Source organism: Lepidochelys kempii, chromosome 19, assembly GCF_965140285.1.
Source record: "Lepidochelys kempii isolate rLepKem1 chromosome 19, rLepKem1.hap1, whole genome shotgun sequence".
Lineage (NCBI taxonomy): Eukaryota > Metazoa > Chordata > Testudines > Cheloniidae > Lepidochelys > Lepidochelys kempii.
The window spans coordinates 11,476,906-11,547,808 of NC_136398.1; the positions used below are offsets into that span (position 1 = coordinate 11,476,906).

Below are 70,903 nucleotides of genomic sequence, written 5' to 3' on the forward strand. Positions count from 1 at the left end.
CCAGCGGCCAGTCTTCTTCTTGTCTCCAGGGCTTGTGGCAGTGCTAATCCATACCAACTGGTTTAACTCTAACAGGGAAACATGAAGGCCCCATTAATTGTTTCTGCAATGAGATCGTGCTGCAGTTAACGGCCACTAGAGGACTGATTCTCCATTGACCTGCACCTGGCCACATGGGTGTAAGAGGCTGCTGGTAGCATTTTACTCTCCATTTGCCGGAGCATAAATACTGGCCTGGGATGCATGGCAGTGGAGACTCAGGCCTCAGGAGGATACTTCCACTGCTGCATCTCTTCTGTCTTGGCTCCATCTGCTCTTGGCTGAGCTGGTACTTTTCACTCTTGGCATCCCGTGTCTGATCTTTAACCAATTGAGTTTCAAGGCTCCAGCCGGGTGGCTGGATCGGACTGGATTGTGGAAGGAGATGGATCACGTTACTCAGTCAGGGCTTGCGGCTTGTCATCTGGTCATTACACATAATAATAGGGCGCTCAGGTGGGATCCCGAGTGCTTGTCTAGTTATTGGGTCTGAGCCCGTGCATGGGGTCGATCTGTGCAAAGATAAAGAGCAAAGATGGAAGGATTTAATCTTTGCATAGTTGCCTTGGTCTGTAAGCTAAATGTTTCCTAGTGGTAGGGAATCTGAGTTGTTCATATACATGTATACTTGTGTGTGTGCAGGAATACATTTCATTTCTATTTTATAAGTCTGGGAAGAGAGATAGGAGGGTTCGGTGGTTAAAGCACATGCCAAGGCATCATGAGGCCTGGGTTGGCCTCCCAGTTGTGTCACAGACTTCCTGCGTGACCATAAGCAAATCATTCTGCCTCTTTGTGCCTCAGTTTCCCCAAACAGTTGAAAAGGGATCATGTGCCTCTCTCCCAGCAGGGGTAATTCATTCCTGTTTGCAAATACTGCCAAGGTTCTTATCTAGAAGCACAGAGTATTATTACTGTCAAGTCTCTCTTATTATGAAACTAAATTAAGAATTATGCAGCTTAGGAAAGTTGTCTTGGGCTGCTTCATTAACCTTTACATGCTGATCTATAGAAAGAATGTGTAGCTCTTGTCCCTTGGGGGAGAATAAGCCTATGGTGCGTAATGTATTGGACATGCCACTCAGATTTTACAGCCATAGTGGAGACGGGCCTGAACCGCAAAGCTCAGCTCCAGATGCACTGCTGAACTGGCATCTTCCCACTGGACGGAATGGTTCATTGCAGGCGTCGTGCAGCCTTCTCGAATGGACAGTGAGAGAGAAAGTGGGACCAGCGCTACGGAGGATGGACAGTAAGGCTCAGCTGATCGGGGCTCATTTCTTACTGCCGACTCCCTGCATGTCGTTAGTGAAACCGGGAAAATAGCGCCTTGTTCGTCAGTCTTGTTTGTTTAGACTGTGAGGTCTTTGGAGTTGGCCGATCTCTTCCTGGGGGTGCGTGCAGCACCTCGCACAATGGAGCCCTGAGCTCAGCCGGGGCAGGTAGGTGCTGTGGTCATAACAGTAATAGGACCAGCTGCCGTGGACAGCCCTCCGTGTTGTGCGTCAGCCCTAGGTTGCTAGAACTATTCTTGATTTGTAGTAAAAGGCCAACGTCTACTAAGCAACACACATGTATACGTAAGTCTCTCTCTCTCACACACACACACAGACACACGCACACGTATGTGTGTCTGTTTTTATGATGAAGAGCCTTTCACCTGTAGGTTGCAATCCAGCCCAAACAGCTAATGACCACAAGTAGCTTCTCTCTAATAAGTGTCCCCAGGCTGGTGTGAAATGCGTGGGATCAGGTCCGCCCAGCTCCCAGCAGGCAGGTGGACACATCACAAAACCCACCGCTTCTACTGGCACTGACGGGTCTCCTTGGGAGCCCTCCCAGCAGCAATGCCTTGGCATTGAATGGGCTAAGGAGGCAGAGCTCCTTTCACCCCTGAAAGGAGAGTGCCCCCCCGATGAGAGTCAAGGCACATTGGCAGGCAGGGAGCTTGCAGTGTGACCTGTTTTGTGGACAGAGGATACAGATCCCCAAGACTGTCTCACTCCAGTCTGAGTCTGGTACAACTCTGTTGACTTTGTTGGATTTATACCAGTGTAGCCGCAAGCCGAATCCAGCCCGCGGTGTTGGTGCAGCCCGTGGCCTGCCTCTGGCCTGGATCAGCTCTGCTCATTGCTACGTGCCTGCACTTTTCCTCCCCATCAAATCATCACAGCCCATTCCCCACCAGGCTGACCAGTTCTGCAGGTTTATGTGTTAACCAGACCTGAGCCTGGCCCAGAAGTTCACATCCCAACACGCTGTCCAGCTGTATGAACTCCAAACACGGCTCCCACCTGGAATCATGCAGATAATCTTAGAACAGGGAGAACGAAAATCCCGTGTCCGATTGCTAGCATGTTTGAGATTTGGTCCTGGGTTCTAATTCCGTGGCTTGAGCACAATGTACAGCACCAAACACATGGGGGCCATGACCTAGATAAGGCATTTAGATGTCACTGAAATAAAAAAAATAACAACAGAGCCCGTGTCTGGTATTCCAACGTGCATATGCACACAGAGAGCATAGAAAGGAGCTGGGTTTAAGCTGGTGCCTGTCATGCTCAGAGTATCTCAATGTGCTTTGCAAAGATATCAGAAACCCGATTTGCAAACTACTATGAGACCCCTAGTTCTGCATGTGGATGCGCCGATCAGCATGTCGTCGCCTGGGATGGTACCAGGGCCCGTGAATGCCCACTTGAGCACTGTGCAAGTGGGAGCCCTAGCTTCCGGGCCCGGGTTGGAGAGTTGGGCCCTGAGACTGGCTGCGGCGGGCAAATGCGAGAGCCACTGTGTGCCTAGCAATGACTCTCCCACAGTGTGGGCCCCTCCAGCCCACTTTAAGGGCTGATCCAAACCCCACTGAAGTCCTGGGAAAGACTCGCATTGACCTGACTGGGGTTTGGCAGAGGCCCTAAGTGAGAGAGAGGGAGGTATGGCAGGGATCCCAGATCTCTTTTTAGAAACGCCTTGAAAGGATCTTTAACCTCAGTGTTTAGCCTCCCCCAGAGACAGGCAGAGGGAGTCCCCTCTCCCAGCGCAGTCACCCTCCTGCTGCTGGTGTACAGCAACAATCCCAGTTCCTACTGTGACACTGAACACATGACGCGGTGCCTCTCTGCGGGGGGCGGCGGGAGTGCATTCTCGCCGGGCAGATCCTGGCACTCCTGCCACGAGTGTCCGTGACGCTCCGAGCTCCGTGGCCCGGGGTAAGCAGGGGAGTTGGCTGACTCCTACAGATCCCGCTTTGCACCGCATAAGGCTGTACAGAGCAATAACGATGCGTCGAAAGGAAGGAAGCGGGCACACGAGACAAGTAGCCACACGCCTCCGTCAGGAACGTCCCAGGCCGCCCTGGACAGGTGGGCTGTTGGAATGTACATATGTACAAGACATGGCAGTCAGTGAGTGCTCTGCTCTCCTACCGGGGGTGGGGGGGGGTCCTGAGCAGCCGTCCCAGAGTGCAGCAGCAAAGGGTCAACGGGATGCGCCGGGGCCTGCCATGTGCAAGGTCAGAATGGGCACAACGAAAGCGCAGGGCTCCTCCCCAGAGTCCGTGGGCTGTTGGCGAACCCCAGTTCTACCTTGCGCGGGTCCCAGAGCACGGTGTGCTTTGGCACAGCAGCTTGCCCACCACGAGCTGCGGTTTCTCGCTACCGGCGCCACCTGCTGGCATCGGGGGAACAAAACCCGACGTTTGAATGGCACACGACTTCACAGGGTTGCATCTTTGCAATTTGCATCGCGCCAACCGGCGTTTGAAGGGCGCCTGGGCTTTTACATCCGCTGAGAGTTAAAGAAGCGGCCCCACCCCCATGAAAGCAGCGGCAGGTTCCCCCATCCTGATGGCGGGGCCTGTCCATCTCCAGGCTGCCTTGTGGTGCAGGTTTGGTGCTCGTCTGACGACGTGTTTGCAGCCTGTGGATCCTCCTCATTGCCCATCCGATGCCACGGTCTGTTTTTCTACAGTTCTTAGAAATGTTCAGCCAGGAATCTGTTGCTTTGTGATCCTCCCGCTCCCTGCCCAATTCCCCATCACCCTGGTGTCTTCATGGAAAATCAAGCATTTGCACATTTTTTTTTTTAAAGAGTCCTTGATGAGCCAATCCACTCCCGCCCACTCGCCTCCAGCCACCTCCACTAGAATTCTGTGGTGGTGACCTGAGTCACCTCCGAGAACAGTTCCTCCCTTCTGCGGCCACGGGAGCCCCGCTGGTGGCTGTCCATGTCTAGTCATGCTGGCTTATTGAGGGCTTCGGAAGGGGTGCAGGTGGAGACGCGCTCCCGGGTGGTGTTTCTCGCTCGGGAGAAGCTGTTTTGCTCGATCCGGGACCGGAAGGGCAGGCAGAACTCCCGGAAGCACCTCTTGAAGTTCTCGTCCAGGAAGGCATAGAGGACAGGGTTGAGGCTGCTGTTGGTGTAACCCAGGGCAATGCAGAAGTGCAAGCTGGCCACCACGTAGGGGTTCTTCTTATCTATGTCCACCAGCGTCCAGACGATGACGAAGATGTGGATGGGCGTCCAGCAGATGATGAAGGCCGCTACCACGACCAGCACCATGCGGGTGATGCGACGCAGATTGCGGTCCTTCTCCTTGGAGCCCGAGAGAAGGCGGACGCTCTTGAGGCGTAGGATCATGAGCCCATAGCAGATGGTGATGACCAGGATGGGCACCATGAAGGCGAAGATGAACACGCAGATCTTGGTCACCGTGTCCCAGTACATGGCGGGATCAGGGAATTGGAGCATGCAGAGCACGATCCCATCTGCAGGGGAGAGAGGGTAAGGGAGAGTGGTGGATAGGTGGGAGAGAGAGCCAGAGCCAGAGGAATACCCCCGTAATCAGCTGCCCCAGGTGTGCATTTACAGCCCCCTCTGCTTATTAAAACGGCATAGGCAAGGAACTCCTAATGTATTCCCGTATTTCTACATCAACATAATTAAATACTCCTAACAGTTTAGCACCAAGGGGGATCACATCTGCAGGATAATTGGAACTGCAGTTGAATTCAACAGGCCTAATTTGCACCAGAGTAGGAGCCTACTTTTGCATACAATAGGCCTTATTTGCATGCTGTCTCCCATTGTATTCAAATGATTAGACTGTCTCAGAGTTGCCACCCCCACAATCCTCCATGCAGCCCACCGGGCACCCTTTTTCAGCAGACAGCTCTGTCTGTGTGCGTGCAGCTTCCAACCTTGGCATCTGTCAGTTTCCAAACAGATCCAGCTAAATTCCTAACATTTGCTCTTGGTTTGATTTAATGCTGGCTAAACAGAGTGCTTCAGAGATGGAGAAAAGGAGGACTTGTGGCACCTTAGAGACTAACAAATTTATTTGAGCATAAGCTTTCGTGAGCTACAGCTCACTTCATCGGATGCATGCAGTGGAAAATACAGTGGGGAGATTTATATATGCAGAGAACATGAAACAATGGGTGTTATCATATACACTGTAATGAGAGTGATCAGGTAAGGTGAGCTATTATCAGCAGGAGAACGGGGGGTCGGGGGGGGAATAACCTTTTGTAGTGATAATCAAGGTGGGCCATTTCCAGCAGTTGACAAGAACGTGTGAGGAACAGTGTGTGTGTGTGGGGGGGGGGGGGGGGGAAGAAATAAACATGGGGAAATAGTTTTACTTTGTGTAATGACACATCCACTCCCAGTCTTTATTCAAGCCTAAGTTAATTGTATCCAGTTTGCAAATTAATTCCAGTTCAGCAGGTTTCAGAGTAGCAGCCATGTTAGTCTGTATTTGCAAAAAGAAAAGGAGGACTTGTGGCACCTTAGAGACTAACAAATTTATTTGAGCATAAGCTTTTGTGAGCTACAGCTCACTTCATCAGATGCATTCAGCAGTCTCTTGTTGGAGTCTGTTTTTGAAGTTTTTTTGTTGAAGAATTGCCACTTTTAGGTCTGTGATCAAGTGATCAAAGAGAGTGAAGTGTTCTCCGACTGGATGAGATGGAGAGTTGCCTAGTGGTTAGTGCTGGTGACTTGGTGTGATGCTGTCTACCCAGGTGTCAGCTCAGGACAGGGCTGCAGGCTAATTCACTCATATGCTAATAGAAATCCAAGGAGCGTCAAAAGGTATTGTAATGTAATCAGGCCAGTTCACTTGTGTGTTAGTTTAGTTCAAAGGAACTGTTAATAGTATTGTCTTCACTTATCTATAACCTGTGGATTACTTCATGTATATCCCTGAAATTACCTAGCTCAAAAGTGTGTTAGTGTTAAGATGAGAAAGTACTTGATCTGTACTAAATTTGTTAGTCTCTAAGGTGCCACAAGTACTCCTTTTCTTTTACTTGATCTGTAACCTTCCTGAAAACTAACAAAGGATCGTTGTTTGCAATTACAACTGGGGCTTTCCAAAACTCTTGCCACTGACACATTTAATGGCCGGGAAAAAGTTTTTTAATGAGATCTGGGTACAGAACCAAAGACCCAGATCCAAACCCCTGCTCCAAACTTCAGGGTGGGTCTGGTCTGAGTTTTGGAGTGCTACATTTCACCTATCGGTGCCTCAGTTTCCTCATCCGTAAAATCAGTCTAACACTATTTACCTGTCTCATGCTACACTGTAAGGGATAATTAATGTTTGTAAAGCATACATAGATTGCGGGCTCTTGGGGGCAGGGGTCACCTTTTCGTTTGATGTATGTACAGCACCTTGCACAGTGGGACCTTTATACTGAGTTAGGGCTTCTGGGCCTTGCTGCTGTTCAAATTATAAATGGCTTGAGATTCTTAAACAGAAGCCTCTATGGATGTGTAATGATAAAGCCCTTCCTCTGATCACAAATCCGTTCTTAGAGTCAGCTACTCTGAAAGGCCTCCAGGCCCCATTCAGTTGCGGAGGTTACTGAGACTGCCAGTTGTAACACCGATCCCTGTGATGCAGATGCCTGTGTTCTGAAAATGGGGCCAAGGACTCATTGCAGGGAAGCTGCCAAATGGACACTGATGGCGACATCCCACTACCAACCAGCCTGCTCTAGATCAGAACTAATCACCTTCGCTAAGAGACAGGGCAGGAGAGGAACCACTGGGAGATCGAGGGCATTAAAACAGCCATGTAAGGGAGGTGGGATGGTTTTGGGGGGAACTGAGGCATTCAGTGATCTGCATGGGGGGGGAGTCTGGGGCAAAGCCAAGAATGGAAGCCAGCACTTTTTTGTCCTAGCCCAAAGCCTTAACTGCACCATCCCTCCCCTCTAGCCTGCAGCTCTCTGAAGCTGCATCTACCTGCATGTCTTACACGTATCCCCAGCTAACACGGTATAGACAGCAGCGTGAACAGGGAGACCCTGGTTAGGTGAGTAGAGTACAGACATGCCAGAGCCCTAGGGTGCGTACCCCGAATGGCTTGCTACACGCCCACGCAGCACCTCCTCCAGCTACACTGCTCTTTTCAGCACTAAAAAGGACGGGAGGACTTGTGGCACCTTGGAGACTAACCAATTTATTAGAGCATGAGCTTTCGTGAGCTACAGCTCACTTCATCGGATGCTTTCAGTGGAAAATGCATTCAGTGGGGAGATTTTATATACGCAGAGAACATGAAACAATGGGTGTTACCATACACACTGTAACCAGAGTGATCAGGAAAGGTGAGCTATTACCAGGAGAAGAGCGGGGCGGGGGGGGGAGGCAGAGGGGGAGGGGATGGGGGGGTCCTTTTGTAGTGATAATCAAGGTGGGCCATTTCCAGCAGTTGACAAGAACAGTAGGAGGGGAAATAAACAAGGGGAAACAGTTTTACTTATGGAGTATAGTATCCGATTGCCTCCCTGCAGCCGGCGTCTTTCCCTACCACAGGGAAAAGGCTCTGGGAGCTCCGGGTTGCTGGATTCTTTCGCCACTGCCTCTCCCCGGCCAGAGCCTTCTACTGCTGCGTTATAGCTACACCCCGCAGCCTCTTTCTCACTGTGGTGCAGAGCCGCCACAAGTGTAGATGAGGCCTGAGACTCAGTCAGGGGTGAAAGTAACTTAAAGGGCTTACTGGTACTCAGGAGTCCTGAGCAGCGGAGCATGGCCTCAACCAGAAGAGGTGTGGCCAGGCCCTTTAAATCAAAATTTAAAGGTCCCAGGGCTCTGGCTGCGGCTGGGAGCCCCGGGGCCTTTAAATCACCCCCAGAGCTACCAGCTGCAGAGGCGGCTGGGAGCCCCGGGCCCTTTAAAGCGCCCTCCAAGCCCCGCTGCCGGAGCCCCTGGGGTAGCAGTGGCAGGGCTCCAGCGGCGTTTTAAAGAGCCTGGGGCTCCGGCCACTGCGGGGAGCCCTGGGGCCCTTTAAAGCGCCAGCCTGGGGAACCCGGTCCGGTCCAGCAAGGCATACTGGCTCTTGCCGGTATGCCGTACTGGCTTACTTTGACCTCGGTGTCAGTCCTCCTGTTACAGGAGGGTTGATTGGCGCTGGCATACGCTCCAGTCAATGGATCGCAGGGCCAGAAAGGGCCATGTTCACTTGCCTTTTGACTTGGTCACAGCCAAGATCATGATGGGCACGCCAATCACAGAGGAGAGGACCCAGATGCAGACGTTGATGATCTTGGCTTTGGCTGGGGTGCGGAAGTCCAGAGCCTTGACTGGGTGGCACACGGCAATGTAGCGATCCACGCTCATCATGGTCAGCGTGAAGATGCTGGTGAACATGTTGTAGTAGTCGATGGAGAGGACCACCTTGCAGAGCAGCTCCCCGAAGGGCCAGGTCTCCATCAGGTATTTGGCACTCTGGAAGGGCAGCGTGCTCGTCGCCAGGGCGTCTGCAAGGGCCAGGTTGAAGATGTAAATGTTGGTGGCCGTTTTCATCTTGGTGTATCTGAGGGCACAAAGTGAAGGACAGATGTTAAAGTGCATCAGAGTTTTATTCAGTGTCAAGGGGAGATGGGTGCTGGGTGGAGACTAACTAAGGCCCAGACCCTCAAAGGTATTTAGGTATTGAAACCAATGGGATTAAGACCCCTAAATACTGTTGAGCGCAGGTACCAACTTTCTTCTTTCCAGACGGCTGCTCCACCCCCAACTCTGCCCCAAGGTCCTGCCTCCACTCCGCCCCTTGCCTCAAGGCCCCACCCTTGCTCCGCCTCTTCCTGCCCCCACTCCGCCCCCTCCCCTGAGCATGCCCCACCCTCGCTCCGCCTCTTACCGCTCCTGCTCCCCTTTCTCCCCCACCATGCCTCCCACCCACCAGGGCTGGAGCTGTGAAATTGACAAGAAAGCTGGCTCACAAGCCAGGCTGCTGCCCGGCCTCCACTCCAAGCCAGGCTGCCACCCAGGCTGCTGCAAACCCTACTGCCCCCTGCCAGGAGCAGGGCAGCCGACTGAACTCCGGGTGTGGCTCTCCCAGCCGGAGGCAAGAAACCCCAGCAGGCCTGGGGATCTGCGTGGAGCTGAGATCCCTGGCTCTCAGTCCTCCACACTTCAGGCGGTGGAACCACTCCTGGTGAGGATGCGTACCACTGACAGACGGACGGTAGCGTGGACATGAGCCACCTCAGTAATTAATGCGAGAAAGTCGCAGCGCTGTGAATGGCCAGTGTAGACAAGAGGTAACATAGGTCGATTTGTCTTTGGAATGTAGACTGTGAAAAAACACCCCCCTGGGTGCAGCAGGTTTCAGCGCTGTAAAGCGCCCGTTTAGACAGTGCACCAGCGCTGGGAGCTGCTCCTGGAGGTGGTGTTTTTAGAGCGCTGGACGAGCTGTCTCCCAGCGCTGCACCGCGACTACACAAGCCACATTAAAGCACTGCTACGGCAGCCAGCGTAGACTAGCCCATAGCCTTAAACACGTGCTTAAGTGGTTTCCTTAAAATTACACCCATGCTTAGGTACTTGGCTGAATTGGGGCTCTAATTAGGAAAAGAGTAGAATAAAGTTCAGACCCTGCCGAGGTTCTAATCCCATTAGCTGAACAAGGAGGTAGTAATCATTTCTGTAGCTAGATTGGAGAGAAAACCTATTGCTTTGAGAATTCAAAGGAAGATGAGGTAATAAGACATGAAAAGTCTTTCAGACAAGGCCTCGTTTCAAATTAAACCAATTTAATCTATCTCTGCAGCTAGAGAAGCAGTTAGGCAACCTTCTTCATATGGCTGGCTGCTTTTCTTTCTTTCTTTCTTTCTTTCTTTCTTTCTTTCTTTCTTTCTTTCTTTCTTTCTTTCTTTCTTTCTTTCTTTCTTTCTTTCTACTCAGTTTTGTTTTCTATCAGGTTGCTTGCAGAAATCCATTCAGCTACCTAAGGGAACTAGCGTGCTGAAATATCATGATTAATAATATTTCTTTGAATTGTAGCTTTTTTCCCCTCAGCTTCCCCAAAGACTTTACAAACTTTATATAATGGAGCCCAGAACAACATGATTATTAGAACCATTTTAGAGCAGGTAAATGGAGGCATTCAGGGACACATTTCCAGAAGAGCTCTGGGCCAGGTTTTCCCTGTGTATAGCAGCTCCTACTGTGACACTTACAGCTAGCTTTTCAGAAGTGCTCAGCACTCAATGTGCACCTGACATGCTGATGTCTTTTGACTGTCTGCTTATTGAGATGCCAGAATAATTTAGCTGCTTATTTCAAACCACTGTTCAGGATGTCTAAAATCTGGGTATTTATTTAGATGCCTAAATGGGAGCTGAGCTCTTCTGAAAATCTGGCCCAAGAGATTAAGCAGTTTATACAAAATCAATACAGCCAATGGCTAGCAGGTCCTGGAAAAGAGCTCAAGAGTTTTGCCTTCTCACTGTATTCTGCACTAACCATTAAGACGCTCCTTCCTGTTTGCAGAATGTTTCAATGCATATTAAACATGTAGAAACAAATGCAATTAGCTATTTTCATAAAGGCACTAGGAATGAGGTCCTGGGTCCCTCATGAAACATTGAGAATGTTCAGAACATGAATTAAATTAATTTTTTTCCTTTTGCCCTTTAAATGATGGGATCCCACCCTCAGAAGGTCTAAAAGGCCGCATTCCTGCATGAGTCAAAATCTAGAACCCTGAATATTCTAAAGGGTTCCAAGGTCTTCAGGGTTCTGAACTGTGGAATCTATGAAGCTCCCAGCATTCATAAAGATCTACGGGCATAGCCCCAGTCTGGTCTTGGCCAAGTGTTCTTGACTTTGGAATTCGCTTCCCCAGTTGGTTGGAGTGCTGCGGAGTCTGTCCACCACAGGGGCATGCTGCAAACCAGACCTGCTTGAAGTGGAGAAGAGGTGTGATCGGTGTTCGGTTCTGATGACTGCCCAGGAAGGGGGTCATCACAGCCTTGGGAGGTGTTGTGGTCAGTCATGAGCCGGACCATGAAAATTGAGTTTTATGGACAGGTAGGCACCAGAGGCTTAGGCAGGGTCTGCTGTGTATGTTATGCTGCATGATTTGTCCTGGCACCTGAGAACCAGGTGGTCCAGGGTAGTAGGAGTGGAATGAAAGGCACAGTACGTGGTAGCATCTTGCCCTTCCTGCTTCAAAGTAACAATGGGTCTCCTGCCTTTTCTGATTAGTGATGTGCACCACAGCCTAGGGACTGACTGGCGGCCAGGCCCCGTCATGTGGTGCAGGTCTGGTATCTGGGTACCCTCCTGCTGCAAAGACACACCAGAAGGAAGTAACTCCCTACACACTCTTCCCTAGTGAACTTGACCTTGTGGCTGGCCCAAGCCTGGAGTGCAAGAGTTGGCCCGTGATCCTGACCCCTTTTCAATGGAGTCAGCCACAATCTTAGCCCTTACTCTCCCTGAATGCAAGTGTGATCACCCTCTGGGTGGGAGCAGGATTTGAACCCAGTACCATTCACAATAAAAGCATGGCCCCTCTGCTTTGTGAGCTACAGAAGTAACTCAGTAAGCTGGTTGCAGTAGTAGGTTGTTATATGGACCAACCCTAGAGATGGACATGGCACCCACTGTGCCAGTGTGTTACACATGGAGGGCATCAGCAACCCCTTAAATGAGTGGCAGAGCTCATGCTCTAGCCTTTGCTCCCCTACAGCCTCCAGGGGAATTCTGGGTGAGTCAGCTGGGAGTGCCCACCACACTGTGCCAGCCCCGTCCCACCAACACGCAGCCCAACCCTCATCTGCAGAACCCCTGGAGCTCCCCCGCTCCCCATGCAATTCCAACCATGCCCTCCAGTCTTGACCTACAACCCCCACCCAGCTATCCCAGATCTGGGCTTCCTGCACATAGAGCTCAGCCCTGCCCTGCAGCACCCTCTGCTTTTCCAGTCTGACGTGGCCAGTTGCTGGCAGCCACGATCTGTCCCTAACTGGGCACTTTATCGGGAGCTCTGTGGATTTAGTTAGTGTAAAATCTATTGCTCAGCGAGCACGTTGCTGACTGCAGCATTGCGTTAGCCGCATGCTGAAAGAGAAGAGGCTGTGTTCCCTCCAATATTCATGGCTTGGAAATCCTCTCACAGTCCCCGGGCGCAGCTTCGGCGCTTAGCAGGAGTTTATGGCGCTGCCTGCGACTGCTAAACACCAGAGATCCCTGCAGACGCTCTTCCTGAGGAGATTAAGTGTCATTTAGGTTTTGATCTATGGTTGGCTGAGCATGCGGGCAGAGCAAAAGAAACCTTTCCTTGGCTAAATGCCAGCCACGGGCCTCTGGTCATGGAGAAATTATTATTCCAAGATGATGGTTCCTTTGTAATGGAAACACACTGTTCTCACACTAAATTGTAACGGGGGGGTGGGGGTGGGGAAATGGGCTGTGTAGTCTCTCACCTCGCTCCCCTTTCGTCAGACTCTTTCTGCGGAGGGCTGTAGGTACATTATTGAGCCTCCTTTCTCCAAACAGAAAAAGATCCGCTTGCGTGCTGTGGTGGAGGGGGAGCCCCTACTGTGTTCTCCCCTCGGAAAGTCGTTCCTTAATTCTGAGCGCTCCTCACCCACGTTCAAAGCGCAGAACCCATGTTAACTGGTTAATCTCCACAACGCCCCTGCTGGGCAGGGATGATGATGGTGATTAATAACTAATATTACCAGGGCTGTCCCTACCAATTATGGTGCGCTACACAGCCCGAGCACCATCTGCACCCCCCACGGAGGGTCTGGGCTGCACTCAAGGCCTTTAGGGCCAGGGAGGCAGGATCTGTGGGGGGGCCGCTTTGGGGGGCACCACAGGCCCAGAGCAGCTCAGGGGATTAGTGGGGGCCCGGCGCCGGCAGCAGAACGACCCAACCCCAGCCTGCTCCGCTTCCCCCCATCCCAGCCGTGTTGCTCGGGTTGGGGGTGTTGGGGAAAAGACTGCCCCTCCGCACTCATTTGCAGTGGGAAGCGGAGGGACACGGTTGGGAGCTGGCAGAGTGGAGCGGATTGGGGCCGGGTTGCTTCGCTTCCCACTGCTGCCTGTGAGTGTGGGGTCGGGCCCGACCCCTGCTGCTGGCGCAGGCCCCCTGGTAATCCTCCGGGCTGCATCCATCACTGGGGGAGAGGCTTGGGGGAAAGAGGTGGAATGGGGGCGGGCCAGGGGCGAAGACTAAGAGGTGGGGCAGAGGGAGTTGTCCCTAGGAATGGCCCAGCCCCTTGCAGTGCGTGCAGCCCGTGGGGGGTAGCCGGGGGATAGGGCTGGCCACCGGAGCTCGTGCTGCCATGTATGCAGCATGCAGCTGCCTAGGGCACCATGAAATTTGGGGCAATTTGGGCCACAGGTGCGTATTCTGCATATGCCTAGGGACGGCCCTGAATATTACTGTCGTGCCTAGAAGCCATAGCCAAGATGAGGGCCCTATTGTGCTCGCCCTTGTGTGTACACTTAATGAGAGAGTCCAAAGGGCTTCTGATCTAAAGAGGCACATCCCAGAGGAAGTGTCATTGGTGTTCGCATCACCTCTGCTTCCCAGCTGGAGAACTCAGGCCTGGGAAGATTAGGCAACTTGCCCAAGGTCACATGGGAAGTCTGGCAGAGCCAGGAGCAGATCCCATGACACAACCTGGAGGTGCTCTTTCCTCTTCTCGAGCAGCCAGTGCTCCCCCTTGCAGGTGGGCCGAACTGCTGAAGTTACACATAGGAGCCATATGACTTGCTCACCGTCCACAGAGGCAGGGCAGCAGAAGAGCCAGGATCAGATCTCAGGCAGACCAAGAGCACAGCCTGCTAATTGGACAACTAGACCACACTGCCACGCTAGCCAACCCTTGAAACAGAGTGGGGGTGGAGGGTGCAAGAACACAAAACACCCTGGTCACCTTACCACCAGGCCCACCACTCCCTTAGTATGGATGGCGAAGTACCTGTGCATAGGGAAAGGAGATTAGATTCCCCAGTGGAGTGGCAGGTAGATTATTCCATTCACTTCACCTTTAACCCTCTCTGTGTCCGGTATATGCCCTGAGCTACCATGTGTCCCACCTCCTCTTGATCTGTGCATGACCCCAGGCCATGCAAGTCATTTCATATCTTTAAAAGATAATGGCCTGGCGGGGTACCTGGAAGCAGCAGACTCCCTCTGACAAAATTTGTTAGTCTCTAAGGTGCCACAAGTACTCCTTTCCTCTGACATTGGTAAAGTACAAGGACTAAAGGTTGGGTGCCCCATTGTTTTCAAGAGGGGGAAAATGAATGTGACTTTGTTAGGTGGGATAGAAGAAACATGGCTCTTCCTAAGCCTACCGTGGAGTTGCTGTATAGGGAAGAATCACAAAGTAGCCTTCATGTCTATTCAAACCCAAGATGACAAACAGTTAAGGGAGAGATAAAACAGGAGCCTAAACCATCTTCCAGCCAGGAGTCGCTTTCAAGCCAGTGCAAAGCACAACTCTTCAGCAGGCTTCCTCGTTGTGCTGGGCTGACATAAAGCTGGCCTCGCTAATTAAACACAAGTGCAAGCTACAAAGCTAGAACATTAATATCGCTTCTGTCGTCTCATGTACAAACCCATCCTTGCCCCCAGACTGAGAGATGCCTGGTTCTGTGACATTCAATCCCACATGTACCTTCCCCAATTTCACCCAGAGTTACCCCAGCAATGAATTTGGTCCCAAGTGTTCTCATTAACCCTCATGTACTAGGTGTGGAGACAACTAACCCTTTGGTTAAAAAAATATGCAAAGCACTTAAAACAAGGACACGGCCGCACATCCACCCAATTAAAGTGTAGGGGTGAGCCGCAAATCAGACCAAAAGGAGAAACCGCCATGATCAATAGGATAGTCAAAGCACAGAAAAGACTCAAAGCAGGGGCATGGGCCATATTCCTACCCCAGAGGGCTGGATAATCCAGTCAGGGGTTCTCCTCTGATCCCCCAGATGGAAAGCACAACCAGTCTGCATTTATGAGAGGGGCACACATACACTGCTCCAGCTGCTAAACCAGCCGGGCTAACGAGGCAGTGAATCGGCAGTGGATTGAAGTGTGAGAATGAAACAGACTTTAGGCCTGGGAAAAAGGGAACAGAAAGGCTGCAGAATCCCACAGGAAGGAGGAAAGCAAACCAGTGGATGTTTTGTCACCATTAAAGCCTCAGGCTTGCCCAGAGACAGGGAAAAAGCTAAGCGTCCCCCCCAGAAGTGGTCCCTCCTGGTTAGAGTGAAAGGTTAGCGGCAAAGTGGGAGGAAGGATTCTTGCATGGCTTGTGCCTGTTCTTACAGGTAAATAACGAAAGGGCTTCAGGTGAGCCCACCCCGGAATGGCAGTTCTAAAAGTTACCTTTGGTCTAAAATGCAGTGACTTAAAAACTAGCAGGGCCTGGTTCTGGCCACCTCTGCCCTGAGTGGCCGTTTACCCCTGTGCAACGTTGGGGTAAAATGCTAGCACCCTGAGTGCGAAAGAAAGAGATCCAGCTGAGGATCTGTCCCACTTCGCTCAGCTCTGCTCTCTCGCACGCCAATGTCAATCAGGGGTAAGTCCAAGGAAGCCACTGGCTCTGCACTGGTCAGGCTAGGGTTACCAAGAGCATTATGGGATGGCACCATGGTCCACCCTTCCCTTGCTTGCTGGTGTGTGAGTGGGAGTACTCCCTTTTCCCGCAGGATATGCTGTGCTGCAGTGGACTAAAGCAGCAAGTTCCCACCTTGTTGTCTGGCGAGTAAAGTATTTGTCTTTGTTGATCTAAGCAAGCTCTTTACAAAGCTAGTGCACATGAGGGCAGAGGTTTGGCTTTGCTTTGTTTCCTCTCTTTGCACCGTGTGGAGGGTACAGCGCTTCTTTCCCAGTAGCTGATGCGGGTCAACTCCTAGGCAACACCGTTGGGGCGCTGTTTATTCTGGAGGCAGGGAGGGCTGGTGGATAGAGCGCTGGGGTGGGACTCAGGAGGCGTGGCTGTGTTAGTGGGAAAAGCGCTAGATAAGAGCCAGGTAGGCTGGTTATTTTGAAAATCGGGCTCCAGCTGTGAGTGCCCAGCCCTTGAGAATCTGGCCCCATGTGACCTCCCCCAGGGTCACACAGACAATCTGAGGGAGAGATGGAAACTGAAGCTAGAATCAACAAAGACTATCCTGTCTCTCTAGCCATGCCAACAGTGGGCGGTCAGGAACATTTTTGATCTAGGACACCAGGGCAAACTTCTATCTGTATCTAGGTACCACATGAATCCAGACAAGTTGAAAGCTGCTGTTTACACATTCCCAAGGTGTTTGGAGATGCCTATAAACACCTGTCTTAGTTTCCTCTATCTATGTGTTAATTATTGTTTCTTGTTCAGCGTTATTTAGCTCATTACCTGGCGATCAATGTAACTCTGCAAATTGCAAGCACCTTCATAGAATCATAGAATCATAGAATATCAGGGTTGGAAGGGACCCCTGAAGGTCATCTAGTCCAACCCCCTGCTCAAAGCAGGACCAATTCCCAATTAAATCATCCCAGCCAGGGCTTTGTCAAGCCTGACCTTAAAAACCTCTAAGGAAGGAGATTCTACCACCTCCCTAGGTAACGCATTCCAGTGTTTCACCACCCTCTTAGTGAAAAAGTTTTTCCTAATATCCAATCTAAACCTCCCCCACTGCAACTTGAGACCATTACTCCTCGTTCTGTCATCTGCTACCATTGAGAACAGTCTAGAGCCATCCTCTTTGGAACCCCCTTTCAGGTAGTTGAAAGCAGCTATCAAATCCCCCCTCATTCTTCTCTTCTGCAGGCTAAACAATCCCAGCTCCCTCAGCCTCTCCTCATAACTCATGTGTTCCAGTCCCCTAATCATTTTTGTTGCCCTTCGCTGGACTCTCTCCAATTTATCCACATCCTTCTTGAAGTGTGGGGCCCAAAACTGGACACAGTACTCTAGATGAGGCCTCACCAATGTCGAATAGAGGGGAACGATCACGTCCCTCGATCTGCTCGCTATGCCCCTACTTATACATCCCAAAATGCCACTGGCCTTCTTGGCAACAAGGGCACACTGCTGACTCATATCCAGCTTCTCGTCCACTGTCACCCCTAGGTCCTTTTCCGCAGAACTGCTGCCTAGCCATTCGGTCCCTAGTCTGTAGCTGTGCATTGGGTTCTTCCGTCCTAAGTGCAGGACCCTGCACTTATCCTTATTGAACCTCATCAGATTTCTTTTGGCCCAATCCTCCAATTTGTCTAGGTCCTTCTGTATCCTATCCCTCCCCTCCAGCGTATCTACCACTCCTCCCAGTTTAGTATCATCCGCAAATTTGCTGAGAGTGCAATCCACACCATCCTCCAGATCATTTATGAAGATATTGAACAAAACCGGCCCCAGGACCGACCCTTGGGGTACTCCACTTGATACCGGCTGCCAACTAGACATGGAGCCATTGATCACTACCCGTTGAGCCCGACAATCTAGCCAGCTTTCTACCCACCTTGTAGTGCATCCATCCAGCCCATATTTCCTTAACTTGCTGACAAGAATACTGTGGGAGACCGTGTCAAAAGCTTTGCTAAAGTCAAGAAACAATACATCCACTGCTTTCCCTTCATCCACAGAACCAGTAATCTCATCATAGAAGGCGATTAGATTAGTCAGGCATGGCCTTCCCTTGTGTTCCATGCTGGCTGTTCCTGATCACTTTCCTCTCATGCAAGTGCTTCAAGATTGATTCTTTGAGAATCAACCTTGCGAAACACTCTAGGCCAAACTCAGCTCTGGTGTAAGCAGGTCCAACAGAGCCCCGCCCAATTATACCAGCAGCAAAACTGTCCCCGCGGGAAGGGAGCATAGATAGGCACTTATGCCTTCTGCATGTGCAGGTGGGAGCTGTGGGCATGTTTGACTGCAGCACCCCGCTCCAAAACTTTCATGGGTTGTTGAACTTAAATGCCAGGACGGTGGCAAAACTGGTCTTATGAATATGCACAGCTAGGTACATGGATTTTCATACATTATCTGGGAGCAAATCCTGCCATGGCCTGCCCGGCTCTATCCAGACAGCCACACAGTAGTTCCATTCAAGTCAGGGGGAGCCAAGATTTTGGGGGGTTCACACCCCCTGTGTGGTGCCGAGTTTCACACCATCACATGGGGAGGGATCAAGTGGAGGTGAGGCCTGGGCCAGGCTGGAGGAGCGGCTGTTCTATAGATTCTCCCACCCTCCCCCTGCAGAAGAGCTGGGTTTGGGTCATAGCAGCGACTTCATGGCTGTACAGCTCTGTGGTCTCTGGAAAGCGCAGGATTCTGTGCGTCTCCCCAGGGTCCAGGCCGTCCATATGGGCCAGGTGCAGGGGAGTGGATTCGCCTCCTTCATGATTGCTGCTTCCTTTGGGGTCAATGCTTTTCTACCAGGCATGCCCAGTGGCATCTCCCGTACCTGCACTAACTGGCCTGTCTGACTCCCCCGTGACTTTGGGGACCATGAGCCCACTGAGGCTGTGTTCAAGGAGCCCTTTGGCCAGTCCTGCAGCACAATCACTGGGTGGGAGACTTAAACGGCTTAGCTGACTCCCTCAGAACAGCAGCCCCTGTCGCAAGACGACAAGCACGTTCTCTCAACGTTCTCTTTGCCACCAGGGATTTAAAGCTGGTGAACTGGCTTAGCTGGTGAACTGGCTTAGTCACTTGTCAGACTCAAAGCCCCCACCCAATGACAGAAGACGGTCTGCAGCGAAGGCCGTGGGACCACCCACAAGGAGAAGTTTTCATGACATGGAGGAGGATGTGAAGCCTTGATTATTGCTGGGGTGAAACAAGAATGGGGTGAACAAGGAGGTTTTAGGGAAATAATTTCAGGCTGACCCACTGCGTTCTCTTAAAATCACAGTCAGATTCACAAGGATGCTGATTCTCATCCCCAGAATATGCTAAACCCGAGACTCTGTGCACACTGCGACCTGGGAATCGTGGTAGGGGAAGGAGCGTGGGTAGCTAATACAGATATGGCCTGACTTTCAAAGGAGCTGAGCACCTGCAGCTCCCATTGACTTCCATGGCTTGCCGAGTATCTTTGCAAACTGGGCCATTAGTGTCCTCACCAGTATTTAAAGCCTCTTGTCAGAGCGCCCTGCTTAAGGGGAGGCAGGATTTGAACGTGGGTTTGCACATAGTTTGGCTGCAGTGCGGACGTGGTGTTCCAGGGTTTTCAGCAGGTCTGGGTTGGTCAGCACTTCCAGGATGCACAGCCCAGCCGTGGCCCTGTTAGTCCTAGCACAGAGGTCACTGCCAAACTAGGAGTGAAAGGCAGAAGTGGTTTGAAGGCTTTACACATTACAAATAAACACGCTCGGGGCTTCTTGTAAGCCCGGGCTCCGCAGACACACACAGTCTTTGAATTCACAGGCAAGTGTTCAGGTAAAGGCAAACTCTGGGCCGAGCAACTGGTCTGTTCCCTTCTGAGCCTGCTCCCGCTCCAATTAGAGGCAACCAGAACTTTGCTTCTGCTGGGAGCTGGATGGAGCCCTAGGGATGTCTTTGGGGCGGGGGGTGGGAGTGAGGGGGGCAGAATGAATTCTCCCCCAAAGGCTGCGGAGGAGCAGTGGAGTCAGATGTCCCTGCTGCGTCCATGTCCCTATTGCACAGGGGGAATGCTGATGGACGGGTGAGTTGCCTTGCACCAGCCTCCCTCTGTAGTGTTGGGGTGCAGAATTTGCTCCCCAGTGCTAGCCGCAGTGGCTCACAAGAGTTCTACCAGGGACAGTGTGTCTTCACCACATGGTTCTAGACTCAGAGCTGCTTCCTTAGCCGTGGGATACAATGGACTTAATAATCAAGGGGCCAGATTCTCAGCTGCTGTAAATCAGCATATGTCTGTTGAAGTCAATAGATCAGCCCTGATTTACACTGGCTGGGGATCTGTCTTAGCCAGGATCACGCTGGGCTTCTAGCCCATTACTCTTTTGTTTTTCTGCAGCCCCATAAAATCCAGCTTTATGATCTTGTCCCTTTCCCTAATTAGCTTATAAATGTCAATTCTCTAGTTCATAAGAGAAAATAAGATTGGACTGATCCTGGTTTCCAGCCACTGAGAATCCCTTCCCCTTGCTTAATGATTTCAGCTGCTAAGAGGTTTAATGGACTTTGGCACTGCTCTTGAACCGTTTATCGTAATGAAGCGATACTGACGCGATTATTTCCCATGCGCACCCGCGCCGGGATGGAGAGCTGGACGCTGAAGGGCAAGGAGGAGACACTCTCCTTCCCACACAATTGCCTAATGAGGAGAGGGGGTTCCATGCGTTGGAAGAGCCAGGTTGGAAGGGAACCCCAGCACAGCTGGTATCTCTAGTTCTCCAGCTAAGGTCCCACCAGAGCATGAGTTTCAGATTTGATCTTATACCTGACACAGCCCTGCAACATCCTGTGAAATTATTACTAGGAGAATTACGGTAGCTTCTACAGGCCCTGATGAAAATCTCTGCTCATTTGTGCTGGGCACAGTCTGTACGTGTCGTAAGAGACAGCGTCCTGGCCTCAAAGAGCTTGCAGTCCAAATAGACCTGGCAGACAAAGGATAGGAGAGGGGAAGTATTCTTATACCCATTTTACAGATGGGAAACTGAGGCACAAGGAGACGATGTATCAGAAAATGAGGTGCGGCAGGTCAGGCCTAGTGATTGGAACAATGGCAGTCGGTCCTAGGGGTCAGAGCTAAGACTCAGAGCTGGAAACAGGAGTCAAGAGCAGGCTGAGACCTGTGGATTCTGTCCCCACTACCAGGGAGAGGAGAGTTCCAAGTCATGAAGTGACATGTGGCAGACTGAGCTGCTCTTTTCTCCTGTGAGGCTTATATACCTGCCCTGAGAGTCACCAGACCAGCTCCTGGCTTGTGGATTGGCTGGAGCATAGCACAGGACTGATTCAGCACCACGGGGTGGCTTAATCAGGTGCTAGTTCAAGGATGACATATCACCACACGTGAAGTAACCTGTCCAGGGATGGAGTTTGCGGCACAGTCAGGAACTGAACCTGGATTTATTGATCTCTGGTACCAGTCGGGCCCCTTATCCCTGTTGTACCAATAGGGAGCTGAGTCCTGTCTACACGACGCTCATCTCTATGGTATCTGAGCCCCTCCAATGGCTATGTTCTCTTTCTCCCCCTTCCTTGACACCAAGAAGCAGGCTCAGGGTTTGTTTGGTTATGGACTGAGGGCACTCATCTGGGTTAAGAGGGTAGGTTTTTCGCTTGGCTGTGGATGGGGTGGGACTAACTGCGTCCTTCTCCTACTCTGCGTCTGTTCTACGGTCATCTCCAGTTCAGTGTTGCTGTAGCCGTGTTGATCCCAAGATATTAGAGAGACACAAGCTCTGTGGAGCTCAGAAGCTCGTCTCTTTCACCAACAGAAGTTGGTCCAACAAAAGATAGTCCCTCCTGCACCTTGTCTCTCTAATCTCCAGTTTAGTTCATTCTCCTGCCAGAGGTTGTCCCTGGACTCCCTGCTGAAGGGAGGTTTCTCTGAACAGAAGTTCTGGAGGTGAGGCTGCCCTCCACCAACACATCTCTGAGGCTACGTCTACACTTAAACCACTAGAGCAGCGGTAGGGCTTCAGGGTAGACACTCACTACTGCAGTGGCCCCCAAACTGTGGGGCGCGCCCCAAAGGAAGGTTCAGGGGGGCATGTGGTGGGGCCTGGGCCAGCCCCCACAGGGGGCGTGGAGTGAGCGCCATGCTTCCAGCCCAGCTCCACTCCCAACCCCATTCAGCCCCCAAGCCTGCTCCGCCTCCAGGCCAGATCCGCCCCTAGCTGCATCTCCGCTCTGACCCCAGCCCAGCTCTGCCTCTAGCCCCAGTTCTACCCCCCGCTCTACCTTGTTCTGCCCAAGCTCCGCTCCTGAAACCTTTTCTAAACAGTTAGTTGGAGGCGTTACAAACCCTCGAACGCCCGGATGGGGTTAAAAGAGAAACACTGCCAGGAACTTCACTGCGGATCTGAGAATTCCACCTCTACAACACACACGTTCTCTTAGCAAATTGGGCATCAGGCACTCGTAGAGGAAACACATGGCTCCTGCAGGAGTGGAAGTCGCCAAGATTAATTTTCTGCCATTATATCAGACAGTGCCATTACGTGCTGGGCATTCGCAGGGGCAGTTATGCTGCTGCCGGGTTCTTTCAAGGGGTATTTTAAAGATCTGACGTCAGGACAACGGTCATGGCAAAAACGCAGAACGAAAAAGGCCAAGGGTGCTCCCGTTAGAATTGACTGATTTGGCTAGAAGCCCATGGGCACGTGTCACACAGCTCCAGCTTCCCCCTGTGCATTTCTCTGATCTTGGGCAAGAATCACTTATCAAAGGACCTTTTGGGCTCCACTTTCGAATGAGGGCCCCTGGATTCTGCACTTGGCAGAGATGTTCCTTTCCTCTGTGCGATCCACTTTGGGCAAGATCCCTGGGTCAGTTCTAGTGGCAGAGGGCAACAGCTCAGTGGGAGCTTTGTACCCCAGGTTGACCCAGTGCCTTTTGGACCCCTCAGGCTGCATGGCTGCCTCCCCACCCTTGCAGCTCTGCTCACTAGCCCAGGGTGGGAGGGATCTGCCAGGGACCTGCTGACCACCCTACAAATCCCCAGCCTGGGACTCTACCGCCACCAGTGGCACTAGACAGGAGTTGTCGTTGTGCTGCGGAGATGCCAGGACTAAGGTGCTCCATCCCCTGCGAGGGTACGTAAACGAGGAGAGCCCTTGTACTCTGTCCCCCCTGCTGGGGCAGCCAGGCCTAGGATCCCAGCACAGTCCTGCCCCCTGGATTTAAGGACTGGGAGGAAGAGGGTGGGGGTGAGGAGGAGGTGGGTGCCAGGCCCCTCCCGCAGCGGCCTCACCTGGGCTGAGACAGGGACAGTGGTTCTGGGAGAGCAACCAAGGCACAAGCCTTAGTGACTCTTGCTACATTCTCTCACATGGTCCAGCATGTGCCCTGGCCTCCTTCCTGTCATTGGCTTATCTCTGCTGGCCAGCCTGGGCCTAGGTCCTGGCCTCCCTGCTTCCTGAGCTTCGTGCATCTGTGAAAAAGGCGGGAGGGGCTCTTTTCACCTTCCTGCTGCCCTTCTTCCTGCCCCCTGCCCCCCCCACTCGTCTGCACAGGCCTGCAGGATCGTCCCCCAGCCCCCCTTAGTCAGCTTTGAAGTGAGCTTTGAATGTGAATGGCATGCTGGGCGCAGTTTTAGCACCCTATCCTGCATGGATGCGTGGCATTCCCTTTGAAATCAACAGGCGAGTCCCAGGTACAGCATTGGCTCTATCCTGCCCTCAGCTCCCACACTGTAAATCTGGAGTGATGCCCAAGGCTGGATTACCCAGTAGGCAGACTAAGCACGTTCTTAGGGCACCAGCAAAGCAGGGGGCACCAAAAAAATGAGATTTTTTTTTTTGGAAAAACTTTGATATTTCAAAAAAAGCATTGAAGTAGTCATCATGGGAAAAATCAGAACTTTGTTAGACTTCCTTACACTCCACTCCACACTCTTCCCCCGTTTTTCTGTTCTCTTTTTATTACTTATCCCCACCTAAACCGGGGGGGCATCCTACTAACGCAGATCGAAATAATGCGAGGAAATCAGATCCTGTCATTTATAATATTCCTCAACTTGAAAAGCCACACTGGTGAAGAAATGGCAAATCAAATACTGCATTATCTGTGCCAAGTTTGCAAAATAGATTTCTCAAAGTGCAGAGGTCAATCTTATGACAATGCTGCCAACATGTCAGGGCGTTAGCAAGGAATGCAGAAGAAGCTTTTAGAACCGAAGAAATATGCCATATTCACTCCATGTGCTGCACACTCCCTCAGTCTTGTTGGCCGCAGTGCTGCTGATTGTTGTCCGGTGGCAGTGAGTTCTTTGTGTCTCAACAGTCCAGTTACTTTATACATTTTTCTCTGCCTCAACACACTGATGGGCAGTTCTTGAAACATATTTGGGCAATGATCATGTGTTGAACTCTCTTTCTAATACTCGCTGGGAGGCACGTGCAGTGGCAACAAGTGCAATTCTGGAGTCCTACTCGAAGATTGTGGCTGCATTAGAAAGTCCAGCTGAAGACCAATCACAAAAGGGAGAAACTATACGAGAGGCAGAAAACATTGCCAGCAAGATGGAAGAACTAGAGTTTGTATTCATGTTGACCATGTAGAATGAAATTTTACAACACTTTTACCACACAAGTCAAGCTCTCCAAGAAAAAGAATTGGATTCGATAACATGTGCAGACCCCTGTCAATCATTAGCAGACCACTTTGAAGACCTATCAAAAGATATCTTGCCTGATACTAACTACAAAGAAGCCCAGTCCCGCAAGCGAATCAGGAAAAAACAAGCAAATGACAGCAGTGCAACAGAAACAGCATTGAATCCTAGAGACAAATTTTCTCGTATCTACTTACTGTGCTATAATTGGTACACTTGAAGCTCATATGAAGAGAAGAGGTGAAGTGTACAAAGAAGTATCAAGTAGATTTTCTTTTCTAAATGATATGGACTTATCTGACGAACAACATTCACAGGGTTCCCAAAAGCTAGATGACTCATACCCTGTTGACTTGAACATGAAGTACGGCAGTTTGCGCAAAGTTTAATGAATCAGGAAAAATAAAATCCAGTCACATTGATCTTCATGACACAATATTGAAAGAGGGAATACAACGTGTATTTCCAAATGTGGAGACAGCACGACGGATTTGTCTAACATTGATGATGACTAACTGCTCTGCAGAACTCTCTTTTTCTCAGCTGAAAAGAATAAAAAACCCTCAGAAAACAACAATGTGCCAGGACAGGCTTGATTCACTTTCCCTAGTGTGTATAGAAGCAGACATGCTTCGTCGAGTCAGCTTCAATGAACGTATCCAGAATTTTGCAATCAGAAAATCTAGAAAGAAGCTATTTTAATTTCAGCATACATGTAAGTTTTGTGTCATTTCGAAAAATAAAATTTTATTTTACGGTATAGTATTGTTTTTATTTTGAATTACATATGGGGGGGGGACCATAATCTTTTCAATGCTTAGGGCCTCTAAAGGTCTTAATCCGGCCCTGGTGATGCCATTGATTTAAGTGGAATGTAGCGGGGTGGCTACCCTGCTCCTAAAATAGAAGAGGTTAAAAGCAGCCCTGGAGAGGGCTGTGGCTGGGGATGGCTCATTGGGGAAGCAGCCGCAGCTGGGCCATGCCCCAATCAGGCCACCAGCTGGCCTGTATAAAAAGGCTGTGAGCCAGGGGCCCAGGAGTCTCTCTCCAGGCCGTGTGAGAGCAGGGCCTGGATGACAGGGTACTGAGGGTGGTGCAGTGCTGGGGAAGGAGCAGGCTGAGTGGGGTGCTCCAGGCTGGCAACTCCCCAGGCTGTAAGGCCTGGTCCAAGGCCCACAGAGGTACTGGGAGGCAGAGGAAGGCAACAGGTCTGAACCCCCTTGCCTATGATGAGTGGCCTTTACACTGCAGTCTGCCCCAGAGAGCGGGGGCTTGGTGATGACTGGCAGTAGCCCAGACTGAGGCAAGGTGAGGATAGGGGGCTAGGGGTCCCCCAGGAAGGGGAGACCCAGAGGCAGAGTGTGGGGGTGCTGCCAGGGGGCAGAACCCAGAGAAAGGGGCACTGGGGTCTGTGAGGGACACAGGGGCCAGAGCTGTGCGGATAACTGGCTTGCAGAGGGCGCTCTGCACTGGAAAGAGCTAATGCCCCAATGACCAGCAGGAGGTGCTGCAGGGGCAAGTCTGCTCCTGTACATGGAGCCACTTCACTTGTGCAACTGAAAGCAGAATATGGCCCAGGGTGGTACAGGGTTGGGTCCATGCTTTTTACTTTTGGGACAGATTCCCAGCCCACGGGGGTCTTTGCATTTGCAGCTGGTTTCAGCACATGGGCTGGGACTGGGGGAGAAAAGGAAGCTGCTCCTCAGAAAAAACGTGTGTGAAATTCGATAAGTGCATTGTGTCGCTCCTCTGTGCAAAGCACTTTCAGAGCCTCGGACTGAAGGTGCTGTAGAATGGGCAATTGGTTATTTCATATGGATTAAATCGATTAGGGTCTCGGACCACTGGTCATTAGCCCACAGCAATAGGCTCCAGATATGACCCTAGACAGATCTTTAAGCTTTAGAGGTCGCGGGTAACAATTAGGTTACTTAATGGGTTAAATCCGAATGGATTTTTAAAGAGCCCTTCTGGACAATTCTTTCCTGATCCAGCTTCAGGTATCTAAAGAGCCAGTAACATGCATCCTTCACAATGACACTGCATGGTTTTGATGTTTTAATTTGCTTGTCGGTATGGGCCTGATGCAAAGCCTGCTGGAGTCAGTGGAAAATCCCCCCCAGACTTTGGATCAGGCCCGGTTTGATCTGCTAGTCACACAGTCTGCCCTCCACGCACCCAGCCAGCTCGTGAGGGTTGCAAAGGTTAAAAACACATGACGGAAGCAGCCTAAAGATTATACAGGCACTGATGCACACCTTTGTGTTATTTTACTTGCTAGGATGCTGCAGAGAACATACTATGATAGCTAATGTTTGAGCAGTTTAACCATACTGTACTTTACCTCAAGAGTCGAGGCTTCATAGTGCTGTACATTCTCCTACTCCAGCCCCCTCAAACTAATCAGTAAAGGTCCAATCTTGTAAAGGCTACTGTCAAAGCCAAAGGGGAGTGTTTCAATTGATTGCAATGAGCTTTGGATCAGACCCAGCCTGCTCCCATTGAAGTCAATGTGAGCTGTGTCAATGATGCAGAATCAGGTCCTAAAAAATCCTTTTCAGGTCTATATCTGAGACAGGGTAGGGAGGGGGGAATCCTGCACTGACCTATTTGATTTCACTACAGAATGAAAACCTCCCTATAAAGGGGCCTGTTTGGATTGCGATTCCCATTGAGTTCAATGGGAGCAGAATTGGGCAGGATGGATCATGCACAGATCATTCAGTTTCTTCCAGCCCTGATGCAGTCTGTGTTTTGTGGGGTAACTTACTTCATGTGAGTCACACCATTTATTTCCTGCACAACCAAAGCCAGGCTGGAACAACCTGGTGTGCTGGTTGCTATGTACCGAATGTGCTGGCAGAGGAAAATTGAAAATAGCGAAAAGTTGGGATTTTGATGAGGTTTATTCAATCTTGCCCTGTTGCGCTAAATTCCTGTGAACTTGCCTTTTGGCGCCGCACGCGAGAGTGTGGTTCTGCTGCCCTGCCAATGGCCAGATTGGGGAATTGGTATATTTCGTGTCTGGGGCTGAAAACCAGAGATTTCACAATAGCCACTTAGGCCACAACAAAGGGAATCATTAACCTCCTGGAACTTGGCAGCTTTCATTCATTGCCATTCATCAGCAGGATGAGCCCTTCAGACAAACGGAGTGGTGGGATGAAAGGGGAGCAAGAGGGTTTCTTTTTCCAACCCACGCTCCAGACAAATCTTTGCTAATTTCTGCAGCTGCGGTGGAAATTGTAAATCAAAGCAATGTAGAATAAAGCTGCCATTTTACAACAGCACACATAATAAACAGTTTATTTAGTTCCTACCTCTGATTGCTACCCATCATTAGCCTCTTATGTGCGTGTTATGATGTTGATAACAACACTTAGACCATTTTTTTCCTTGAGACTCTCAAAGCATGTCACAGACATTGACTGGAGCTGCACAGTGTTCTGTGATGTCGGCACCATTGCCCCATTTTGCAAATGGATAAAAAAGTGGGGCATCCTGGACCTGATTTTCAGAGGTGCCTGAGAATATTCAGCTGCAGGGGGGGCTCAGCACCAGAAAACCAGGCCCTTAGAGTTGAAGGGCAACCCTTTCAAGGACCAGCTTTTCAGATATTTAACTCCTCCCGGGCACCTCTCTGTATCTTTGTGCACCTAAGTACCTTTGAAAATTTGGCCCTCAGTGTCGTAGGGACCTAAGTCCCAATATAGGCTTCGAAGTCCCTTAGGCACTTTTGAAAATTATGCTCTAAGTTACCCGTCGAGGTTATCCAAGACTGAGTCCCAGTCCCAATCAAAGGCCTGGTTATACTGGAGTTGGCGACTGAGCAATGATGACAGGCTTGTAGGTCTTTCACATTGCAACTGAAAAATGCACAGTGAAAGTTTCAAGCGGATGGCTGCCTCTTAAATCTGAGGCAATGTTGCCTCAGGGTCTGAAGATGTGGGTTCTAGTCCCAGTTCTGCCACTGAATCACTGTGTGACCACGGGCAAATAATTTCACCTCTCCATACTTCAGTTTCCCTACCTGTAAAATGGGGATAATACTTACTTTGGTAAAGTGCTTTGAGATCCACAGATGAAAAACCCTATATAAGAGCAAAGTACACAACTCACGACCCGCCAGGTTCTAAATGTGTGAAACTGACTGGAGACGGTGCTGGATTTATCTACTAAAATATACTGAGTTTTCTATAACCTCAGGGCCAGATGCTGCTACCTGAGCCCTGAAGAGTGAGATATTTTCAGTGAGACCAATGGAGTAAGGGCATCAGCATCTGGCCCCAAGTTTGATGATTCTGCATGCCCAGTATCAATAATTTAGAGGCATCACCCAGGAAGTGCTGGTAGGTTTGTGTGGGAGAGAAGTAAATTTGGTACCAGAGGAGTGACAGCCCCAGTGATCCGGTGCAGTGAGGGTTATGGTGAGCAGTGGGGGGTACAGAAAGAACATGGCTTTTGTTTTAAGCACACTGTCTACCATCCTACAGAACAAACAGTTGATGACAGAATTGCTGTCTTGAGTAAAGGAACTTCTAAGCTCCCTATGCCAAGGCAGCGGGATTATTGTCCTTGCCCTTCCAACAGGAGTTAGAAACCTAGAGTGAAGGCATTCATTTTTGTGGCTACAGCCCCTTGTGCTCTTGAGCCAACACAGACTGTTGTAAGAGAATAGACAGGGAGTCAGCATTACGGTGTGGACATCCAGGAGTCCCCAGAACTCCTGATCCTTGTGACAGATCAGGAGTGAGGGTGTGCTATGAGACTGATGGGAAGATGAATGAGAACTGTGAAGAACGTGATCTCAAAAGAGATTCTACAGGCTAAGGGCCAGATCCTCAGGTGGTGTAAACAGGTGTGATTCCACTGAAAGCCACTGCAGATACACCAACAGCAGCTGAGGATCTGGCCCTACATTTCCAGGGCCCAATTTGCTCTGAATTCTAGTGAGCCAGGCTAAGGGCCTGATCCAGAGCTCACTGAAAGCAATGAAAAGACTCCCATTGCCATTGGTGGGCTTTGGATCAGGCTCCTACATGGGAAAAGCACAGCTATTCACCTGTTATAGCAAGCAACAGCACGTCTCTATTCAGGTAATATTAGACTGTACCCGAGGCCAGAATCATTAGGCTGAGATCTGCGGTGATCAGAGGGACTGTCCACTGATAAGGAAAATCTCCATTCAGTTATCTGTAGGGTGTTTTAGTCGCTAACTGCAATCTACAGCCAGGGCACTCAGCCTAGCTGTGAGACTCAGTCACTTGAGGAGGATTCTGAAATTCACTGCATGAATTCCCTGCTAACAAAGCTAGGCATTGTATGTTTCATGTGTGTCAAAAATAACAAGGAAAAACACATGGGCACCTTGCTTATTTCCAGGTTGTGCATAGACACACGTGAACGGTGACTCATAGCCTCTAGGCTAACAATGCGTTTATGAGCTCGGGCTGTGTCAGCTTTTCATGGGTGGGAAATAAATATGCCCACTGGTCCAGACCCTCAGCGTAGTTCCATTGACTTCAATGGAGCGACGCTAGTTTACACCAGCTGAGGATTTGAGCCCTCCGCCCTCTCTTCTTAATCACCAGTGAAGCTTTCAACACGCAGATACACCGGACATGGTTCTTATGCAGAGCTCCTTCTGCAACTTTAAGATGTGAGAACAACTGATTTGATCCCATTGACATCTGATGGCACTGATTCGGGAGGGTTGGTTTTTACAGCAGGACATTAGGATTGCACTGACAGTCGGCTAACCTCCAGCCATCACCTTTTCCGAAATGCAGCATGGTCAGCTTTAGACCTTGGGTTGTGAACAGCTTTCAGCACCAACACTGTATGAATCACAGCTAGGAACTAAAGGGACTTGCAGCGTTTGGAACCAGTTACATTAGTGGTTCTGTCTTCTCCCCTTACCTTCCTTCCCCTCCACGGACACACACACTGTCACACACACAAGTGTTTTTTCATTCGCACACAATACTCTGTTGCTTTACAGACATACACACAGTGCTCCAAAAAAAGAACAGGAGGACTTGTGGCCCCTGAGAGACGAACCAATTTATCTGAGCATAAGCTTTCGTGAGCTACAGCTTAGTCTCTCAGGGGCCACAAGTCCTCCTTTTCTTTTTGCGGACACAGACTAACAGGGCTGCTACTCTGAACACAGTGCTCTGTTACACACACACATACACAAATTGTGGCTTCGCTCTCATATGCAATACTAGTTTTCACATACATCCCACCATACTCCAATATGTAGGTTTTATACATCCACCCACAAATGCTTACACAACATTCTGTACACACACACCCCGCCCCCCCCGTTCTGTTCCCACACAAATGCACGCACAACATTTTGTACCCACACAAATGCTCACACAACATTCTGAACACACAGAACATTCTGTACACACACGCTCCCAACATTCTGTACACACAAACACAACATTCTGCTCACACAAACCCAACATTCTGTACACACAAACACAACATTCTGCACACACAAACACAACATTCTGCTCACACAAACCCAACATTCTGCTCACACAAACACAACATTCTGCACACACAAACCCAACATTCTGCTCACACAAACACAACATTCTGCTCACACAAACCCAACATTCTGCACACACAAACACAACATTCTGTACACACGCTCCCAACATTCTGCTCACACAAACACAACATTCTGCACACACAAACCCAACATTCTGCTCACACAAACACAACATTCTGCTCACACAAACCCAACATTCTGCACACACAAACACAACATTCTGCTCACACAAACACAACATTCTGCTCACACAAACCCAACATTCTGTACACACAAACACAACATTCTGCTCACACAAACACAACATTCTGCACACACAAACCCAACATTCTGCTCACACAAACACAACATTCTGCTCACACAAACACAACATTCTGCTCACACACATGCTCACACCCCCCATTCTGCACACAAGCACCCCCCCCCCACACACACACAATATCCCGTCCCATTACACCTACGCTGGCTTCTGGACAGCCTGCCCCGGCTTGTCACCTAGTGCCCCCCCCCGGAGCCGTGCAGGTGACCCCCCCACACACCTGGCCCAGGTGGGAGCCCTGCCCGTACCTGACGATGCCGTACATGACCAGGATGTTCCCCAGCAGCCCCACCACGCACACCACGGAGTAGAGGGCGGTGATGGCGATGGCGATGGCGATGGAGGTGGGGTCCTTGGCCGCGGGCAGCCCCGTGTGGTTGAAGCTCTGGTTGGGGCAGGGACCCCAGGGCGAGGCGCGCAGGCGGCTGCCGTTGGAGAAGAATTCGGCGTCGGCTTCAGCCCCGGGCAGTGTGGACAGCTCCATGGCGGGGCGAAGCGGGGCGAGACTTTCCAAGCAGCCGCCACCCCCTTGCAGCCCTGGAAAGGGGCGGGGAGGGGGGCAGCCCTGGAAAGGGGCGCGGGGGGGAGCCCTGAAAAGGGGCGCGGGGGGAGCCCTGAAAAGGGGCGGGGGGCAGCCCTGGAAAGGGGCGTGGGGGGCAGTCCTGGAAAGGGGCGCGGGGGGGCAGCCCTGGAAAGGGGCGCGGGGGGGCAGCCCTGGAAAGGGGCGCGGGGGGGGGCAGCCCTGGAAAGGGGCGGGGAGCAGCCCTGGAAAGGGGCGCGGGGCGGGGGTTCGTGGTTGCCGGCTGGCCCCGCCGCCGCCCCCTAAAGTGCAGCCGACTCCCGGGCCCCTCCCTAGACCCGCAGGGGTGGCTGCAACCGACCGGGAGCCTGGCTCGGGCTCCGGCCGAGGGGGAGCCGCTTCCGACGCCGATCCCCGCTCGCCTGCTCCTCCTCCGGCGCGGATCGCGGGCGCAGAGCGGGGAACCTGCCGCCGCCGGGGCCAGAGCGATTTCGTGTCAAAGCTGACAACTCCCCTGGACGTCGGCAGCCACGTGGTGGCAGGGAATCAAAAAGGCGTGCCTGTCAATCAAAACCCATGGGCTGGGGGGGGGGAGCATGGGCGGTGAAATGTTCCCCTTTGCCAACAATGCCCCTTGGAGGGGGTCCCTGGAGCTTAGCCAAGGAGCTCCAGGCAGGATAGGAGCCAGGGTTGCAGCCCAGCTGGGCAATCGATGGGGAGAGGGGGAATTCAGTGCCACATTAGCCGCCGATGGAGGGGAAAGGTGGGCTGGACGCCGTTAGTCCTGGCCGGTCTAGGGAGGCTTCTGTGCCAGCGGCTGAGGCCGTCGCTTGAGAACCGGTGGGGCTGGAGCCATGCAAGGAAGCCTTGCCTTGCGGGGCCCCAGCAAGTGCCCTCCGAATGCCATCTGTGGGGGTGGGGGTGTAAAGGGATGTGTGTGAGTTTAACATCATTGGGGAAATAAATTACCTCTGTAAAGGGGAAGTTAAACACACCACCTCCACCCACATCCCAGTGACCAGTCAGCCACCACAGTCCTGCTGAGACTTGTCTGATTCTATATTGCATCCCTTTCTAGGCTATCCTCATTTCACCAATCAAAATTTTCCCCCCAGTTCAGCTCCATTTACATTTGCGCCTTTTATTTAATTTTTCTCCTTTTTTTTCTACTCCTCAGCCACCTCCCTTCATAGACATTGGGATCCTGCCCCCCCCCCCCCAGTTATCCACCTCATTGCTCCAAGCAGAGAGGCCAGTGGTAACAAAGACAGTTTTCACCAAAGGCAGAGCTCAGCTCCTAGAAGAGGGCAGGATATTTTCCCATCCCCAGCTGGTTATGTAATGGCCATAAATATTCATAAGCTGAGAATGTGCAAAGACGTGTGCTCATTAAACAAGAGACCCCTGCAGTAGGACACAGGACAAAACAGATGTTAGGCCTTCTTGTCTTAAGGGGAGGGGGAATAAAGGGTTGGATTTTTATTTTTTCCTTTTGCAGCATTCTCCCCGCCCCACCCACCCCACTCCAAGGGAAGCAGATGTGGCTGCTCAGTGGGATATTTACTTACACACCCACAGAAATGTTCTTAGAGACAGAAAGATGGATGCTCATTTCTGCCCACCTCACTGTGTGGTTGCATATACCTCACAGTCAGGCAAAACAGGGCTTTCTCAACTGTACCTTGGTAGGATTGTAAAGCTTTTACTCTGCCTAGATCCCTTGACAGACATCAGTTTTCCTATAGACCTGGCACCTTTCTCTTTCTTTTGCTTTCCAACACACACAAAACCCTCCCTATCTTTCCATCTAGCTAAGCTAGGGGTAACCTTTGTTTGGTTAAGCCTCATGAAAAGAGATGTGATTACTCTCTACCTAGCCACAAGGGGCTCCAGAATGTTCGAGGCCTATAGATCAGGGAAGTCAAGATGAAACAGCATGTTCTCAATTAGATCTCTTTAAAGTCCCTAGGGAACTGGGAAATATAATAAAGGGATGATTCCCCACACTCTGCTTGGCAGAACTTTCATTAGTAGACAGGCTAGGAGAGAATTGTTTTTACATTGTTGGCAGAGAAGTCCTAACTCATCTTAACTAATTAGCCTCTTACAGTTTGTGTGGCAACTTCCACCTTCTGTGTATCTATATCTTCTTACTATATGTTCCATTCTATGCATCCGATGAAGTGGGCTGTAGCCCACGAAAGCTTATACTCTAATAAATTTGTTAGTCTGTAAGGTGCCACAAGTCCTCCTGTTCTTTCTAACTTATCGGATACGTTGACATTTTTGAGAGAGACAAGGTGGGTGAGGTGATATATTTTAGTGGACGAACTTCTGTTGGTGGAAGAGACAAACTTTTGAGTTTGCACAGAGCTCTTCTTCAGGTCTGGGAAAGGTAAGCAGGGCTAAATACAAGGAGGAACAGATGGTTAAACATAAGGAGTTGGCACACATTGAAAGAGACCATTCAGGGTGAAGTGGGTAGTTAACACCTCTTCTGTCATAGGTGAGATGGTGCTTTGGCTTTTATAATTTGTCTCTGTGTGTTCATTCGAGAGTGCAGTGTTTGTCCGGTTTCACCCATGTAGTTGTTATTGGGGCATTTAGTGCACTGGATGAGGTACCCCACATGTTGTGATAGGCGTGTATGGGAGCCATGGATCTTGCAAGGTGTGTTGTGGGGGGTGTTTACCATTGTAGCAGAGGAGAGTTTGTGGCAGTGTCTGGTGCTGCTTTGCGTTGGTGTGTCCTGGTCTGTGGGGAGCTTGCTTCTGATGATGAGCTTGGCAAGGTTGGGGTGTGGTTTGAAGGCCAAAAAAGGGGGTTCAGGAAAGATTTCTTTTGGGATGTGGTCCCTGTCGAGTATGGTATTTTTAGATCTGTGGTTTCTTTTCATGGAGGATTGCATTGCAAGCTTGCCATGCATGGTTTTCTTTGTCAAGTGTGGTCTAATGACAGCAGAGACTGTCTATAAACCAGAAGCCAATAAAGGGTATGTCATAAATATAAAGGGAAGGGTAACCACCTTTCTGTATACAGTGCTATAAAATCCCTCCTGGCCAGAGGCAAAACCCTTTCACCTGTAAAGGGTTAAGAAGTAGGATAACCTCGCTGGCACCTGACCCAAAATGACCAATGACGGGACAAGATACTTTCAAATCTGGAGTGTGTGTGTGTGGGGGGGAACAAAGGGTTTGTCTGTTTGTGTGAGGCTTTTGCCGGGAACAGATCAGGAATGCAGCCTTACAACTCCTGTTAAGTTAGTAAGTAATCTAGCTAGAAATGTGTTAGATTTCCTTTTGTTTAATGGCTGGTAAAATAAGCTGTGCTGGATGGAATGTATATTCCTGTTTTTGTGTCTTTTTGGAACTTAAGGTTTTGCCAAGAGGGATTCTCTATGTTTTGAATCTGATTACCCTGTAAGGTATTTACCATCCTGATTTTACAGAGGTGATTCTTTTACCTTTTCTTTAATTAAAATTCTTCTTTTAAGAACCTGATTGATTTGTCATTGTTCTTAAGATACAAGGGTTTGGGTCTGTGTTCACCTGTACAAATTGTTGAGGATTCTTATCAAGCCTTCCCCAGGAGAAGGGGTGTAGGGCTTGGGGGGATATTTTGCAAGAAGACGTCTCCAAGTGGGCTCTTTCCCTGTTCTTTGTTTAAAACGCTTGGTGGTAGCAGCATATGGTTCAAGGACAAGGCAAAGTTTGTACCTTGGGGAAGTTTTTAACCTAAGCTGGTACGAATAAGCTTAGGGGGTCTTTCATGCAGGTCCCCACATCTGTACCCTAGAGTTCAGAGTGGGGAAGGAACCTTGGCAGGGTATAAACACAGAAGCCTTTTGCAACAAAGACAAGAGTGCAGTCACGTGGGCCAAGATTTTCAAAAGGGACTAGTGATTTTGTGCACCTCAGTGTTTGCATGTCCAACTCCATGTCATGTCACACTGGGCAGCCAAAAGTGGAAGCATCTTCTAGTCACGTCTGAAAATCTTGCCCGTGCAATATTAGTTTGGCCCCAATGCATTTGCCTTATGATACAGTCTTGACTTACATGATCACATACTGTTTTTTGTGGACCCCTGCCACAAGATGCACTTGCTCTGAGGATGCATCAGGGTTGTGTAGCAAATAAGCCTGTTGTCTTAAGGACCATGGCTTCATTTGTTGCAGAAGTTGGAAGTTGTGTGGTACATAAAGCAAAGGATTTCAGGAAGAGAAAGGATGAGCTTGTGGCTTAGGCAGCTGAATGCTTCCCTGGATAAATGGATTCTACCCCTGCCTCTGCCACAGCATTTCTATTTGATGCTGGGCAAGTCACTTGAACCAAAAGGTTTACAGATGGTCATTGATTGTGTGTTCCTCATTTTCTGGGCACCCAACTTGAGACATATGGAGCCAGGTTTGCAGTAGTGCTAAGCATTCAGAAGTGCAACTGAAGTCATTTGTATCTGAGCTTTGAACATATGAAATGCATTCAAGAGGCTCCATCCCTCGGAAAAATTAGGCCCTACATGTCTCAAGTTGGGCACCCAAAATCAATGGACACTTTCAGCAATTTTGGGTTGAATCGCTCTGTGCCTCAGTTCCCCTCAGTAAAACGGGGATAAGAATGCTTCTTAATCAGGGGTGTTGTGTGTCTAAATTCAATAATGGTGGCGAAGCACTCAGATACTATGGTGAGACTATCCTAGAAATACCCAGAAGGAAATTAACCATTTTGTATTCAGTGCAGGGTTTGGATGGTGTGTGGTAAATAAGGCCTGCGACCACACATTGAAAAGGAGGGATAAGAAATATTGAACAACTACCCATTCACTGAATAAGGCGGTAGTCCTGTTGAAATAATACTAGGTGATTAAAGACCGTATCACCATGCATACACGCAAGGGGGCTGAATTAAGGTTGTACATGTTGCCTTCTGCTGTTTCCCAACTTTCGAGTGCTTGAATTTGCAACATGATAACGTAGCTTTTTTGGGGGTGGTGTGCACTACAATTATAATTTATACCCTTTGCATACACATTGCACTTTCCATCTGCAGATCTCCAAGTGCTTTACAGAAATGGGCAAATAAACGAGATTGCCTGCAATTTTACAGCCGAGGAAATTGCAACACAGAGAGGTGAAGCGCTTTGCCCAAGGCAAAACACCCAGTCAAGCAGCTCAGGTTGGGAACCTCCATGCCTCAAGTAAACAAAACCAGCTGATGAGAAAAAAGCTGCCTTCCCACTCCAGAACATAATGTTCTAATGAAGAGCTGAGTCCGAGCTTCGCCGCTATTAAGCCTTTTACTTCAGCACCACAGAGAGCACAGCAGTCAATGGTCTGGAGAATGCCATGTTCTTCTAGCAGATGAATATTTTAGGATGCGATTTTCCAAGGCGTCTGAGGGAGTTAGGTGCCCAAATCTTAGGCTCCTCTGAAATCCCAGCATGCATTCATCATGCAGGCATTCTGAATCCCACTGTTATGCACTTGAAACTGCCTGGAATAGTTTATGAATCCCGTATGCTGACCTGGTTATTGTGATGTCTACTTTGTGCATACACTGAGTGAATTCAGTCGCAGGGGTGTTGGGAAATGTACCCAGGAAGGGGGAGGTGGATTCCGATAGACACTTCTCAAGCAAACACTTGAGAGTCAATGCAAGAGCTCTTCAGGTTGCCCTGGCTCAGTCTCCTGCTGGGCCTGCCTGACCCATTTGCCCCAAGTGACTCAGTCCCAGTGGGGAGAAACAAGGATCCAGGAGGTTTTACAGAGAAGAGAGAGGGGGGGGTTGTTGAGATGGAGAACCCAGATTCCAGAGGTTGGGGGTGTCTGGGAAGTAGCCCTTACTGGGGTCCCCAAGGAGGATGGTTAGAGCCCAGGTGAGATAGACACGCAGGGAGGCCTGTTGTTGTTTGAAAATCCCTTTTCTCTTCTGTTACACTTCGTTCCTACTGTGAAGAGTTAACAATGCTTCAGTTTAATAAGGCAATTGTGGTCACTGCTCACAACCTCCCAAAGGGAAGAACCGGAAGTGCCAAACCCAATCAGACCTGCGGGGTAAGCACAGCGGAGACACAAGATATTTTAGCCCAGGGCCTGATCTAAGCATGGAAGGATCAGGGGATTCCAGCCCAGGAAAGGCATGAGCCTAACACCCAAGGGGGTGCACTCAGAGATCGGAGCGGGGTCAGAGGGACAGCTAGCCCAGACAAGCAATGTGGAAAGTCATCTCTCCTTAATAGGGTGAAAATGGACACTGGGAAAAATCTGCAGCTGGTGTCAATTGGCACATCTCAGATTCTCCCCAGGTAAGGATCTGACCCTCTGTGGAAGATAAACAATGTAGGTTTCTGTTCGTTTGGCCAGAAGTTGGGAATGGGTGACAGGGGATGGATCACTTAATGATTATCTATTCTGTTCATTCCCTCTGGGGCACCTGCATTGGCCACTGTCAGAAGCCAGGATACTGGGCTAGATGGACCTTTGGTCTGACCCAGTATGGCCGTTCTGATGTTCTTATGCTTAAACTGCATCTCAAGCTCTTTGAGAAAGGGACCATCTCTTCCTATTTGTTCACACAGCTCTGACCACAACCCATTCTTGACTGGCGCCTCTGGGCACTCCTGAATAAAAGATGATTAGTTATAAGAGTAATCATAATGCCTGCTGTTTCCTGCAGGGACTTATTCTCAGCTCTCCTTGACCTTTTACTAGAGCTTGATCATTAAAAAATAAACCCAAAGGACACGTTTTCATGGCATAGTAACACGATTAAGCACTTCTATTATTAATTATTATTATTATTTGTTTTGCAGTAGTGTTATGGTACATCTATGCTGCAAAAACCAACCAACCAACCTGCAACAGCGAATCTCAGAGCTCAGGTCTACAGTCTGGGGCTCGCACGACAGTGCTTAAAATAGCCGTGTAGATGTTCCTGCTCGGGCTCTGAAGTCCAGGGCTCCAGAACCTGAGCTCTCCCCGAATGGGAACGCCGACATGGCTATTTTTAGCGCTGTAATGTGAGCCCCACAGATCTGAATCTGGAGCCCCGGGCTCTGAGACCCGCTGCTCAGGTTTGTTTTTTTTGTTTTTTTTTTGCAGTGTAGACGTACCCTTAGAGGTCCCAACCAAGCCTGAGGCTCCATTATTCTAGGAACTGTGCATGTGCATAGCTGGAGACAGAGACCTTGTGATCTAACCAGCCAAGAGGGGAGGGGACTTGCCCATGGTCCCCCAGCAGGCAAAGCCAGAAATAGAAGCAAGCTCTCCTGACTCCTGGCCCACTGCCTTATCCACTAGACAACACTGCCCCCTGGGGATAGCCCCTTCAAGGACCTCAGAGCACATGGAACGCAAGCGTGAATTTGGCCTCGCAACACCCCATCAGCAGGTGGGTAAGTATCACCATCCCCTTTTCATTAGGGAGGAAATGGGAGCATAGAGAGATGAAGGGGCTTGGCTAAGAACACAAAAGCCTCCGATCTGCCGGTCCTGTGCCTTAAATACCAGGTTGTTGTTTCGTCTGCTTCTGCTGATGGCAATTTATCTGTATAGCAGACCGATGATTTGCAGAGTGTAATACTCAGCCCTTTCCCATCTGGAGATTTCAAAGCACTGTCTGCAGGAGCACACGTGCCATTTATCTCCACTTTGCAGCAGCATAGAGATGGCCAAGTGCCCAAATTCACACAGCAGCTCGGAAGCAGAGCCAGGGATGGACCCCAGGTCTTGTACCTCGTGGGCCTGTTTCCCAGCCACTGCACCACCCTGCTTCTCCTTGCCTTTGAATCACTGACTCCATTTGGGTCTGATCCTGCAAGATGCTGGGCACCTCTCCAATGACTTCAGTGAGAATCCAGGGTGCTCATGGCCTCAGGGTCAGGCCTTTAAAGCAGCAGGGCCAGATCCTCCGCTGGCAGAGATGATTGTTGGCTTCACTGGATCTGTACTGATTTATACCTGCCAAGGGTCTGGCCTTGGCATTTTAATGGAGCCTTCTTTGCAAAAAAGGAAGGCGAGGCATCAAACCCCTGCTCTTTCATTCAGCCCGGGTGAGCAATTTCCATTCACACAGTGGAGTCATGCCAGGGAGGATAACGGAGCAGGCGGTAAAGTTACTGCCTCGTTGTGTACAACACCGGCTCAGCTGCTGCAAAAGGCTTAGATTGAGAGCTTTTCACACAGGAGGGGATGCCACCGGGATGCATCTGTGCAGTCCGCTCCTTTGAGGGAGAGCCACTCATTTAAAGGACAGCAATATGAAAACCCATCGTCAGCCAGCAATGATAAGTCATTGCGTTTGCCTCCATTATTGTCAAACCCTCCCCGTATTTTATTTATAATGAAATGCAAAGTCTGGGGGGAAATCCTTTCCAGCAGCTCAGCTCTGCTTCTCACAAGCTTTTATTTTCTCATTTCTGCTCCAGAGAGCAGTACGAGGCAGCTTCTCTTTCCCCACTCAGATAAGCCCTTTCATTTCTGAAGGCTGCTCCTGCTGTCTGTGCTGGATTCCTTTGAAAGGGAGTTGCATTCGAGCCAAGGAAGCGGCATAGGGGTGGGCGTGCTGGGGCCCCTCGGGAAATGAAAAGGGCAGTCAATGGGCATAAGACTTGTGCACCCTGCCGATTTTGACACTTCAGACCCGGAGTAAATGAGTCGTGCGGCTACTAAGGCGCTGGGTAGGCTGAAAAAACTGTCTCAAGAGCAGCACCCGTGAGAGATGGATGTGAGCTGTTGATATTTCTCTTCCTAGGGCCAGGGTGAATCTCCCCACACTGGCTCGGCAGCAATCCCAGGAGAAGGTAGGAGGTGTTCACGCAACAGCCTTCCCGTAGGAACCAGTGCACCCCAGGCTGGCATGGCTGTGCCCACTTTACAGCCAGACCCATCCATTTGTTGGGCTGTCTGCCTTCTGTGGCAGAGGTTGTGACTAGCTTCAGATGATCTGCCACCGGGGGCCCCATGCTGTTGTCTAAATGGGAGCTGGCATAAATCAAGGGTGAATCAGGTTTGTTGTCTAATAGTTCAGTGCCTGGGTGTCATGCACTGCTGGGTTTATGGGCCTGCGTCACAAAGTTTGGCTCTAAATTGAGACTGTGGGCATTTCATTGGCCCATTTGAGACATGGGGGCCAGCTGGGAGGCTTGCCTCTGGACCCAAACAATTCCAAAGCATGGTGGGGGGTTGGATCTGGACTTTTGATTCTGGCCCGTTTCCAGTGTGTTGTGGCTGAGCTCGGGGGTCAGACTGTCTGTGAAGGAACAGCAATTTACGGAGCCAGGGCCTGTTCAGAGAGAGGGAAGCCCACAGTAGGAGCCAGGAAGAGAAAACAGAACAGAGAAGCCATCGAAAGCTTGCACAAGCCCAGCGACCATGACAACATGATTTATGGCTTAACGCCTGCTGTGGTCGAATGGACTGAGCATAGAACTGGGAGTCAGGAGGCTGCCAGGCTTGGCCATTGGCTTGCTGTGTGACCTGGAGTCTATTTTTTCACAAGCATCTGAGAGCCTTAGTTTTTGGGTGTCCAGCTGGAAACACCCAGGGCCTTATCTATCTATCTATCTATCTATCTATCTATCTATCTATCTATCTATCTATCTATCTATCTATCTATCTATCTACCCTCTTACACACCCATTACCTGTCTATCCATTGATAAATCCATCATGTTATTTATAGGCCCTCCTTAACCATAGCCTGTGAGCATTCCCCAGCTCCCATTGACTTTCTCTGGAGTCGCAGGTGCTCAGACCGTGTGAAAATCAGGCCAAAGTCTTCTGAGGCAGGTAGGCACCCTAAACCAGTGGCCCCATATGATCACCTGGGCCTTAACCTCTCTGCATCTCCCTTACCTTTCTTGTGAGCTGCCTCCCCACCTTGGAGAAGCCCTCTCAGAGCAACGGGGATGGAGAAGTAGGAGGTGTTACGTTTTGGATCTGCAATATCAAGGGCAGGATTGAAATGACTGGAACTTCCCGGGTGCCAGCTAGCCCCGAGGGGTTGAACTTCTGACCCACCAGAAGTGGAGCCTGCTGATTCCTAGCCCATTTTTCCCCCTTGAAGATTTTTTTTTTTAATGGAAATTATTTACATTGGTTTGTTTAACTTGCTGTCGTCTGTGCAGTAAATTACACGACAATGGGATAAAATTGTATGCACCCTGGCAGGAACCTGAGAGACGCAGCTGCAGTTTTCTAGATCCCAGAACAAACGTCGCTGCCTTTTCCTCCGACCCCACCCCTTGGGGCTAATTCCCAGCTCTTCCCATGACCCTTCAGTCACACATTCCAAAGCCGGACGGGACCATTGTGATCATCTAGTCGTGATGGGGGTCAGAGTGCCCCCACCCCAGCCTGGGAGAGCTCAGCATTGGAGGTGAAGCTGTCGAGCTGCAGCGGTTCTGAAATTCACCATCCGAGCCGTTCTGCCACCCCTGGCCTCTTCGCCACTAACAGGGAGCCCTCTGTGGGCCTCCAACCAGCCAGCGGTTCTCACCCATGCCCCATGCCGCCTTTTTCTTCTAGCAGGCAAACTCCTGAGCTCCCTGCCCCTCAGCCAGCACCCCATCACCTTCTCTTCAGCAACATGGGTGGTGGGTCTGCAGGGCTGGGGCACTGAGATTATTACTCATTCTGACAATCCAGTGTTCCCTTTCCTTGGTGTGAATGCTTCCCTCTCCATTATGTGGACGGACACCCTAAAAGGAGCAGATCCACCAGTGGGGATGGAAAGGGAGCTGTATGCCTCTCCCCGATTTAAGAGATGTGGGGGCAAGGGCAACCCCATAGCCCAGGCATCTGGTGCCCTATAGAGCATGGCAGGATGCCAAGTGTGGCCACACTCCCTCCTGTGATCTAGGTTCAGTTCCTTGTTCTGCCACAGACTCCTTGTGCAGCCTGGAGTAAGTCACTTTATCGCCTTCTGCCTCAGATCCCCCTTCTGTAATATGGGGGTAATAAAGCACCCCTTGTCTATTGGATTGTAAGATCTTCAGGACATGGATTGTCTAAGTGTGTCTGGCACTGAGCACAATGGGGCCCTGATCTCAGTTAGGGGCTTCTGTTAGATCTTCCACTCATGTCATCACACGTGAAACCAACGCAGGGTGTGAGGAAGGTGTAGGGAAGCCACTGAGTTGGGTGACATCCACATGGACTTAAACGATGTTTTCTGAGCCCATCTTGGAGCCGCTGGGAAAAAAATCATATTGATCAGTGCTTGGGAGAGCAGTGATGGGTCAGCCCAGGCTGTTACGCCAGAAACAATTTATGGCCACGGTTGTTAAAAGTGGCACTTTGATTTAGTCAGAGGTTGCATGTTTGACAAAGACAGAATATTTCATCCTCTTCGCCCCCCCCCTCCGGAATTTATTGGCTTTAATGAAAATACTCAGAAACTAAGATATAGCAATAATTAATACACCACTCAGGGATTTCAGTCAAGTTCCAGGAGCAACCTCTAAATGTTCATAAGAAGGGAAACATAATGAGAGTTGATTTCTCTCCAAAGATTTCCTTTGCCCTTAATAATTTATCTTAATAACAGTAATAATACTCTGCACTTATAAAGCACCTATTATCTAAGTATATTACTGATGAATGAAGCCTCACATCAGCGCTAGGAAATAGCTATGTAAGCTCATTTACTATATGGGGAAACTGAGGCACCAAGGATTTAAATGACTCTCCCAAGGTCACCCAATAAGTCAGTAACTAAGGTCCTGATCTTACACCCATTGAAATCAATGGGCCAGTTCTCAGATCTGCTGCGTTCCCTTGTCACTGCGTCAGTATGGAGCAAAATGGCCATATGCCAGCATAACTGGCTACCTGGGAATTTCTTTCATCGTAAGGGGAATCCCTGGGGTGATGTAGAGCTGGCATAGAGGGAATAGTCAGTGGGAAAGGGACATGGCCAGCACATCTTTGAGCTCCTGCTTTTGCTGGCTTCCCAGCCATCCCCTGGGGACCCTAGTCAGTGGGGTGGAGCTCAGGGTTGCTGTAATTTACATTGGGTGGCAGGGGACCAAACCAATCCCTGGCTAGCCCAAAAACCAGAGCTGGGTGCAGTCACCTTTATTCCTCACGCCTTCCGATCCTGCTCTGAGGACAGTTCAGCCCCACTCGCAAATCAGGGCCAACGGCAAAGCCCTCACTGATGTCTGTAGTGCAGGAGCAGGCCCCGGGCCGTGGCTAAACCAAACCCAATCCTGACCCACAGGTGCCCATTGCTCAGCCCCTACACAGCTCCCTGGGGATGCGTTGGGAACACTGCTGCGAGATGGGCTCTTTGGGCTCTCTAGGACTGCTCCTCTTTCTGGCTGATGGCTAGAAATCGGCACCCGGAACTAGGAGTCTCCTTGACAGGACCTGAGGGAGGCGGGTACCAGGCAGTCTCAAAGGGGTTGCCCTGGACCAGTGGTTCTCAACCCCCGGGCAGCTTGCGGCCCAATCAGCACACAGCTGCGGCCCATGTGACATCCTCAGGGCCGTACAGGTAGCCTATATGCTGTGTGGCTGCAGCCCACGTAACACATAGAGAGCTGCATATGCGGCCCACGATGGTAAATGGGTTGAGAACCACTGGCCTGGACTAAGCAATTCACACACACACACACACACGGTCCTACCATACTCCAGTTTACTGAGCTTCAATGCAGAGCCCGAGTGCTACCCTGGGCATTTGTCAGGAGGGGCTGGAAGTATGTTGCGGGCTAGGGAGCTGCTGTTTCCGTCAGATGGTTTATTCTTTAATCTCGGTTCTGCAATGTCTGAAACCTGCCCAAGGGCTGCATCGGCTGCATCTTTTCTGTGCTGCTAGGTGCAGAATGTGCTGTAAATACCTCAAGCTGTAGATTGTCCGGTGTATCAACCTGGCACTGACCAGACCATTGCTTCACATTGCATCAGTGAATCAACACCTACTGGGACTCTTAATCAAGGAAGTGATGGGAAGTAGGGCTGGCGACGTTACTTGCCAGGGAGGCAGCCTGCTTTTGACCCAGCTGTAACAATATGCTACAGTAATATATACAGGGGGAGCTGCCATTTCTTCCACTGGTCTGTGATGCGCTTTGGATTTTTACTGAGAAATACCTCCCTGACTGGACGTAGCTTTTTTAAGAGCGACCCAAAGCCAGTTGGATAGAGTGGCCTTTAAAATAACTGGAAGTTGTCTGGGTAAAGAGAGAGACAAGTGCTATCATCACATGCTCCCTTTACGGTAGGCAAACACATTTTGTCTGCCTGGTGGTTGGTTTCTAAAGCAAATGCCACTCAGACATGAAGCGCAGCATAAGAGATCAAAGCCAGAGAGACTTGAAAGACAGAATCCATGCGCTGCTGAAAAACACAGGGTCGCACTGAGCACAAAGCAAAACAAGCAAAGCAAGAGATGGGCCAGCTTGATAGATGGAAACCTCTAGGGAAGAGCAGGTGGACGGGAGACCCCAGACTGGAGGCTGCTGCAGAAAGTGGTGCTGGTCCGCACAGAACCAGGGCCCCTGCAGGGCGTCAGGGGGTGCGCCGATGCTGGAGGAACTGGGCCTGATTCTCCTTTTGCCCTGCACCTTGTGGAGTGATTTATACCTGTACAAGGTGGGTGTAAAACACGCCCATTTGATGTGGCAGCACTTGACACCCGCTTTGCACAGGTGTGAGATTCAGGCTCCACTTCTTTCCATAAAAGCGAGCTCCTGGTCTCTTACCGCTATGGAGTTTGCTAGCTCCTGGAACGCTGAACGGAGCTTCTCGGGGTCCTACTCTTTGGACTATGGCTCCAGAGCCTCTGGACACCATTTCCCAGCCTGTTTAGGGTTTGGGGCAGGGACAGACTAGTCTGGCAATGCTTCCACAAGCCAGTGGGGAGCTGGATGGAGCGACTTACATAGACAGGTTGCTAGGCCAACGAGGAGCCAGTTCGGAGTGGTGAGAGCAGCAGCACAGGTTGGGGAGTCTGTAATCAACTCTCCCACTCCAAGGGGGACTTCGAATGATGGGGGTGGACAGTTGAGTGTGGGATCGGGGCCAGCCCTGCGGAGACCTGCGATCAGCAAGGCAGAGAACCCACCCAGTGCTGGTTACCTAGAGTCAGCCAAGACCTCCTCAGGACTATACAGCAGGGAGCCAGCAGGGGACCCTGCCCCACTCAGGGGTGAAGACACTGTATGGGATCCCCCTTTTTCTGTGTGTAAGCCAGCCAGCATTCACAGCACTGCAGCTCTCATCACAGGACTTATCCTCAGCATCACTTCCACCTGGAATGGTGTTAGGGAGTGAGCTGGGGCTTGTGTGTAGTGGTGAACGCAGGAAGGTCGGGGGGGATTTGTTATAGAATTGTGTTTTAGTGTTTCCGTTGATCTTAACCCTTTCCTTCCAATAGAGCCTTTGTTTCCTGTCCCCAGTAATGTCCCTGGTGTTATACTGCTCTTTCTGAGGATGGCATTTCATTGGTTGGGGTTTGTATTAATGTATTGTGGTGTTGGGGTAGTGGGTTATATTCCTGGTGACCAGAGTAGCTGCATTAGTCATTTTCCCAAGGGACAGCACCTCTTGTGCTCCCAGCACAGAGAGGAGGAGTCACCTTGCGTGGAGGCACCAGGCACCAAAAGAAAGGCCCCAGCCCATGTAAGGAGCACAGAGAAGCCACTTTGATTATCAGGCATTGGGGAGGAAGTTTGAGCCATGCATCAGGGGAGGGCTACACCATTATTCCAGGTCCCAGAGAACTCTTTGCAAGAGTAGGGATGTTAGCCCTGGTCAGAATGCATCTTGTTCGACCTTCTGCCTATGTAGATCCTGCCCTGCATCGCACAGTTTTCTGTTTTGCTCCCTGTGCTAAGCTAGTACTAAGCTTCAGTCAGTCACCTGTAAAAGTCAGGAAGGGAATTTCTTTCCTCTGTGTATTGGGCTTTTTTTGCTCCTTCCTCTGAAGCATCAGAGATGGCCGTGGCTGGAGATGGGACACTGGTCAGGGTGGGCCGGTGCTCTAGGGTGGTGCTGATCATTCTCTTTCTAAGGTGCTTGACTGGTAAGTCTTGCTCAGGGTCTTAGTGATCGCCATGTTTGGGGCTGAGAAGGAATTTCCCCCAGTTCAGATTGGCAGGGACCTTGGGGTTTTTTTGCCTTCCTCATGGGGTGCAGGTCACTTGCCAGGCTCATCTAGGTATATCCCACCAAATCAATGCCCTGCCACTGCAGGGCCTCAGGCATTGGTGCACCTCCATCCCTTCTGTTCTCTGCTGTAACATGTAACAGTCTAGTCTCCTGAGGGCTGTAATACCTTGGTCTAATTCTGGTGGTTGGCTTGGTGTAGGGGTGGCTGGGTGGTGTTTAGTGGCCTGCAATACACAGGAGGTCAGACTAGGTTTCATGGTCCCTTCTGGCCTTAAACTCTATGACTCTGACTAGTGTGTAGCATTTCCATGCTCTGATAAACAGCTGCTGCATTGTGGCTCAGAGGTGACTGCATTTTGGTGGTGGACAGTGTGATTCCTCTACCCAGGGGGTCAGTTACACAGTGAAGTCAGTGGAGTTAATTTGGATTTATACCCATGTAATGAAGATTGGAATCTGACTTATGGTCTGTACAGTCAGTAATATTTGTACAATGCTTTGGGCTGTAAAACCATGAGCCCTGCTCACCTGACCATAATGTCAGCTTTTCCCCCTTGACGAGCCTGTTGACTAATATATGCTGGACCAGCATATCTGTATGGCACATTCCCAGTAAGTATTATCTGCACCACACATATATCAGTATGTATTAAGCATATAATAGCCGTTATATAGCCTAAATTGGCCTGTGCTTTCCATATAATCCTGCTCACTTATGCTAAATATCCCATAACCTCTTGCATTCACAGAAGCATGTTTTGGCTTGAACAAATAGGGAACTGTCAAGATCAGGACAGATGCGTGCTTTTCCATAGCAACAGAGAGGGAGTTATTCTCACAGGCCAGCACTGGAATGCCCCAAAGGAAGATGACAAGACATATGATTGGTCTACCCTAGTACAGCTTTCACACCCCTGGGTACCTGGAATGCATGTGTCCAGACCAGAAAGATAAGGGGTAGTCCTTGATAACAGGAAAAAAAGGTGGAAAGCTGATTGGTTAAATCAAGTTTCAGATGACGTACACTGTGCCTCTTAATTGTAAATAGGTCGGGTATAAAAAGATAGCTTGAGGAGTGGAGCTTTGGGAGCACACCTTCTTTGTCAGGTGCATGCGACCACACGGCATGAGGCAGCTTCCCAGAGACTGGTATCATATTGAAACTTTTCCTTGTACTATATTCATATTGGCTCTTAGCAATAAGTTTGACTGATGCTGGTTCTTTGGTCTCTTGACTATATTTCATAATGAACCAAAGCGTGGTCAAGCAACTGATGATACAACTTATCAACCGACCCCAGGGACATGCCCTCTTTGGGGCCTCTGACATGACATTGGGTTGTATCATGGTGACATTGCATGACCTTCCCACGAGCGCACCGGGTTGCGGAACAGGTCCCGGTTTGCCAGACGGTGGGGCAGGACGTGCAAGCTCTCAGTCACACCAGTGAGCCCTTTACTCCCACAAGTAGTCTCACAGGGCTGGATCCTCAGCTGGTGTAAACTTGTGTAGCTCCATTGGCTTCGATGGCCTTTTCACCAGCTGATGACCCGGTCCCTTCGATGGGACAACTCATATGAGGAAGAGCTTGGCCATGTGCCCAAATCAGACTCTCATACCCTGAATGTGAACCTGATTCGATGCTTCTTCAGGCTTTTCCAAGCCACCTGCCAGCCCCATCTCCTTGAGGACGGGTGACATCCCTCCCATGGTCCCAGTCCTGCCATCTTTAGACAGATCTCTGGAGGCCCAAGCAGCAAATGTGGGCCCGATCTCTTTGTCTTGTGTAACCTCTTAATCAAATCATGTGCCTTTCGGTAATGTGTATTCATTAGGACATCAGCAAGGATGTGAAACACATCTTGCTACAGCCTTTGTCTCAGGCTCTTCACAGGCAATCCCATTTGCCTGCGAATGGACCGTGTTGTGTTTTGTAACGATGCCCTTGTTGGACATAGCGGAGTGCAGCTGCCTGGTTGCATTGGGAGAATGGGGAAGGCGGCGTGGGGGGATAACCTCATTGTGGCAGTAAGTGAATGTAAAAAATAACAAGCCACTTGGGAAGCTTGCTGAATCTTTAATCCTCCCCCTGCAGAGAAAGGAGCTTTATTTGAGTGCATTTCCTTCCTCCAGCAAACACATCTTCTCTTGTGAGGAAGGAGTCAAATGTGGCACCCACAAGAAAGCTGTATGTCAAACCCGCCAGTTCTTTCCCCTTCAGGTCATAGGAATCCATCTCTCCTGATGGGTCCTTCAACCTATCATTAGGTTCTGTAAGGAAAGGCCATAAATAGAAGTAAGCATAATAAGCAAACATGACAGTGGAAGAGACAGGAGGAGAGTTTGGTCAAATGAGAAGACAGACTGGGTAATTAAGGCAGAAAGCAACCTATGCACAAAGGAACAGGCTAGAAAAACTCCAGTGATGTTCTGGGATGTTTCAAAGCATCACTCCCAGGATCGGCCATAGGAGAATGTGGAGATTTCCAGACTGGATCAGACCAATGGCCCATCTAGTCCAGGATCCTGTCTCCAAGAGGGGCCGGCATCACATGCCACAGTGGAAGATGCAAGGTGGTGGGCTAACCTATCCCTCCTCCCCTCCAGGGAATGTCTCTTCCCGCCCTTTCTCCCTTTCTTTTCCTTAATTGCATTGCCATAAACATCACCTCTTCCCTTGGACCTGGGACCTTCTTCGTGTCTCACCCAAGAGGCCCCGTTGCACAGGGTGCATCAGAAAGCAAAGGATAGACTCTGCGTGTGCTGATGCAGCACCCTGTGCAACGTGCCTTAAAGTCCGTGGGCTCAGTCCTGCAGTCCTTGTTCTAGCAGCGGGATTGCACCAGGCGCTTTGCCTGATCCAGGGCTGATTTACACCAGGGGAGGAGCTGAGCCAGCTGGGAACTTTGTTTCTATGTTTCCAGTCTTCCCCAGGGGGTGAAATTGTAGCGGGTGCAGTTTGTTTCCCAGCCTGCCCACCTCAAATAAAAACCTCCTGACGTGCTTACATCCCGTGCTTGCTATCGCATCTCTCTCGGGGAGGACAATGACTCCCGTGCAAAATCCTCCTCCGGGCAGAAGTGCAGGCAAGCCATTACTATCATGCCAGCGTCTGCAAGCTGGACATGATCAGAATGAACACCTGGCCTGTTCCCACAGAGGCTGTTATGCTTGTACCCGCTAGCTAGAGCTCACAGTAGCTGGTGGCCATGGCACTGCAGGCTGTGACCTTGACAGTGCTCGGATGGGGCACAAAAGAGCCCAGGTGCTACAGGAAGTGGGGTGGTGACTCAGTACGTTGCACGCTCCATGCAGGTCAGTGCCTGGGGGCTCCTCGCTGTGGGACATGCTTCCTTCCTGCTAGGGGCTCAAGCTGAAGTCCTGACTTGCTAAAGATCCGGGGGCAGTTCTTGTAAAACAAGGGGTGTTCCTGGGGCCTAGCGGATGAGTCAGGAGAGCTGGGTTCTCTCTGCTCTGCTGGGAGACCATGGGCAAGTCCCTTCATCTGCTTGTGTCTCTGTTTTCCCCCTCACTCTTTTCTCTTATTGTGAGAGCTACAGGACAGTGACAGTCTCTTCCTATGTGTCTGTACAGAGCCTAGCGCAATGCGGCCCTGAGCTCAGTTGGAATCTCTAGGTACTACTGTACTAATTAATAATTACCCAGTGTGGATAAGTGGTCAGTTTGGATGAGCTATTGCCAGCAGGAGAGTGAGTTTGTGTGTGTGTGTGTGTGTGTCCCCGGGGGGAAAAAAAGGGAGGGGTGAGAAAACCTGGATTTGTTCTGGAAATGGCCCACCTTGATTACCATGCACATTGTAGGGAGAGTGGTCACTTTGGATGAGCTATTACCAGCAGGAGAGTGAGTTTGTGTGTGTATGGGGGTGGGGGGGGGTGAGAAAACCTGGATTTGTGCTGGAAATGGCCCACCTTGATTATCATACACATTGTGAAGAGAGTGGTCACTTTGGATGAGCTATTACCAGCAGGAGAGTGAGTTTGTGTGTGTGGTTTTTGGAGGGGGGTGAGGGGGTGAGAGAACCTGGATTTGTGCAGGAAATGGCCCGCCTTGATTATCATGCACATTGTGAAGAGTTGTCACTTTGGATGGGCTATTACCAGCAGGAGAGTGAGTTTGTGTGTGGGGGGTGGAGGGTGAGAAAACCTGGATTTGTGCTGGAAATGGCCCAACTTGATGATCACTTTAGATAAGCTATTACCAGCAGGACAGTGGGGTGGGAGGAGGTATTGTTTCATGATCTGTGTGTGTATATGATGTCTGCTGCAGTTTCCACGGTATGCATCCGATGAAGTGAGCTGTAGCTCACGAAAGCTCATGCTCAAATAAATTGGTTAGTCTCTAAGGTGCCACAAGTACTCCTTTTCTTTTTGCGAATACAGACTAACACGGCTGTTACTCTGAAACCTACCCAGTGTGGGTAATTCCCATCTTCCTCCCTGCAGTTTTCTTTGGTTACCTCAAGACTGATTCTGCTCTTAAGCCAGCTGTGCACGGGAGTGATACACTGATGTCACTGAAGTTATCCCTGATTGACATGAGTATTTCTGCTTACTGTCTGTTGAGCAGTGTTGCTGTATACTGTTCAAGGGCTGCAGTGCTTCACCCCAGAGGTGACTGCATTCCAGCAGTGTGTGAAAGTGATCTTTGTCTATGTATAGTTTCACAAAGTGCTTTAGGAAGCCTCTACATTATAAGGTGCAATAGAAATGAAATTCGCTGCTATTATAACCCATCACCAGCATGTCTGTTGTAACTTCAAAGGGAAGGGTGTAGCTAAGTGAATTACACACTTGCCCATTCTGTCCAAGACTCAATTCTGAGTTCAGCTTAAGGTGCTAAATGACACACATTTGATCTTCCCTCTGACAACAGCAGTTCGTGGGATAGCATGGTCCAATGGGTACAGCCCTGACCTGGGTGTTAAGAGACCTGTGTCTTAGTCTCAGCTCTGCCACTGACCTGTTCTGTGCCCTTGGGCAAGTCACTTTGCCTTTGTTCCCCCTTCCATCCTTTTAGGGGAGTGCATGGTCTAGTTAGATTGCTAACTCTCTAGGGCAGGGGTTGCCTGTCTCCCACTGGGTGTACTTGGAGCTCCTAGCGTAACAGGGCCTCAATCTTAGCTGAGGCCTCTAGGCACGACTGTAATAAAAGTCAAAATAAATGAAGAGTTAACTCATCCTCACTAAGGCTCTGATTTTCAGCTCAGTCCTTTTTGCATCAACAGGTTTGCAGGTACAAACCACTGCTAATTTAGGCCACACAGAGATCTAAGGACCTGGGTGCAGGGAGGTGTTTTTAAACACCGGCATGGCTTCAGAATGCCCCCACAAATCATTGCAGGTTGAAATTGGCCCTCAGAATTATTTGCGGGTGCCAAAGGGAAAGCTGGGGCCCTTGAGATCTGCTCCTAAATCCTCTTCCGTCTGCAGACACAGGGCCAAACGCGCCTCTGTAACATCACTGACTTCACTAGTGTTACAGCGGGGATGGGTTTGGCCCATGACCGTTCTGTTACCAACAGGTTCACATGGAAAGCACCAGGCACCTATGGGAGCACCCAGAGGCCCCATCTGGGATCAGAGCCCCATTGCGCCAGGCGCTGTAGGAATAGATGCATAGTGAGAGATGGTCCCTACTCCAGAATGCTCAACCAGACAAAGAGTGGGAAGCAAAGCAACTTGCTCAAGTCACACATTAGGTCGGGAAAAGAACCAGACATATGTCCTAGCCATTAGACCGAGACCACCGCTATTGCCTGCCTGACACCTCTAACTAAACAGAGGGTGACAGCAGGTTAAAATGATGACATGAGAACTAATGCTGAATTGCAGCTGAATTTCCATATAATCCCTAGCCCTTGTTAATGCCATATTAATTCCCTATGATTAATGAAACTCCTGGGAGCACGGTTTAGCATCCAGCCCTTCTCATGGCAGTGCTATAAATCTGCACGTTGACTGCAGGCTATCGAGCAGCCCGGGCTGGTGCTCAGCTCGACAGCAAATTCAGCACCTGCTAAGATACTTGCCGGGACCATAGCAAACTCTTCTAGTCACAACGGGAAGGAAATACCATCCGGCCAGACTTCTCTGGTTCTTTGTACCCAAGCCAGATTCAGGCAAACCAAGACCCTGGGCACAGACCCATAGCCCTGCCCCTGTGCCTTGCCTGGGGGTGTTAGTGGCAGGAGTCACCCACGCAAGAACTGTCTGCTAGGCTGTTGGGGACCCCTCCCTCAATTCCCCATGCTACCATGGCCTTTCCTCGAGCAGAAGGGAGGACTCTTATTCCCCACCCACCTCCTGGGAGGGTGTAGGCAGATAAGAGGGGAAGGCTTGTCCAATGGTAAGGGCTGTAGCTGAGATCTAGGTTCATTTCCCTGCCCTGCTACTGACTCTTTGCATGATCTTGGGCATATCATTTAGACTTTCTGTGCCTCGGTTCCTCTTTTGTGCACTGGGGATAATAGCCCAGCCCTCCCTCCCAGGGGGGCGGTGAGGGTACATACATGGCAGATTGTGAGGTCCTCAAATCCAATGATAAAGGGGGCCAGATAAGTACCTTAGATGGGTGTTGTCCCTTTTATATCTACCTGGCTGGACCCAAGATGCAGGGAAGCTGAATGGAAGTAGAAGGGGTTTTTATTCCCCTACATAGGCCCATCTATAGCCCAAGTCATGGTTTAGCCCTCTGCATGTTTCAAATTCCACACCAGGGAAGGAGAGAGGGGACCGAGGCAGTAGAGATTACATTTGCCTCTCACACAGCATTGTGTGACTAACTCAGCCATTGAAAGGCGGGGTCTGGGCCCCGCATCTGGGGCTTTCTGCTTTGAAATATTGTCCCAAAAAGTTCTGTGGCACCTTGGAGTTCTCTGGCTTCCCAGACCCACCTGGGAACTTGTCGAGCTTGCATCTTCTTATAGGGAATAGCCGAGCCCTGGAGTGTGGTCCTGACTGTTAAAATGCTCCTTTCTGTAGCACATATTCACTCCCCATGGGGAAAACTCCCCACCGGTGCAAATCAGCAAAACTCCTCAGAAGTTAATGGAGCTTCACCCCTGACTCCAGCAGAAAATTTCATGCCATATGTTTTCTGAGTCACAGCTGCCTAGTTTACTGCCAGAGCCCCAAAGGCCCTGCTTAGTCGAGCTGCTAAGCGCCCAGACTTCCTACTGGCATCTGTGTGCTTGGCACCTTCACAACCAGGCCAGAAGGGTTTGGGGCTTTATTCCCCCTTCCGGCCAACTCCTCACACCTGATTTATGGCAGCTGCAGAAGAGGGAGCAGAATTTTAGTCTGTCCCATGCACCATGAGCTGTCAGCTGTGGCTCCAGAATCTTTACTGATGGTGATGGTATATGAATCCGAAAGGACATCCATCTACCCATCAATCATATGGAGCTTGTCATCATGTTGAGCATGCAGCTAAAAAGCTTGGGACAAACTTGAGCAGGAAGTCACAGCTGATTTTTCATACGGTCGGCTTTCTGCTCAGAACCGTTTTAAAGGCAAGAGGCCATTAACGTCTGTGCATTGGTACCTCTCACGATGCTTTAACTCTCTCCGGCCTTGCTTCTCGTTGTGAGACCTGGGTTCAGGCAGGACGGGAACTGCATCACTTACTGCCCAGTTCCTTACACGTCGTTTTGTGTTTCACCGGGAAAGCGAAGGCTTTGGCTGCCATCGCTGTTAGATCTCGGAAGCGATTTCGCAGGGAAGTCCGGCTGCGGTTGGTGGTTCAGAAGGCAGCACGTTCTCTCGTGAGTCAGAACGGCCCCAGTGACCAGTGAGGCGCTTTTTCAGCTGCAAAACTCACCTGTGGTCATTAAAGATCCCCCTGGGCCATTTGCAAGAATAGGAATGTCAGTGTCCTCGCTGCATTCCCATATGATTCATTACGTTCCATCTCCCCATTGCCGTACCTGGCAAGGGCATTCGTCACGTCTTTCCCAATCGTTGTGTAGTGTCTGCTGTGCACTGTTGCGTGGCCTGACACAGCCCACCCCAGAAGTGGGTGAAAAGATCCCTATTGTGCTTAGAGGGCAACACCATGGAAGTCCATGGGCCCGATTCTGATTTCCCTTGGCCTGGTGTTAGACCTGTGCAACGTCCCTTGATTTGAGTTACTCCCGATTTATGCCAGTCTCAGTTCGGAATCGGGGCCGGCTGAAATTGCACTGGTAGAACTCCGAGCGGAATTTGTCCCCCACGTTTTGCACCTCTAGAGGGCACTTGGGGGCCGGGCGGTAAATCAGTACGGAAAGGGCTCGATGCTCAGCCGGGGTAAATCAGCTTCCTCGAAGTCAGTGCAGCTCCGCCAGCGTGTACCAGCTTTGGCGCGGGCCCAGTGGCTTTCAAATGAATAATGCGGTTGACTTGTGCGATGCCTTCCTCCTCGCTATTTCCACCATTCTCCTCAGCAAATTTTAAGTGGTTCCTTGCTTTGATTCCTTTCTCTTATTGCCAACAATGCCTGGCCAGTAAATCAGCCTTGAGGATGAAAATAGGCTTATTTTTTATTTTGTTTTCATGCGTCAGATGAATGTTAGAGTTCTCGTCCCTCATGCTGCAGCCACAGCACGAACAATACGTTTCCCACACCGGCGTTACCCTGAAAATAGATTCGACTATCCGTCACCATTATACTTGGCTGAATGGAGGGAATTTTTCAGCTTTATTTCCCCTTTGTTATGTGCTAGAACGCTATCTCTGAGTGGAGTTTAACTAGACATTTGCATAGTGGTGGATGAGATATGTGATCTGACTGGCTTACGATATAACTCAGAAAGTAAATAATAATTAGCCCTTTTCATCCGTAGGGCTCCAGTGCTTTACAAGGGGATACAGTAACATTCCTCATTGTACAGATGGGGAAACTGAGGCCCCAGGGAGGGGAAGTGACTAGACCAAGGTCTCACAATAAGTGAATGACAGATACAATCTAAGGGGTAGTTTTTTAAAGGCACTTTACATGCCGAACTCCCATTGAAATCCATGAGAGTTAGGTACCTAAATACCTTTAAAAATCTGGCCCGACTCTCACCTATGACAAAGGTGATGTGGAAGGAAGTATGTGATACCATTGGCTGGGATTGTGAAAGGAGCCCAGGGGAGTTAGGTACCCAGAATGTCAATGGGGTTTGGGCACCAAAATCTTGTCATTTCACTTGAAAAGCCCAACAGAAAGACAGTTTAGAAGATTAGCTCTCCACTGGTACCTCAGTCTTTCATAGGCTCTGACTCTGCTCCCATGAACATCAATAGGAAGCTGCCATCAGCTCCCAAGGGAACAGGAGCAGGCTGACAAATACATTCCTAATATAAATGTTCTCTATAAGGAAGTTCTGGGCCTGCCACAGGAAAGTTACTCGATCACCAGTGGGAACCAAGGTGGGGCTGCATTATCACCAAGGGGGGAGCCACACAAACACCAGTGGGAGGGGCGGGGTGTTCTCCTTATCTCTGATTGGGCGGGAGAGGTCTATGTGGTCACCAGTGGCAGGGGGAAGAGTTGGGAACTGGGTGATCATCAGTGGGAGAAGAGGTAGGAGATCGGTGATCACCAATGGGCGAAAGGGGGCGGGTCTGGGTGATCACCAGTGGGAGAAGAGGTGGGGGCTGGATGATCACCAGTGGGAGAAGGGGGGGGGGCTGGGTGATCACCAGTGGGAAAAGAGGTAGGAGATCGGTGATCACCAATGGGCAAAGGCGTGGGGAGTCTGGGTGATCACCAGTGGGAGAAGAGGTGGGGGCTGGATGATCACCAGTGGGAGAAGGGGGGGGCTGGGTGATCACCAATGGCAGGGGAGGTGTCCACAAGAAACTCTCTATAAAGATGTGTTCCACACGACACAATTTGGACCCCTGTCCTAGGCTGATTCCCCGGGAGTGGTTTTGACCATCAGGTTTCTTACAGTGTAGTTCAGGGTTCTCAAACTGGGGGTCAGAACCCCTCAGGGAGTCGTGAGGTTATTACATGGGGGGTCGCAAGCTGTCAGCCTCCACCCCAAACCCCGCTTTGCATCCAGCATTTATAATGGTGTTAAATATATAAAAAAGTGTTTTTAATTGATAAGGGGGGTCACACTCCGAGGCTTGCTATTTGAAAGGGGTCACCAGTACAAAAGTTTGAGAACGACTGGTGTAGTTGGAGACCAAGGAGATGCAAGAGGCAGGAACATTCCTTTGTAAGGAAAAGATGTGGGTGGTTTGGGTTTTTTTTCTTTCTTTCTTTTTCCCCTTTTCCATTGTCGATGAGCCTGGTGCTCATGACAACGTGGGCCTGACAGCGTTAACTCGAGCCCCAGGCTGAATGTGGGCAGGTGGCTCCCAAGCACGGCTCCAGCTCTGCACCTTGGTCCTGACCCACAACACCCCTCCCACGCCGCTCCGACAGTGCAGCTCCGTCCTTAACTGCAGCCCCCCCCCCGAACCCCTTGCTCCTCTGGTCCTCCCCCAGCACTGCTAACGCCCCTGAAGCCTGACGTACTATTCTACACCCCAGGCGGGTGGCCCTCAGTCCCAGCACACGGCACCCACTGCTGTTCTGGGAGAGGCGCCCACAAAGTATCTCAATCTTAGCACCTCCCTGCTATCCTCTCTCTTGGCCATTCTCAAGCAGGGACTGCCCGTTATGTGCCGGTCCTGTGATGTGGGCTGCACAGCGGACGTAAGCCCATCAGGCATCAGGACAGAGGGCAGCTTTAGCTGCAGGAGAAGAAAGGATGGTGCATAATTCAACACCCCGCCCCCACTCCATGCCTGACCTACAGTGAGAAAAAATGTCATTGCGACATGGGCCGAGTGCCGGGAATTAGATGTGAAACTGAATCTTTTTATGCTCGCTTATTTATTTATTTATTTATTTAAGACACCCTGGGTTGATTTCTGCTCTTTCTTCTCTTTCCCTCACAATGAGACATTGATTGGACCTTGGCAGAGCTCCTCCAGACCTGGGGGCAGAGAAGAAAGGGGTGATCGGCTGCACCTGGAAGGTGGATTTGGACAAAGGAAGGCTCACATATCACCCCTCCTTGCCCCCACCACACGCAACCCCCACACCCTCTTTGCATCCCTTTCGGAAGCCACATTCCTGCTCTGCAGCTGAGGTGGAAGTCAGAGCACATCATGAGCATTAACAGCCCATGAGTCATCTCGTCAATGAAACAGCTGAAAAAAAGAAATCAACACAATACTGTATATATTTATTCCCGCACAGAGCCGGGCCGGTCGGTAATGGATCAGTGCGGCATACCCTGTACGCAAGGTGGATAGATTCTGCCCTGGTACAAGGGGGTGACCCCAGCGTGGTCAGTGGGCCAAATTGACCCCGGGTGTAAATGCACTGGCTTCAGTAGAAGCAGTGCGGTGCAATGGACCGGAAGAAGGAATGGGCGTCAGGGGACCAGCTCTGCCAGTGCCTCCCAATCTGACCTTGAGCAAGTCACTTTGCCTCGCTGAGTCTGTAAAGTGCTTTGAGTTCCACTGCTGGAAATGACAGGTTTCAGAGTAACAGCCGTGTTAGTCCGTATTCGCAAAAAGAAAAGGAGGACTCGTGGCACCTTAGAGACTAACCAAAATAAATTGGTTAGTCTCTAAGGTGCCACAAGTACTGCTGGAAATGCTACTTCAGTATGCTGAGCATCTCGCTCTTGCTTCCCACGGCTGGCACTGGGCCCTACAATTTCTTCAGGGGGCTTTGGATCATGGGCTTTGCTGCATCGGGGTCTAACTGAGCAAGGCCCAGGCTCATTTCACTGTACTTTGGATCCTTTTCACCTGGACTGAAAGGGTGGAAGCCCTGGAGCCCAGAGCAGGCCATAGGACCAGCTGCAGACTGGCGGAGCCTGGTTGGACGCAGACTGGGCTGGTGGAGAAGGGAGCAGCCCCTGAGTCCGCTTGCTTTCCTCGATGCCTCAGGCCAGTCCTGGTTTTGATTAAGCTGATGCTGTTTATCAGGCAGCACCAGGCACTTTTTTGAGAAAATGCCAAGTCCTCAGGTTGCTGGACTGCCTGATTTATTGCCCTGCTTACATAGCGCCGTGTTTCGCCAGCCAAACAGCAGCTCGGAGATGCCCGTAGTGCCATTTGTTATTCATTTTATTTTTAAATGCCACCATAACTTAAGCTCCGCCAGGAAGAGCAGTTTGCGTTTCAGCTGTATACGTGAACTGAAACATGCAGCGCTGGCCTGTGAGCTCACCAGTCTTCGTTCCTCTGCCTATATGTTGTCCGGATCCACACCCTGGCCATCAGACAGGAGAGAGCCAGGGTGATCGAGATTGGATTGGAAAGGAGGGGACCTGGCTTTTATTCCCTGCTCTGGCACTGACCTGCCGTGCGATCGTCAGCACCTCGCTTAACCTCTCTGACCCAGGCTCTCAACAGCAATTTGGCGCCTACATTTGAGCAGCTGAGCCTTCCTCTTGTTTGGTTAGACTGGAAACGCTTCGGGACAGGGACTCTTCATTTATGATGTGTTTGGTCAGCACTTATCACAGAGGGGCTGCGATCTCAGCCGGGGCCTCTGGGCACTAGGATAATTCAAATAATAATAAACGCCTCAGCCCATTAACAGATCTCTTGTTCCGTCTTCTTGAGTCTATTCCCTGTGGAAAGCTTGGTCACAAATACCCAAACTAGGCAAAACTCGCCTGGATTTGTGTCCTGGGAGAATCCCCCAGATTCAGCAAGGTTTGCGTACTGTGGGCCATTCCGTGATGCTGGAACTGAAAGAGACTCTGGGATAAATAAAAGGAAACACCAGCTGCAGCTCGGCATAACTGTGCCCCTTGCTGGGTCATCCTTAACTGGGATTAAACCTGGGACCTCTGCATGAGCCTTTGCTACTTGAGCTGAAAGATCTAAGCCTGTGGCTGCTTCAGCAGCCTCTAAATGTGGCTCACAGCAGCGCATGGAGTGGGTGTGGGGTTACATTGGCAGCAAACCCTTGTTCCTTCTAACAAGAGAGAGAGACTGATTTAAGATGTCATTCCATCATTTTCAACACACCCTGTTAATATGGACTATTTGTACTGGCACAAATCTAAGGGTATGTCTACACTACAAAATTAGGCCAAATTTATAGAAGTCAGTTTTTTTAGAAATCGGTTTTATATATTCGAGTGTGTGTGTCCCCACACAAAATGCTCTAAGTGCATTAAGTGCATTAACTCGGCGGAGCGCTTCCACAGTACCGAGGCTAGAGTCGACTTCCAGAGCGTTGCACTGTGGGTAGCTATCCCACAGTTCCCGCAGTCTCCGCTGCCCATTGGAATTCTGGGTTGAGATCCCAATGCCTGATGGGGCTAAAACATTGTCGTGGGTGGTTCTGGGTACATGTCATCAGGCCCTCCCTCCCTCCTTCCCTCCATGAAAGCAACGGCAGACAATTGTTTCACGCCTTTTTTCCTGAGTTACCTGTGCAGACGCCATACCATGGCAAGCATGGAGCCCGCTCAGCTCACTGTCACCGTACGTCTCCTGGGTGCTGGCAGATGCGGTACTGCATTGCTACACAGCAGCAGCAACCCATTGCCTTGTGGCAGCAAATGGTGCAATAGGCCTGATAACCATCGTCATCGTGTCTGAGTTGCTCCTGGCCGCCTTGGTAAGGTCAGTCAGGAGCGCCTGGGCAGACATGGGCGCAGGAACTGAAATAGGAGTGACTCAACCAGGTCATTCTCTTTAGTCCTGCCGGCAGTCCTATTGCACCACCTTCTGCCGAGCAGCCAGGAGATGAGGATGGCTTGCAGTCCTACTGCACCATCTGCTGCCAGCCAAAGATGTAAAAGATAGATGGAGAGGATCAAAACAAGAAATACACCAGATTTGTTTTGTATTCATTTGCTCCCCCATCCCTCCCTCCATGAAATCAATGGCTGACAATCATTTTGGTGAGGTATGTTAGGGCACCTTGAAAAGTTTAATGGCGATTCAGTCCTGCCTGGACTAGGGGGAGAGGGATAGCTCAGTGGGTTGAGCATTGGCCTGCTAAACCTAGGGTTTTGAGTTCAATCCTTGAGGGGGCCATTCTGTGTGACAATTGTTTTTGTTTCTCCTTGATGTAAAGCCACCCCCTTTGTTGATTTTAATTCCCTGTAAGCCATGTTGTCAGTCGCCCCTCCCTCTGTCAGAGCAATGGCAGACAATCGTTCCACGCCTTTTTTCTGTGCAGACGCCACAACACGGCAAGCATGGAGCCTGCTCAGATCACTTTGACAATTAGGAGCACATTAAACACCACGCGCATTATCCAGCAGTATATGCAGCACCGGAACCTGGCAAAGCGAAACTGGGCGAGTAGGCAACGTCAGCGCGGTGACGTGAGTGATGAAGACATGGACACAGACTTTTCTCAAAGCATGGGCCCTGGCAATATGGGCATCATGGTGCTAATGGGGCAGGTTCATGAGGTGGAAGGCCGATTCTGGGCCCGGGAAACAAGCACAGACTGGTGGGACCGCATAGTGTTGCAGGTCTGGGATGATTCCCAGTGGCTCCGAAACTTTCGCATGCATAAGGGCATTTTCATGGAACTTTGTGACTTGCTTTCCCCTGCCCTGAGGTGCAAGAATTCCAAGATGAGAGCAGCTTTCACAGTTGAGAAGCAAGTGGCAATAGCCCTCTGGAAGCTTGCAACACCAGACAGCTACCGGTCAGTCAGGAATCAATTTGGAGTGGGCAAATCTACTGTGGGTGCTGCTGTGATGCAAGTAGCCCACGCAATCAAAGATCTGCTGATATCAAGGGTAGTGACCCTGGGAAATGTGCAGGTCATAGTGGATGGCTTTGCTGCAATGGGATTCCCTAACTGTGGTGGGGCCACAGACGGAACCCATATCCCTATCTTGGCATCGGAGCACGAAGCCGGCGAGTACATAAACCGCAAGGGGTACTTTTCAATAGTGCTTCAAGCACTGGTGGATCACAAGGGACGTTTCACCAACATCAACTTGGGATGGCTGGGAAAGGTACATGACACTCACGTCTTCAGGAACTCTGGTCTGTTTCAAAAGCTGCAGAAAGGGACTTTATTCCCAGACCAGAAAATAACCGTTGGGGATGTTGAAATGTCTATAATTATCCTTGGGGATCCAGCCTACCCCTTAATGCCATGGCTTATGAAGCCGTACACAGGCAGCCTGGACAGTAGTCAGGAGCTGTTCAGCTACAGGCTGAGCAAGTGCAGAATGGTGGTAGAATGTGCATTTGGACATTTAAAAGCGCGCTGGCGCAGTTTACTGACTTGCTTAGACTTCAGCATATTCCCATTGTTATTACTGCTTGCTGTGCGCTCCACAATATCTGTGAGAGTAAGGGGGAGATGTTTATGGCAGGGTGGGAGGTTGAGGCAAATTGTCTGGCCGCTGGTTACGCGCAGCCAGACACCAGGGCGGTTAGAAGAGCACAGGAGTGCGTGGCGTGCATCAGAGAAGCTTTGAAGACCAGTTTCATGACTGGCCAGGCTACGGTGTGAAAGTTCTGTTTTGTTTCTCCTTGATGGAAACCCCCCACCCCTTGGTTCACTCTACTTCTCTGTAAGCTAACCACCCTCCCCTCCCCCCTTAGATCACCACTTGCAGAGGCAATACAGTCATTGTTGCTTCACATTCATGCATTCTTTGTTAATTCATCACACAAATAACTGCCAAGGTAGCCTGGGAGGGATGGTGGAGGAGGGAAGGACAAGGCCCACACAGCACTTTAAAAGTTTAAAACTTTAAAACTTATTGAATGCCAGCCTTCTGTTGCCTGGGCAATCCTCTGGGGTGGAGTGGCTGGGTGGCCGGAGGTGCCCCCACTGCGTTCTTGGGTGTCTGGGTGAGGAGGCTATGGAACTTGGGGAGGAGGGCGGTTGGTTACACAGGGGCTGTAGCGGTGGTCTGTGCTCTTGCTTTTCCTGCAGCTCAACCATACGCTGGAGCATATTAGTTTGATCCTCCAGCAGCCTCATCATTGAATCCTGCCTCCTCTCATCATGCTGCTGCCACCTATCATCTTCAGCCCTCTCTTCAGCCTGCCACCTGTCCTCCCGGTCATTTTGTGCTTTCCTGCACTCTGACATTGTCTGCCTCCATGCATTCATCTGTGCTCTGTCAGTGTGGGAGGACAGCATGAGCTCAGAGAACATTTCATCGCGAGTGCGTTTTTTTCGTCTACTAATCTTCGCTAGCCTCTGGGAAGGAGAAGATCCTGTGATCCTTGAAACACTTGCAGCTGGTGGAGAAAAAAAGGGACAGTGGTATTTAAAAAGACACATTTTATAGAACAATGGGCACACTCTTTCAGGGTAAACCTTGCTGTTAACATTACATATATAGCACATGTGCTTTCGTTACAAGGTCGCATTTTGCCTCCCCCCACCACGTGGCTAGCCCCTCCCTCCTCCCCGTGGGGAACACTTCTGTTCAGCCACAGGCAAACAGCCCAGCAGGAATGGACACCTCTGAATGTCCCCTTAAGAAAAGTATCGTATTTCAACCAGGTGACCATGAATGATATCACTCTCCTGAGGATAACACAGAGAGATAAAGAACAGATGTTGTTTGAACACCAGCAAACATACACTGCAATGCTTTATTCTGCAATGATTCCCGAGTACGTGCTACTGGCCTGGCGTGGTAAAATGTCCTACCATGGTGGACGGAATAAAGCAGCCCTCCCCAGAAATCTTTTGCAAAGGCTTTGGGAGTACATCCAGGAGAGCTTTATGGAGATGTCCCTGGAGGATTTCCGTTCCATCCCCAGACACGTTAACAGACTTTTCCAGTAGCTGTACTGGCCGCGAATGCCAGGGCAAATTAATCATTAAACATGCTTGCTTTTAAACCATGTATACTATTTAAAAAGGTACACTCACCAGAGGTCCCTTCTCCTCCTAGCAGGTCTGGGAGGCAGCCTTGGGTGGGTTCAGGGGGTACTGGCTCCAGGTCCTGGGTGAGAAACAGTTCCTGGCTGTCGGGAAAACTGGTTTCTCCGCTTGCTTGCTGTGAGCTATCTAGAACCTCATCATCATCATCTTCCTCTTTCCCCAAACCTGCTTCCATGTTGCCTCCCTCTCCGTTGAAGGAGTCAAAGCACACGGTTGGGGTAGTGGTGGCTGAACCCCCTAAAATGGCATGCAGCTCATCATAGAAGCAGCATGTTTGGGGCTCTGACCCGAAGCGGCCGCTTGCCTCTCTGGTTTTCTGGTAGGCTTGCCTCAGCTCCTTAAGTTTCATGCGGCACTGCTTCGGGTCCCTCTTATGGCCTCTGTCCTTCATGCCCTGGGAGATTTTGACAAATATTTTGGCATTTCAAAAATTGGAACGGAGTTCTGATAGCACGGATTCCTCTCCCCATACAGCGATCAGATCCCATACCTCCCATTAGGTCCGTGCTGGAGCTCTTTTGCGATTCTGGGACTCCATCATGGTCACCTCTGCTGATGAGCTCTGCACTCACCTGCAGCTTGCCACGCTGGCCAAACAGGAAATGAAATTCAAAAGTTCGCGGGCCTTTTCCTGTCTACCTGGCCAGTGCATCTGAGTTGAGAGTGCTGTCCAGAGCAGTCACAATGGAGCGCTCCGGGATAGCTCCCCCGAGAGGCCAATACTGTCTAATTGTGTCCACAGTCCCCAAATTTGACCCGGCAAGGCCGATTTCAGCGTTAATCCCCTTGTTGGGGGTGGAGTAAAGAAATCGATTTTAAGAGCCCTTTAAGTTGAAAAAAAGGGCTTCGTCATATGGACGGGTGCAGGGTTAAATCAATTTAACGCTATTAAAGTCAACCTCAACTCCTAGTGTAGACCAGGGCTAAGAGCTCTTCCTCCACCGTTGAATTGGAAGATGCAGGAGGAAGGGATGGGGAATGTTGAAAAGCTTTGTTCCCCCTCTTTACACCATTAAAAACAGGTTGTAAGTCAATTCCTGACTCCTTAAGATGCTATGGGATTCGTGGGTGAAATTCAGCCATCGTATGCTTCCTTGTGCAAGCCCTGTGGCGAAGGGTGGGACACAGGAGCTCTAGGTTCAATTCGCAGAGCTGCCATAAACTTCTTGTGTGACCTTGGGCAAATCTTTAGCCAGACTTTTATGAGAGCTGAGCAACGCTGGGATCTTGAGCTCTTCAGAGAAGCCTGCCCTTAGTTAGGTGCCTGCACAGAAAAGGTGAACAAAGCTGGTGGAATTGTTTTCATTCAAAATGTTTTTCCCAAAAACAGACATTTCCTCTTCTTTCCCCCCCCCACCAAGTTTTGGTTGAAAAAAACAAAACAAACAAACAAAAAAAACCCCACTGTAATGGGGTGACTGCCCCACTCCCGGAGAGCAGGGGTTAAAAGCAGCCCTTGGAGAGGGCTGTGGCTGGGACCCAATTAAGAGCAGCTGAGGGAGGCTGGCTGCGTAGCTGGTCACAGGTGTGGCCGGCTCAGTCAGGGCACAGCTGGCCCTGATAAGAGGGGCTGTGAGCTAGGAGACAGGCAGTCTCACCCCTGACTTGGCATGGGAAGGACCAAGCTGTCTGGGAGTACAGGGTACCTGAAGCAGAGCAGTGCTGGGGAAGGGAGGCAGAGCTGGGGAGCTCTGGCCAGGTGTGTCCCCAGGCTAAGGCTTTGCTGAAGGCCAAAGGAGGTACTGGGGTTGCAGGGAGTTGGGTTGGGCCAGGCCAGCCCCCTTGCCAATGATGAGTGGCAATTTCAGACCACAGTCTGAAAGGGGGCTAGATGATGACTGGCAGTAGCCATTGGGGCAAGGGGGACATAGTGGGTTGGAGGTTCCCCTGGTAGGGGAGACTCAGAGAGTGGGGGTACTGCTGTGGGCAGAACACCAAGGTGAAGGGCACTGGGGTTTGGGAGGGACATGGGGGACCTGAGGCAGAAGAGACACTGCCCAACAGGGGGTGCTCTAAGTGCTGGAATGGAGCTAATTCCCAGATGACCAGCAGGAGGCGCTGTGGCAGTGAGTGTGTAATCGGCTCCACCCACCCACCCACCCCCAAAGCAACGCTTTTGGCAACTGAAAAACAATTTTATTAAAACCCCAAAACTTTGGAGGAAAACTTTCCTGGGCTTGCTGAAAATTTTCATGGGAACAGATCTGATTTCCCAACCAGCTCCGGAGTTGAGATCTTCTGAAAAATCAGATTTCAGGGGAAGGTGCTGGCCACTTGACGGTCTAGGCCTGCGTGACTTGGAAATTGTATTCCTCTCTGCCCTAGACTCCTGCCTGCAAATTGGGGCTAAGAAGACATCCCTGCCTCACTGGGGTGTTGTCATACATTAATGTAACACTTGTCAGCGACTGTAGTGATGGGAGCCATAGCAAAGCTAAGACATATATTCATAAGACATACATTCACACATATATTCATAAGACATATATTCACACATAAGATCATAGGTTTTTCTTTGTCACAGAAACCACTCTAAGCGGAAGGACTCACAGTATGGTTAATTCTCTTAGTCACTCACTTCACTGAGGACAAGGATCACCCACGCATTTTTAAGGATATTGAAATATGAGGCCCCATTTCCAGCAGTATCCGCACCAGGTGCTTCTGTACAAAAATGGATTTGCTGCTGAGTCATCCTGTTATCAGATGCTTGAAGTATCAGCACTGAGTCATAGCAGCTGGTGGATTCTGTTCACTCCAGCCAGGCTATTAAGCGGTCAGGGTGTTTCTCGAGACCAGAGGGAATTATGATCTGGACCATGAATGGGAAAACTTTAGGAAGAGCTAAATTGGGAGGAAGTTTAGGCTGAAGTTTCTGTTGCGCCGTTATCAGAGTGACCAAGAGGGTAAGTTTGGACTGTAGAGAGTATGCACTCTGTTCAGAGCAATGTGGGTTCCTTACCTGTGAATGTACCCAGATCCACCCTTGCTCCCCAAAACCAGCGGCCAGAGTACATACGGTGCCTTTCAGGAGCAAAGGAGAGAGACTGCCACCTTTCTGCCTCCTGATTCTGGGCTGCTCTGGGGGGTCAGTGTGACTCCTGGTGTAAGTCAGGGTATGTCTTCACTGCAGAGTTAACCTGAGGTCTTACATGGGTGTTGCCCCAAGAAGCGTGTAACCTGCCTGCTGTCCACACCCAAAGCCCTCTCACCCGAGTGTGGGGGAGCTTTGAACCCAGGCTAGCTGGCCCAGCTGGGGTGGGTTATTGGAGCCTGGGTGTTGCTTTCACTGTGAGGACACAGGCTAAATCACTCGAGAGCTGAGTGTCCTCCAGTGCCTTCCCACAATTCCCCCCGTGCGCCCAGAAGGACAGACAAGTTCTCTTACAACTCACTGGAGAAGAATCATAAATTGGCTCAGCTCAGTGCAGCCCTGAGCACTATGGGAGGTGCCCCACAAACGGGGGCGCAGCACCAGTGCGGGCCCAGTAACTCAGGCAGGGCTGTGCAGTGTGGCTGCTCTCATTCAGCCCAGGCTAACCTGGGTGCCAATCACCTGGGCTAACTCGGCAGCGTAGACATAGCCTTAGATCAGAGGTGGGCAAACTATGGCTTGCCGGCCACATCCCGCCCCCAGGACCGTCCTGCCCAGCCTGTGAGCCCCTGGCCGGGGAGGGTTGCCCCCAGCCTCTCCCCTGCAGCCTCAACTCGCTGCGCTGCCAGCGCTCTGGCCCAATGCTCCTGCCGGGCAGCGCAGCTGGCTCTGGCCATGCAGCAAGGCTGCGAGCTCCTGCTGCTCTGAGCAGCATGGTAAGGGGATGGGGGGGGAGTTGGATAAGGGGCAGGAGCTCTTGGGGGGCAGTCAGGGAACAGGGAGCAGGAATGGGGCTGAGGTTCCTGGGAGGGGGGGCGGTTGGGACAGGGAGCAGGGGGTTTGGATAGGGGCAGGAGTGTGGATAGGGGTTGGGGCAGTGAGGGGACAGGGAGCGGGGGGGGGGTCCTGGGGCAGGGGTCCTGGGAGGGAGTGATCAGGGGACAAGGAGCAGGGGCTGGTAGGATGGGTTGGGAGTTCTGAGGGGAGGCAATCAGGGGCGGGAAGTGGGAGGGGGCAGCTAGGGGGCAGGGTCCAGGCTGTTTGGGGAGGCACAGCCTTTCCGGCCCTCCATAAAGTTTGGCAACCGTGCTGTGGTCAAAAAGTTTGCCCACCCATGCCTTCGAGCTACCTAGGGGCTGCTCTAACTTATGGCAGCCTCCTCACAGCTGCCTATGGGCTGCTCTGCAACTCAGAATGGCAGAGGATTCCAATTATTCCCTCATCCTTCCCCCCACCCACCCCGAATGTTCCCATATCCGAAGGGGGCAATGTAGTGTCATGAACATCCCTGCACCTGGGAACACTGTAGGGACCACTTCACCCTTTTGCAGTGCTGGGGTTGTGTCCAGGGGCTGCAGTGGTTGTGTGAGGGGGAATCTGTCTATTTTCCTGCCATCAAGCCAGGGGGCTTTTGCGGGGAAGCAGCCATCAGTACATGCTGCCCATTTGAATATCGTCTAACCACTCCCTGCCAAAACACATAGTTTTCCTGAGGATCACACTATGGGTGCTGTGAGAAAGCAGGGAATCCATCCTGATCTCATTTGTCTGACTGATGCTCATTATAGCTCCCAACAAAGAGGAGAAACAGTTCATCCCTCTTTTTCTCCTCTTGTTCTTTGGTCCATTGCCTTTGCTCCCCCACCTCCTGTGTGACAGTCTCTGGTCCCCTTCTGCCCAGGGAGGGCTGTGTAGAGAACATCTGGTGCATAAATATCCACTTATCCATGTGGCAGCCTTGCAGAAGCTACCTCCCATCCTTGCAGTGCAGGCGGCGGGGTTAACAAGCTGCTCAGAACCATCACGCTCTGCCTGCGCGGGGCCAATCCTCATGGCCTGGCTCCCTTTGCATCCAGGCCTGCAAACCTCCCCCGGAGGTCAGGGCCCCTGGGTAGCCATCTCACAGGGCTTAAAGCCATGCAAATGACCTGGCAGGGGGGAGAGAGGGGCTTCAGTGGTGGTGTAGCCGTGTCGGTCCCAGGATATTAGAAGACAAAGTGGAGGAGGTTCTGATGAAGAGCTCTGCGTAGCTCGAAAGCTTAGAATCATAGAATATCAGGGTTGGAAGGGACCTCAGGAGGTCATCTAGTCCAACCCCCTGCTCAAAGCAGGACCAATCCCCAACTAAATCATCCCAGCCAGGGCTTTGTCAAGCCTGACCTTAAAAATATCTAAGGAAGGAGATTCTACCACCTCCCTAGGTAATGCATTCCAGTGTTTCGTCACTCTCCTAGAGAAAAAGTTTTTCCTAATAGCCAACCTAAACCTCCCCCACTGCAACTTGAGACCATTACTCCTTGTTCTGTCATCAGCTACCACTGAGAACAGTCTAGATCCATCCTCTTTGGAACCCCCGTTCAGGTAGTTGAAAGTAGCTATCAAATCCCCCCTCATTCTTCTCTTCCGCAGACTAAACAATCCCAGTTCCCTCAGCCTCTCCTCATAAGTCATGTGTTCCAGTCCCCTAATCATTTTTGTTGCCCTCTGCTGGACTCTTTCCAATTTTTCCACATCCTTCTTGTAGTGTGGGGCCCAAAACTGGACACAGTACTCCAGGTGAGGCCTCACCAATGTCGAATAGAGGGGAACGAGCTTCTCTATCTCTCCAGCAGAAGTTGGTGCAGTAACAGATATGACCTCACCCTCCCTGTCTCTGTGGCGGGGTCAGCAGTCCCACTCCTGACTGGGGCACTGTGGTCCAGATACTCAATTCCCCTGTCCCTGTGTTTGGGGCAGGAACAGAGCTGGGGTCTCTGAGGCCGGCAAAGGACGCTTTAAGTCACTGGCCGTATTCAGAGACAGCTGGAGTGGCTGCTCGATTCTATGTCCCATAACTCTGACCACGTCTCTTCCTTGCCCCAGACCTCAGGGCTGGGAGAGGGACGGATGTAGCCCTGTGTCACGGTTCCTCCCCCACTCTGAACTCTAGGGTACAGATGTGGGGACCTGCATGAAAAACCTCCTAAGCTTATCTTTACCAGCTTAGGTCAAAACTTCCCCGAGGTACAAAATATTACACCTTGGACTGGCCGCTACCACCACCAAACTAATACTGGTTACTGGGGAAGAGCTGTTTGGACGCGTCCTTCCCCCCAAAATACTTCCCAAAACCTTGCACCCCACTTCCTGGACAAGGTTTGGTAAAAAGCCTCACCAATTTGCCTAGGTGACTACAGACCCAGACCCTTGGATCTTAAGAATAATGAACAATCCTCCCAACACTTGCACCCCCCCTTTCCTGGGAAATGTTGGATAAAAAGCCTCACCAATTTGCATAGGTGACCACAGACCCAAACCCTTGGATCTGAGAACAATGAAAAAGCATTCAGTGTTTTACAAGAAGACTTTTAATAAAAAATAGAAGTAAATAGAAATAAAGAAATCCCCCCTGTAAAATCAGGATGGTAGATATCTTACAGGGTAATTAGATTCAAAACATAGAGAACCCCTCTAGGCAAAACCTTAAGTTACAAAAAAGATACACAGACAGAAATAGTTATTCTATTCAGCACAATTCTTTTCTCAGCCATTTAAAGAAATCATAATCTAACACATACCTAGCTAAATTACTTACTAAAAGTTCTAAGACTCCATTCCTGTTCTGTCCCTGGCCAAGACGACTACAGACAGACACAGACCCTTTGTTTCTCTCCCTCCTCCCAGCTTTTGAAAGTATCTTGTCTCCTCATTGGTCATTTTGGTCAGGTGCCAGCGAGGTTACCTTTAGCTTCTTAACCCTTTACAGGTGAGAGGAGCTTTCCCCTGGCCAGGAGGGATTTCAAAGGGGTTTACCCTTCCCTTTATATTTATGACACCCTGCCTGGGGTATTTTCAG

General features: G+C 50.5%; 1 protein-coding gene across 3 annotated transcripts; it reads right to left on the reverse strand.

Moving 5' to 3' along the window:
• Positions 1–4,226: 4,226 nt before the first annotated feature.
• On the reverse strand, positions 4,227–31,929 carry OPRD1 (opioid receptor delta 1). Of its 3 annotated transcripts, XM_078849404.1 has the most exons (4): positions 31,694–31,725; positions 8,522–8,863; positions 7,214–7,224; positions 4,227–4,805 (listed from the first exon to the last, which is right to left on the reverse strand). In XM_078849404.1, exons 1-4 carry the CDS (start codon positions 31,708–31,710, stop codon positions 4,273–4,275), a joined length of 903 nt encoding a protein of 300 aa, XP_078705530.1. In that variant the 5' UTR covers positions 31,711–31,725; the 3' UTR covers positions 4,227–4,272. The 3 variants fall into 3 exon arrangements, with proteins under 3 accessions (XP_078705530.1, XP_073173650.2, XP_078705529.1); XM_073317549.2 differs by lacking the exon at positions 7,214–7,224 and having other exon boundaries at positions 8,514–8,863; positions 31,694–31,929; XM_078849403.1 differs by lacking the exon at positions 7,214–7,224 and having other exon boundaries at positions 4,227–4,809; positions 8,515–8,863.
• Between the last annotated feature and the right edge of the window lie 38,974 nt (positions 31,930–70,903).

What these genes read in the sequence shown, in the direction of transcription:
- OPRD1 (XM_073317549.2), bottom strand. Translation starts at nt 31,929, where the DNA reads ATGGAGCTGTCCACACTGCCCGGGGCTGAAGCCGACGCCGAATTCTTC. An exon ending in GTCATGTACGGCATCGTCAG is followed by an intron (nt 8,864 to 31,693) that starts GTACGGGCAGGG and finishes TTGTGCCCTCAG; the next exon opens with ATACACCAAGATGAAAACGG. An exon ending in GGCTGTGACCAAGTCAAAAG is followed by an intron (nt 4,806 to 8,513) that starts GCAAGTGAACAT and finishes TCTCCCCTGCAG; the next exon opens with ATGGGATCGTGCTCTGCATG.